Raw genomic sequence first — 69,152 nt, forward strand, 5'->3', positions numbered from 1 at the left:
GGGCAGTTGCTGAATCAGCCTTGCCCAAAGCATGGCACGAAGGAAAGGCAGTCCAGTCACCTTTGGAAAGATTGTCAAATTATGAGGGAGTTCAAAAACTCTGATTTTTTCCAGAACAATCATGGGCCGGGCAGCGGCTTAGGTTCTGGTGGCGGCGGTTCTCATGGCCCGGGTTATGGTGGTGGCGATTCTAGTTCCGGCTTCCAGGGTCACCAAAACCATCAAGGTAATCAGGGTGGTTACAATCAACAATCCGGTCAAGGGGGTCAGCAGCAGCAGTCTGGATATCAAAGCCATCCGAAGCAGTTGAATAGCGGGAAGTACCACATCTTCACCACAAGTCTATGAAAGCGGGACCTGAAGCTCCACAAGAGGGTTGTGAACGCCGTTGAGCCGGCAGTTCCCCATTACTTGCGATGGTCTGAGCAACACATTATGTGGAGTAGCGAGGATCACGTGCCCCGGGTTGATAATCCGGGTCACTTGTCCTTGGGGGTGGTGCCTCAAGTTGGTGGATACAAATTCACTAAGGTACTCATGGATGGGGGTAGCAGCATTAATATCCTATAGTATGATACTTCCCATCGCATGGGGTTGACTGAAAAAATCTTAAGCCGTCCAATACTATTTTCCATGGAGTGGTGCCTGGTAAGTCGGCGTACCCTGTAGGCAAGATTGAGCTGGAAGTAGCCTTTGGGGATGAACATGATTCCAGAGCCGAGAGACTAACCTTTGAAGTGGTCAAGATTAGAAGCCTGTATCACGCTCTATTCGGACAGTCGGCTTATGCCAAGTTCATGGCACGACCTTGTTATGTTTATGTGCAGCTCAAAATGCCGGGTTATAAGGGGACCATCACAGTGCATGGAAGCAGGAAAATAGTTTTGGAGTGTGAAGAAGGTGATGTTGCTTATGCTGAGTCTATCTGTGCAACAGAGGAGTTGAAGTTTTACAAAGACAATGTTGATCCAGCGGATATGACATCTTTGAAAAAGCCAACTATAGAGCATGAACTAGTATTGAAGTTTAAGTCGGCTGATGACACTAAGCTAGTTGACTTTGTTCCTGGCGACTCATCCAAGTAGTTCAATATCAGTGCTAACCTAGATCCTAAATAAGAAAGCGCGCTCATCAAGTTCATCCATGAGAACCGGGACATCTTTGCATGGAAACCTTATGATATGCCAGGTGTACCAAGGGAACTCGCTGAGCACACTCTTAATATTGATCCAAAGTTTAAGCCAGTCAAGCAATTCCTTCGTTGCTTCAATGAAAGGCGTAGGGCCATTGGTGAAGAGGTGGCCTGTCTCTTGGCAGCTGGGTTCATTGTCTCAGTCTTTCATCCTGAGTGGTTGGCTAATCCAGTGCTGGTGCTTAAAAATAATGGCACTTGGCGTATGTGTGTGGACTACACAGACTTAAACAAGGCTTGTCCGGCTAATCCTTTTGCTCTCCCTCGTATTGATCAAATCATTGATGCTACAGCGGGTTGTGAGCGTTTGAGTTTTTTGGATGCTTATTCTGGCTATCATCAGATCAAGATGGCAGTTAAAGACCAGGAGAAGACAACTTTTATCACTCCCATTGGAGCCTTCTGCTATGTGTCTATACCTTTTGGGCTCAAGAGTGGCCAGGCAACTTACCAGCGATGCGTAGCAGAATTGTCTTCACAGTCAGATTGGGCGCAATGTTCATGCTTATGTGAATGATATTGTGGTGAAATCCAGAGAGAAAGAAACTTTGATAGATGATTTGAAGGAGACCTTCAACAATCTCCGGGTCTACAAGATGATGCTTAACCCAGCCAGGTGCATTTTTGGTGTGCCAGCGGGCAAGCTTTTGGGTTTTCTGGTTTCTAACAGAGGCATTGAAGCTAACCCAGAGAAGATCGAGGCCATAACCTCCTTGGCAAAGCCGGCGTGTATCAATGATGTTCAACGTCTAGCGGGTCGGATTGCTGCCTTAAGCCGGTTCATAAGCCGGTTGGGTGAGAAGGCCATACCACTGTACCAGATGATGAACAAAACAAATCACTTTGTTTGGAGTGATGCTGCTAATGATGTGTTTGAAGCTTTGAAGAAACAGCTGGCTGAGCCACCAGCCCTTGCTACTCCTATTGATAAGGAGCCATTGTTATTATATGTGGCTGCTAACGCCCGGGCTGTCAGTGTAGCTGTTGTGGTGGAACGGAAGGAAGCAGGCAAGGAATATCCGGTTCAACGGCCGGTTTACTATATCAGTGAAGTACTCATTGAGTCCAAGCAGAGGTATCCACACTGGCAGAAGCTTGTATATGGGTTGTTCATCGCCAGTCGGAAGCTTAAACAATATTTTCTGGGTCATCCCATCATTGTGGTTAGTTCTTCCCCCTTAGGGGATATTATTCAAAACAGAGAAGCCACATGTCAGGTAGCCAAGTGGGCCATTGAGCTTGGACCTCATGGTTTGAAGTATATGCCTCGCACGACCATCAAGTCTCAAGCACTTGTGGATTTCATCAATGACTGGACATAGCTGCAGATGCCTGAAGAAAAGCCGGATAACACATATTGGACTATTCACTTTGATGGGTCCAGACAATTGGAAGGCTCGGGGCTGGAGTGGTCTTAGCTTCCCCTTGAGGTGACAAGTTTTGTTATGTTTTAAGGTTGATGTTTCCCTGTACTAACAATGCAGCTAAGTATGAAGCCTTACTCCACGGTGTTCGGATGGCTAAGGAGATGAATTTAAGCTGGGTGAGATGTTTCAGCGACTCAGACTTGGTAGCTCAGCAAGTTTCAGGCAAATGGGATTCTAAGGATCCACAAATGGCGGCTTACCGCCATGAGGTTGACGCTATTGCTGGGCACTTCAAGGGTTATCAAGTGGAACACATTGATCAGAGGAAAAATGACGCGGCTGATGCCTTAAGCCAGTTAGGGTCCCAGCATAAGCCGGTGCCACCTAACACTTTCTTGGATATTCTGAATAACCCTTCTGTCCAATTGCCTACAGAGGAAGATCTGACTATTCCTGACCCGGAAGCACAATTGGTGGCGGCTCTTCACGCTATTCCTGATTGGACAGTTCCATATTTGGCTTATATGACCCGGGGCGAGTTACCTAAGGATGAAACTTTGACCAGATAGATAATCCGGCGGTCTAAGTCAATGACAGTTTTTAATGGAGGGCTGCACCGTTGCAGTGTTACTGGAGCATTTCAACGTTGCGTTTCTCCTGAAGAGGGTCGTGAACTTCTTCGCGGGATTCATGAAGGAGATTGTGGTCATCATGCCGGCTCTAAATCTATCATGGCTAAAGCTTTTCGTCATGGATTTTATTGGCTGACGGCTCATGCTGATGCAGAGGATTTGGTTAGTAAATGTGATGGTTGTCAGAAATTTTCACGGCGAGCTCATGTGTCGGCTCAAGAATTGAGGATGATTCCAATTACTTGTCCATTTGCAGTTTGGGGGCTTGATATGGTTGGGCCTTTTAAAAGGTCCAAGGATAAAAAGACCGACCTTTTGGTGGCGGTTGAAAAATTCACAAAGGGGGTCGAAGCAGAGCTGGTCAGTAAGTGTGACGTGGCAATGGCGGTTCAATTCATCAAAAAGGTGATTTTTCGCTTTGGTTTTCCCCCACAACATTATAACTGATAATGGCACTAATCTGTCCAAGGGTGCTATGAAAGAGTTTTGTCAACGTGAGCATATTCGACTTGATGTGTCGTCGATAGCTCACCCCCTATCCAATGGTCAAGCTGAAAGAGCCAATCAAGAAATATTGAGAGGCATTAAGCCCCAGCTTATGGTTACCTTGCAGAGGACGCCGGGTTGTCGGGTGGAGGAGTTGCCTTAAGTGCTATGGAGTATCAATACTACCCCCAACAGATCTACAGGTTACATGCCTTTCTTCATGGTTTATGGAGTAGAGGCGGTTCTTCCTAGTGACATCATGGCTTTATTCATGGCTTATGTTGAAGCTGATAATGAAAAAGCACGTGAGGATGCACTTGACCTATTAGATGAGGAGCGTGACCTTGCGGCGGCTCATTCGGTGATTTACCAACAAGATTTGCACTGTTATCACAGCCGCCGGGTTAAGACCAGAACCTTTCAAGAAGGTGACTTGGTGCTCCGGCTCATCCAGGATCAAACTGATATGCACAAGCTATCCTCACCTTGGGAAGGACCTTTTGTGGTCAGCAAGAATCTGAACAATGGGTCATACTACCTTATTGATATTCAAGAACACAAGGACTCACGTAAGTCGGAGGAGGAGACCCGCCGGCCGTGGAATATTGCTCATCTTCGGCCTTAATACACTTGAGCATCGGCTCTTATGATGTACGTATTTGACAATGTATATATTATGATGTTTATAATAAAGCCGGCATCCCTGATAAATAGGGCCTCTGTCGTTTCATTTCCATGAATAATGAGTCTTTTTCATCATAATTTCAATGGTCATTTGGGGGCTTCCTGCTCGTATTCAAACCATAGCTGTGAATATCCCTCTTGATCGTGCAATGCCAAAACTTATGGTCACTTGGGGGCTTCCTGCTCGTATTCGAAGCATAGCTATGAATATCCCTCTTGATCGGCGCAATGCCAAAACTTATGGTCACTTGGGGGCTTCCTGCTCATATTTGAAGCATAGCTGTGAGTATCCCTCTTGATCGACGCAATGCCAAAAATTTATGGTCACTTGGGGGCTTCCTGCCGTATTCGAAGCATAGCTGTGAATATCCCTCTTGATCTGCTCAATGCCACAAACCACTTGGGGGCTTCCTGCTTGTATTCGAAGCACAGCTACGAAATAACCCTTTTGGTCCGGCTCATACGCCATGATTACAAACCACTTCGGAGCTTCCTACTCGTATTTGAAGCATAGCTATGAAATAACCCCTTTGGTCCGGCTCATACGCCATGATTACAAAGCACGTGGGGGCTTCCTGTTCAAACATAGGTGTATTCACCAAAGAGAACATAGTGTTACTACCCACGTGAGCTGGTTTTAGTCGTTAAGTTGCCAGTGTATAATGATTTCATGTGTTTAGAGCATTGTGCTCTAAGCTTTGGGACATTACCCCTTGCTGCATATGGCGTGATAAGCCGGTGGTATAAATCAATTGAACAGGCCATTCTGCTCTCACTCTTTGGGTTGTAACCCTTACTGCATGGGTATCATAAGCGGGCAGTACGATTCAGTATCACAGGTATGATATTTTTTGTTATGATTATATCTAATCATGATTAAACCGGCCCCGACTGTAAACTGTTTTAATCATCAGTGGTTTCATATGGGGTATTATGACCCGCCCTGTGGTAAACCGCCAGGGCATTTGTGATCTCCTTGTGTGCAGGACAAGATAAAATCTCATCTGCATAAATCAACGTCGTCATAAGGGTATAATGATAGATTCCAAGTGGCAGATCAAACAGTGTTGGGCAAAACACAAACGTGCATGATGGCATGACAGAGCAAAGTTTTTGCTAGCCTATTACATGACTCAGTGAGCCAAAATGATTAAGTGTTTTTAGGAGATCAAATATATGAACTGCCCATCGGATCAATCTTCTTGGCCCTGACAGCTTGAAGCTTCTGGATCATCCTTCTCCGCTTCTTTTCGTCCTCCTCTGCTGCCTGGAAGTTTGGTGATGACCAATCAATGCCACACAAGGCTTGTAATTTAGCTTCATCATCTATAAGCTCAGACGGGTCAACTTCAGGAGCAAAAGTGTGCTTACGGATTGGGGAAATTAGATCCATCACTTTGTAAGCCGGCGTAGGCAGCTTCTGATTTTCCATGTCATAAGTTGGTTGATATTTTGAAAGATCTATTTCATTGGCAATCAGGCTGGCCAAGGGACGTATCTCCTTCACGCAGGCGGCAAAGTCTTTCTTCTCAAAGGGAGTGCCATCCTCTTTTAAGCTTGGATACCCGGTAGCTATATCGGCCAGGTCTAGCTTTGGTAGCCATGCTTTGGCCTGGCTTAGAGCTGTCACAGCACCGGCTCTTGCAGATGATCGCTTCATCTCATTGATCCTCTCAGGCAGAACAGAAAGCTTCTTCAAGACATCGCTCAAGAGAGTAGGTGCTTGATTAGCCGAAGAAATCGTGGCTAGTGCATGCTGAGTTCCAATATATAGCTGTTCAACAAGTGTATAAACAACTTTCAACTTCACCAGCATCTCTTGACTAAGATTGGTGCTCCTGGGACTTGAATAATAATTATGGATGGGTTAGAGGCGGTTTATACCATCAAGGAAGATATTCACATATGATACTAGTAAGGCGACTCACCAAAGATAGTAGAAACCATCTGGGATACACGATGTTTTAAACCAGTAAGCTCAGTGGTCACCACTTGAAGAGCTGCCTCAGCCTTTTCAGCCCGCTGTATCAAGGCAGTTTTTTCTTCAGCCTAGGCATTTCTTTCAACCTGAAAACTGGTCTTCAACTTTTCAGTTTCAGCTACTCTAAACTGGAATTTTGAGTCCGCCTTCCGGGTCTCAGCTTGGTGCTCCAGCCAGGTTTTCATGTTAGTCAGTTGCGATTGAAGCTGAGAAGTGGTGTCCTGTACATACATCGGTTCAAAATCATGTTTGTATTTGGGTTACAGAAAAGAAGTCCCAACCATTTTGGAAGCAACAACACTTGGCACTTGGGAGCTAATGCCTACTAAGAAATTATTCATACAACGGCTCATGTGACTAAGCGCCAAGCACTTTGCAAGAAAGAGTACTTGGCACTTGGGGGCTAATGCATATTGCTCGCATCTTATGATGACCCGATTGTGCTACGAACAAACACAGCCGGCTCATGGGGGCTACACAAGTAAGCTTTGATTCATAAACAACAATGAACAGGACCGGTTCATTTATGCTGATTAAACCGGCCCTTGGGGGCTACGGATGCAGTGTTAATTAATCATTAAAGATCTGCTTTAACTAAGATGGTGTAAGCCGGATTTTGAAGGATTCTATCAAGTCTACAACATATTCAATTCTATCACATACAATAGACTTGGGGGCTGACAGGATATGCATAACTCATTAACGAATGACTACATACCTCAAAAAAATTATGCATCTACTTCACCATGTCAACTTCAAGATCGCGGCTGGTGTGCACTTGATTGAGATAACCAGAGTATACTCAACCAATACTCAGTTGAGAGTAGTTGGCAGCGTCAAATCTCACTTTTCGCCTCTCAATATGTTCTTCTTTGGCGGAGTGCTTGGCCAGGACAGTAGGTCTTCCCGACTCTCTAAAGCCGGCGCCAGTAATCATCACGTCATCGGGCATTTGTTTCAGCCAGCTTAATTGGGCTTGATGATTCAGTGTTCAAGGGATCGTTGTTTGTCTGATCAATAGAAGGGTCAGGAATCACTGGTGGAACATCAAGAACTGGTTCTTCTGGTTGAGGGACGGAGGTTTCATGCGCTGGAATTTGTTGCTTCAGTTCATTGACTTTGGGGTCTTCAGCCGGCTTGGTGACCCTTGCCTTCTTGCTAGGCTTGGCCTTTCCACTACATGGGTCATGAGAGGTCAGCATAAATATAAAGGAGCATGAGGAGCAAATAATAAGTATTTGCTATTACGCAGGAGCAGTTTTCAAAGCTGGCGACTGTGATGAGTCGCCGAAAGAGGAGCAAGATGTCCCCTGATAATTTGAATCGAAAGAATTAAGTGGTCGGCGGATGAGACCCACCAGAGGATAAAAAGAATTTAAATCGGGGATGACCTTGTTTCCACGTTTCCTTGAAGTGTTCTGTAAGCCGGAAGATAATTCTTCACCTCCGCTGGTCCGAGTCTGTCACCGGCTCTCGTGTTGTTGTTGCTTCAAAAGAAAGTGAGGATCCAAATGAGCTAAGGGGTGTGAAAAGCTTACTTTCCGGATTACTCTTCGATTTTTCTGTCTTAGTAAAGGCTCAGAGTCAGAGGAAATGATAGTTACCTCTTCATCGCCAGCTTGACTGGCCCCCGTGTCATCCTGATGATAATCAATGTCAATAAGATAGTTGAAAAAAGAGCCAAGAGAATCAAGAGCTACCTCCAACTCAGAGTTGTCGTTCAGCTCAAACAGCTTGGAAGTACTGGATTTCTTCTTATTCTTCTTGGCGGTTTTCTTGGCAGCCCTGGCCTTTTTGGCAGCCTCATGGTCATATTTCTTTTTCCAAAAATCAGTATCAGCCTGTGAAAATCATCAAAGTTGAGTTAGTAGAACATTGGAGTGATGAAGATAAAGTAAGTAATTTAAAGACTCACCTCTGGTGGCAGGTTAAGTGTGCAGAAAGGGTTCAGACCCACTTTGTTGCAGTCTTCCGGATCTTCATTCAGAAGGGACTCTGTCATTTCTTTGATGGCGTCATCAGTTAAACACATGGAGCTGTGGCACAGTGGATCCTTCTTACCACTCGTGTAAGTACACATTAAGCCGGATCGGCGACTCAAGGGTATGATCTGCCAAGCAACCCAACATCGAACCCAAGTCAATACCAATTAAACTGTTTCCCAGCAGAGCCTTGACCTTTGCAATAGTGGGGGGAGCTTTTTACGTTCAGCAGTGGTAAGCTTCTCAGGAAGATGATGTTTTGAGTCAAGACACTGGGCACGATAGCCTGGCAGTGGGTTCTCGTCAGCCGGAGAGGTATCTTTGCAATAAAACCATGTCTGGTTGCAATCTTTGGGGTGACTCGGCAAGTGAGCATAGCGGAAAATAGCATCTCTTCTTTGTTGAATTGAGATTCCGCCAAGTTCCAAGTTGGGTCCGTTTGTAAACTCGTTTTGGTGGTTTAGATAAAAATATTCCTTAAACAGTTCAACATCGGGCTCCTCTTGAAGGTATACTTCATAGAAAACTTGGAAGTTGCAGATGTTTGATACGGAATTGGGTCTGATGTCTTGAGGATGAAGCTCAGAGAAGTGCAAAACATCTCGGAAAAATTTAGAACCGGGCGGTGAGAAGCCCCGATTCATGTGATCAGTAAAAGCAATGACTTCACCATCCTTTGGCTGAGGTCTTTCTTCTTCTGGATTGGGGGCGCGATAATGCATGATAGTTTTTTCTGGTAAATAACCGGTTTCGACAAAGTCTTTGAGCGTGTCCTTAGTGATAATGGAGGGAACCCAGTTACATGAAATGGCTGTCTTCGGCGGCATTGTGAAGAAAAAAGCCTAAAAGAAAAACACAATTTTGCCGGTTTAAGTTGATTCATTAAGCCGGAGGAAAAGCACTACAGTACATATTCAGAATGGCGGCTTAAAAGGGGCCTAATGATATATGACTAGCTACAACTGGTGATGTAAGCCACCATGACCAGATTGATATCTATCTAGAGTGAAATCTGCTAAGTGTTGAATCTAGCTACAACTAGTGATGTAAGCCGCCATGACCAGATTGATATCTATTAAGAGTGAAATCTGCTAAGTGTTGAAAAAATAGGTTTTTACATATTGGAGCAGGTGATTTGGATCGAGCGCTGTGTGGAAAAAGAAAATAAATTCTAAACCAAAAGCGGCAGCAGAGGAGTTCGTGTGCTCTGTTGAGATCTTCTATGAAGGAAAAAGTGTGCTGATATTAAAAGCAAAGGCTAAACTGCTACCGCACGAGTTTTATACTATTTTCATATCAGAAGCTACTGGGGTTGAAGAAGAAAATGAAGAAAAACAAAGAACACCCTAGTACAGATCTGAAGCGGAGGGAGATGGATATTTACAGAGGTAGATGGACTACGGTGGAGCGCCGGCGTTTTCTGGACCAGTCAGGTTGATGCAGCGGCCTGAGTTGGTGCAGCAGTCGGAGGACGGCGGCGGCGAAGCTCGAGGCGAAAAAGGAGTCATGAGAGGATGAGGAAGACGACAAGGAAAGAGGGGAAATGAAAAGAGGGCTGTCTGACCCTATTTATAAAGAGAAGGGAAGGGGTGGGCGCGAAAAACGAGGAGGCCAAAGAATGATTATCCAGCGGTACGGATGCCTCGGTTTTCGGAATGGTCATTATGTTGGGGAACGTAGTAATTTAAAAAAAATTCCTACACACACGCAAGATCATGGTGATGCATAACAATGAGAGGGGAGAGTGTTGTCCACGTACCCTCGTAGACCGAAAGCGGAAGCGTTAGCACAACATGTTTGATGTAGTCGTATGTCTTCACGATCTGACCGATCAAGTACCGAACGTACGACACCTCCGAGTTCAGCACACGTTCAGCTTGATGACATCCCATGAACTCCGATCCAGCAGAGCTTTGCGGGAGAGTTCCGTCAGCACGACAGCGTGATGACGGTGTTGATGATGCTACCGGCGCAGGGCTTCGCCTAAGCATCGCTACGATATTACCGAGGTGGAATATGGTGGAGGGGGCACCACACACGGCTAAGAGATCAAGAGATCAATTGTTGTGTCTAGAGATGCCCCTGCCCCCGTATATAAAGGAGCAAGGGGGGAGGCCGGCCGGCCCCTGTAGGGCGCGCCAGGAGGAGTCCTCCTTTTAGTAGGAGTAGGACTCCCCTTTCCTACTCCTACTAGGAGGAGGAAAGGATGGAGGAGAGGGAGAAGGAAGGAGAGGGAGAAAGGATGAAAGATGGGCCGGCCCCCTAGTCCAATTCCGTTTGGGCTAGGGCGGCTGCGCGCCCTGCCTCCTCTCTTCCACCACTTGGCCCATGAGGCCCATTACTTCTTCCCCGTATTCCCGTAACTCCCCGGTACCCCGAAAAATACCCGAATCACTCGGAACCTTTCTGATAGCCGAATATAGTCGTCCAATATATCGATCTTTATGTCTCAACCATTTCGAGACTCCTCATCATGTCCCCGATCTCATCCGGGACTCCAAACTACCTTCAGTACATCAAATCACGTAAACTCATAATACCGATCGTCACCGAACTTTAAGCGTGCGGACCCAACGGGTTCGAGAACTATGTAAACATGACCGAGACACGTCTCCGGTCAATAACCAATAGCGGAACCTGGATGCTCATATTGGCTCCTACATATTCTATGAAGATCTTTATCGGTCAAAGCGCATAACAACATACGTTGTTCCCTTTGTCATCGGTGTGTTACTTGCCCGAGATTCGATCATCGGTATCTCAATACCTAGCTCAATCTCGTTACCGGAAAGTCTCTTTTATCTCGTTCCGTAATACATCATCCCGCAACTAACTCATTAGTCACATTGCTTGCAAGGCTTATAGTGATGTGCATTACCGAGAGGGCCCAGAGATACCTCTCCGAGAATCGGAGTGACAAATCCTAATCTCGAAATACGCCAACTCAACAAGTACCTTTGGAGACACCTGTAGAGCACCTTTATAATCACCCAGTTACATTGTGACATTTGGTAGCACAGAAAGTGTTCCTCCGGTAAACGGGAGTTGCATAATCTCATAGTAATAGGAACATGTATAAGTCATGAAGAAAGCAATAGCAACATACTAAACGATCAAGTGTTAAGTTAACGGAATGGGTCAAGTCAATCACATAATTCTCCTAATGATGTGATCCCGTTAATCAAATGACAACTCATGTCTATGGCTAGGAAACGTAACCATCATTGATTCAACGAGCTAGTCAAGTAGAGGCATACTAGTGACACTTTGTTTGTCTATGTATTCACACATGTATCAAGTTTCCGGTTAATACAATTCTAGCATGAATAATAAACATTTATCATGAAATAAGGAAATAAATGATGACTTTATTATTGCCTCTAGGGCATATTTCCTTCAGTCTCCCACTTGCACTAGAGTCAATAATCTAGTTCACATCATCATGTGATTTAACACCAATATTCACATCTGTATGTGATTAACATCCATAGTTCACATCGTCATGTGACCAACACCAAAAGGGTTTACTAGAGTCAATAATCTAGTTCACATTGCTATGTGATTAACACCCAAAGAGTACTAAGGTATGATCATGTTTTGCTCATGAGAGAAGTTTAGTCAAAGGGTCTGTCACATTCAGAGTCGTGTGTATTTTGCAAATATTCTATGTCTACAATGCTCTGCACGGAGCTACTCTAGCTGATTGCTCCCACTTTCAATATGTATCCAGATTGAGACTTAGAGTCATCTGGATTAGTGTAAAAGCTTGCATCGATGTAACTCTTTACGACGAACTTTTTTATCACCTCCATGATCGAGAAACATCTCCTTAGTCCTCACTAAGGATATTCTTGACTGCTGTCCAGTGATCTACTCCTGGATCAAAATTGTACTCCCTTGCCAAACTCAGAGCAAGGTATACAATAGGTCTGGTACACAGCATAGCATACTTTATAGAACCTATGACTGAGGCATAGGGAATGACTTTCATTCTCTTTCTATTTTCTGCCGTGGTCAGGATTTGAGTCTTACTCAATTTCACACCTTTGCAACACAGGCAAGAACTCCTTTGACTGTTCCATTTTGAACTACTTCAAAAACTTATCAAGGTATGTTCTCATTAAAAAATCTTATCAAGCGTCTTGATCTATCTCTATAGATCTTGATGCTCAATGTGTAAGCAGCTTCACCGAGGTCTTTCTTTGAAAAATCTCTTATTCAAGTATCCTTTTATGCTATCCAGAATTTCTATATCATTTCCAATCAACAATATGTCATCTACATATAGTTTTAGAAATGCTACAGAGCTCCCACTCACTTTCTTGTAAATAAAGGTCTTCTCCAAAAGTCTGTATAAAACCATATGCTTTGATCAACTCATCAAAGCGTATATTCCAACTCCGAGATGCTTGCACCAGTCCATAGATGGATCACTGGAGCTTGCACATTTTGTTAGCACCTTTAGGATTGACAAAACCTTCTGGTTGCATCATATACAACTCTTCTTTAATAAATCCATTAAGGAATGCAGTTTTGACATCCATTTGCCAGATTTCATAAATGTGGCAATTGCTAACATGATTCGGGCAGACTTGAGCATCGATACGAGTGAGAAAATCTCATCATATTCAACATCTTGAACTTGTCGACAAACTTTTTGCGACAATTCGAGCTTTGTAGATAGTAATATTACTATCAGTGTCCGTCTTCCTCTTGAAGATACATTTATACAATATGGCTTGCCGATCATCGGGCAACTCCACCAAAGTACACACTTTGTTCTCATACATGGATCCCATCTCAGATTTCATGGCCTCAAGCCATTTCGTGGAATCTCGCTTCCTCATAGTTCGTAGGTTTATCATGGTCTAGTAACATGACTTCCAGAATAGGATTACCGTACCACACTGATGCGGACCGTACTCTGGAAGATCTACGAGGTTCTGTAGTAACTTAATCTGAAGTTTCATCATCATCATCATCATTAGCTTCCTCACTAATTGGTGTAGGAATCACTGGAACTGATTTTTGTGATTAACTACTTTCCAATTCGGGAGAAGGTACAATTACCTTATCAAGCTCTACTTTCCTCCCACTCACTTCTTTCGAGAGAAACTCCTTCTCTAGAAAGGATCCATCTTAGCAACGAATATTTTACCTTCGGATCTGTGATAGAAGGTGTACCCAACAGTTTCATTTGGGTATTCTATGAAGACGCACTTCTCCGATTTGGGTTCGAGCTTCTCAGGTTGAAGTTTTTTCACATAAGCATCGCAGCCCCAAACTTTAAGAAACGACAACTTTGGTTTCTTGTCAAACCACAGTTCATAAGGCGTCGTCTCAACGGATTTTGATGGTGCCCTATTTAACGTGAATGCAACTGTCTCTAATGCATAACCCCAAAACGATAGTGATAAATCGGTAAGATACATCATAGATCGCAACATATTCAATAAAGTGCGGTTACGACATTTGGACACACCATTACGCTGTGGTGTTCCATGTGGCGTGAGTTGTGAAACTATTCCACATTGTTTTTAAATGAAGGTCAAACTCATAACTCAAATATTCTCCTCTACTATCAGATTGTAGAAACTTTATTTTCTTGTTACGATGATTCTCCACTTCACTCTAAAATTCTTTGAACTTTTCAAATGTTTCAGACATGTGCTTAATTAAGTAGATATACTCATATCTGCTCAAATCATCTATGAAGGTCAGAAAATAACGATACCCGCCATGAGCATCAACACTCATTGGACCGCATACAGCAGTATGTATTATTTCCAACAAGTCAGTAACTCGTTCCATTGTTCCGGAGAATGGAGTTTTAGTCATCTTGCCCAAAAGGCACGGTTCGCAAGCATCAAATGATTCATAACCAAGTGATTCCAAAAATCCATCTTTATGGAGTTTCTTCATGCGCTTTACACCGATATGACCCAAACGGCAGTGCCACAAATAAGTTGCACTATCATTACCAATGTTGCATCTTTTGGCATCAATATTATGAATATGTGTATCACTACGATCGAGATCCAACAAACTATTTTCATTGGGCGTATGACCATCGAAGGTTTTATTCATGTAAACAGAACAACAATTATTCTCTGACTTTAAATGAATAACCGTATTGCAATAAACATGATCAAATCATATTCATGCTCAACGCAAACACCAAATAACATTTATTTAGGTTCAACACTAATCTCGAAAGTGTAGGGAGAGTGTGATGATGATCATATCAATCTTGGAACTACCTCCAACACACATCGTCACTTCACCCTCAACTAGTCTCTGTTTATTCTGTAATTCCTGTTTCGAGTTACTAATTTTTAGCAACCGAACAAGTATCAAATACTCAGGGGCTACTATAAACACTAGTAAAGTACACATCAATAACCTGTATATAAAATATACCCTTGTTCACTTTGCGATCCTACTTATCCACCAAATATTCAGGGTATTTCCGCTTCCAGTGACCATTTCCTTTGCAGTAGAAGCACTCAGTTTCAGGCTTTGGTCCAGCTTTGGGCTTCTTCGCGGGAGTGAAAACTTGCTTGCCATTTGACATGAAGTTCCCTTTCTTTCCCTTTGCCATTTTCTTGAAACTAGTGGTCTTGTTAATCATCGACACTTGATGCTCTTTCTTGATTTCTACCTTCATCGATTTCATCATCATGAAAAGCTCGGGAATCATTTTCGTCATCCCTTGCATACTATAGTTCATCACGAAGTTCTTCTAACTTGGTGATGGTGACTAGAGAACTCTGTCAATCACTATTTTATCTAGAAGATTAACTCCCACTTGATTCAAGCGATTGTAGTACCCAGACAATCTGAGCACATGCTCACTAGTTGAGCAATTCTCCTCCATATTTTAGCTATAGAACTTGTTGGAGACTTCATATCTCTCAACTCGGGTATTTGATTGAAATATTAACTTAAACTCTTGGAACATCTCATATGGTCCATGAAGTTCAAAATGTCTTTGAAGTCCCGATTCTAAGCCGTTAAGCATGGTGCACTAAACTATCAAGTAGTCATCATATTGAGCTAGCCAAACGTTCATAACGTCTGCATCTGCTCCTGCAATAGGTCTGTCACCTAGCGGTGCATCAATGACATAATTCTTCTGAGCAGCAATGAGGATAAACCTCATATTACGGACCTAGTCCGCATCATTGCTACTATCATCTTTCAACATAGTTTTTCTCTAGGAACACATATAAAACATAGGGAAGCAACAACGCTAGCTATTAATCTACAACATTATTTACAACATACTATTAGGACTAAGTTCATGATAAATTAAAGTTCAATTAATCATATTACTTAAGAACTGCCACTTAGATAGACATCCCTCTAATTATCTAAGTGATCACGTGATCCAAATCAACTAAACCATGTCCGATCATCACATGAGGTGGAGTAGTTTTCAATGGTGAACATCACTATGTTGATCATATCTACTATATGATTCACACTTGACCTTTCGGTCTCAGTGTTTCGAGGCCATATCTGTATATACTAGGCTCGTCAAGTTTAACCTGAGTATTCCACGTGTGCAACTATTTTGCACCCGTTGTATTTGAACGTAGAGCCTATCACACCCGATCATCATGTGCTGTCTCAGCACAAAGAACTTTTGCAACAGTGCATACACAGGGAGAACACTTATACCTTGAAATTTAGTGAGAGATCATCTTATAATGCTATCGTCAATTAAAGCAAAATAATATGCACAAAGGATAAACATCATGCAATCAATATAAGTGCTATGATATGGCCATCATCATCTTGTGCTTGTGATCTCTATCTCTGAAGCACCGTTATGATCACCATCGTCACTGGTGCGACACCTTGATCTCCATCATAGCATCGTTGTCGTCTCACCAACTATTGCTTCTATGACTATCGCTACCGCTTAGTGATAAAGTAAAGCAATTACAGGGCGATTGCATTGCATACAATAAAGCGACAACCATATGGCTCCTGCCAGTTGCCGATAACTTTGTTACAAAACATGATCATCTCATACAATAAAATTTAGCATCATGTCTTGACCATATCACATCACAACATGCCCTGCAAAAACAAGTTAGACGTCCTCTACTTTGTTGTTGCAAGTTTTACATGGCTGCTACGGGCTGAGCAACAACCGTTCTTACCTACGCATCAAAACCACAACGATAGTTCATCAAGTTAGTGTTGTTTTAACCTTCTCAAGGACCGGGCTTAGCCACACTCGGTTCAACTAAAGTTGGAGAAACTAACACCCGCCAGCCACCTATGTGCAAACCACGTCGGTAGAACCAGTCTCACGTAAGCGTACGCGTAATGTCGGTCCGGGCCGTTTCATCCAACAATACCACCGAACCAAAGTATGACATGCTAGTAAGCAGTATGACTTGTATCGCCCACAACTCACTTGTGTTCTACTCGTGCATATAACATCTACGCATAAACCTGGCTCGGATGCCACTGTTGGGGAACGTAGTAATTTCAAAAACATTCCTACGCACACGCAAGATCATGGTGATGCATAGCAACAAGAGGGGAGAGTGTTGTCCATGTACCCTCGTAGACCGAAAGTGGAAGCGTTAGCACAACGCGGTTGATGTAGTCGTACATCTTCATGATCCGACCGATCAAGTACCGAACGTACGGCACCTTCAAGTTCAACACACGTTCAGCTCGATGACGTCCCACGAACTCCGATCCAGCAGAGCTTTGCGGGAGAGTTTCTTCAGCACAACGGCGTGATGACGGAGTTGATGATGCTACTGACGCAAGGCTTCGCCTAAGCACCGCTACGATATTACCGAGGTGGAATATGGTGGAGGGGGGCACCGCACACGGCTAAGAGATCAAGAGATCAATTGTTGTGTCTAGAGATGCCCCCCTGCCCCCGTATATAAAGGAGCAAGGGGGAAGGCCGGCCGGCCCCTATAGGGCGCGCCAGGAGGAGTCCTCCTCCTAGTAGGAGTAGGACTCCCCTTTCCTACTCCTACCAGGAGTAGGAAAGGAAGGAGGAGAGGGAGAGGGAAGGAAAGGGAGGAAAAGGAGGAAAGAGGGGTCGGCCCCCTAGTCCAATTCGGTTTGGGCTAGGGGGGCCGCGCGCCCTGCCTCCTCTCTTCCACCACTTGGCCCATGAGGCCCATTACTTCTTCCTCGTATTCCCGTAACTCCCCGGTACCCCAAAAATACCCGAATCACTCGGAATCTTTCCGATGTCCGAATATAGTCGTCAAATATATCGATCTTTATGTCTCGACCATTTCGAGACTCCTCATAATGTCCCTGATCTCATCTGGGACTCCGAACTACCTTCGGTACATCAAATCACATAAACTCATAAAACTGATCGTCACTGAACTTTAAGCGTGCGGACCCTACGGGTTCGAGAACTATGTAGACATGACCGAGACACGTCTCCGGTCAATAACCAATAGCGGAACCTGGATGCTCATATTGGCTCCTACATATTCTACGAAGATCTTTATCGGTCAAACCGCACAACAGCATACGTTGTTCCCTTTGTCATCGGTATGTTACTTGCCCGAGATTCGATCGTTGGTATCTCAATACCTAGCTCAATCTCGTTACTGGAAAGTCTCTTTACTCGTTCCGTAATACATCATCCCGCAACTAACTCATTAGTCACATTGCTTGCACGGCTTATAATGATGTGCATTACTGAGAGGGCCCAGAGATACCTCTGTGACAATCGGAGTGACAAATCCTAATCTTGAAATACGCCAACTCAACAAGTACCTTCGGAGACACCTGTAGAGCACCTTTATAATCACCCAGTTACGTTGTGATATTTGGTAGCACACAAAGTGTTCATCCAGTAAATGGGAGTTGCATAATCTCATAGTCATAGGAACATGTATAAGTCATGCAGAAAGCAATAACAACATACTAAACGATCAAGTGCTAAGCTAACGGAATGGGTCAAGTCAATCACATCATTCTCCTAATGATGTGATCCCGTTAATCAAATGACAACTCATGTCTATGGCTAGGAAACTTAACCATCTTTGATTCAACGAGCTAGTCAAGTAGAGGCATACTAGTGACACTCTGTTTGTCTATGTATTCACACATGTATCAAGTTTCCGGTTAATACAATTCTATCATGAATAATAAACATTTATCATGAAATAAGGAAATAAATAATAATTTTATTATTGTCTCTAGGGCATATTTCCTTCACATTAAAGATAAGGATCTGTTAACATATATTGGATATTGTGTAAAATTAATGGCAGATGATGTCTCGGCGGGTTACTCCAATCGCAGGAGATGACTTCATGGCGGGTTATGAGATCTTGCACAAATGAAGAAGGAAGGATTTTTTCTAAAGTGTTGAAGATTGACATGAACAAGTTCAAATAAATCTAGGGCCTAATGTTGGAGATATAACTATTAAGTATGACCCGCCCAGGAGGGGCCGGGTTATACATATGGTGTTTCATCAATATGAAGCCCGTGAGGGTATTGAAGATGGTGGTCCATGGAGCAAGGGCCCAAGGCCCAAGGGCGACTTAAGGCCCATAGGGGCAAACCGCCATATGTGTATGACTTATATTGTAAGGCAAGTATATTTAGTCACTAAGCCGAACACGTTATCTATGAGTCGGCCGGGACTCCATGAGCCGTTGGGTGTCAACCTGTGTATATAAAGGGACGACCCAGCGGCGGTTCAGGGCAAGAAACAAGAGATCGAAAGCTTGGTCAAGCGTATTCGCTCCCTGGTAATCGAGACATAAGCAATACCACCTCAAACTGGATTAGGCCTTTACCTTCACCGCAAGGGGCGAACCAGTATAAATTCTTGTGTCCTTTGTCCGTTTAACCCCTTTAACTTAACCTAGTTGTGATGGTTCCACTACTAAGTCCTCACACTAGGACATCTGTCGTGACTATTCCCCAACATAAACATTTGAAAAGTTCAAAGAATTTCAGAGTGAAGTGGAGAACCATTGTAATAAGAAAATAAAGTTTCTATGATCTGATCGTGGAGGAGAATATTTGAGTTATGAGTTTGACCTTCATTTAAAACAATGTGGAATAGTTTCACAGATCACGCCACCTGGAACACCACAGCGTAATGGTGTGTCCGAACATCGTAACCGCACTTTATTAGGTATGGTGCGATCTATGATGTCTCTTACCGATTTACCTCTATCGTTTTGGGGTCATGCATTAGAGACAGCTACATTCATGTTAAAAAGGGCACAGCAAAGTCCGTTGAGATGACACCGTATGAACTGTGGTTTGGCAACAAACCTAAGCTGTCATTTCTTAAAGTTTGGGGATGCGATGCTTATGTCAAAAGGCTTCAGCCTGATAAGCTTGAATCCAAATCGGAGAAGTGCGCCTTCATAGGATACCCTAAGGAAACAATTGGGTACACCTTCTACCACAAGTCTGAAGGCAAGATTTTTGTTGCGAAGAATGGAACATTTCTAGAGAAGGAGTTTCTCACGAAACAAGTGAGTGGGAGGAAAGTAGAACTTGATGAGGTAATTGTACCTACTCTCAATTTAGAAAGTAGCTCATCTGAGAAATCTGTTCCCGTGATGCCTACACCAACTGGAAAGGAAGCTAATGATAAAGATCATGAAACTTCAGATCAAGTTGCTACAGAACCTCATAGGTCAAACAGAGCATGAACCGCACCAGAGTGGTATGGTAATCCTGTTCAAGAGGTCATGTTACTTGACCATGACGAACCAATGAACTACGAAGAAGCTATGATGAGCCCAGATTGCGATAAATGGCTTGAAGCCATGAAATCTGAGATAGGATCCATGTATGAGAACAAAGTGTGGACTTTGGTGGATCTGCCTGATGATCGGCAACCCATAGAGAATAAATGGATCCTCAAGAAGAAGACTGACGATGATGGTAATGTTACTATCTATAAAGCTTGACTGTTGCAAAAGGTTTTCAACAAGTTCAAGGAGTTCACTACGATGAGACTTTCTCATCCATAGCGATGCTTAAGTCTCTCTGAATCATGTTAGCAATTGCCGCATTTTATGATTATGAAATCTGGCAAATGGATGTCAAAACTGCATTCCTTACTGGATTTCTTAAAGAAGAGTTGTATATGATGCAACTAGAAGATTTTTTTGATCCTAAAGGTGCTAACAAAGTGTGCAAGCTCCAGCGATCCATTTATGGACTGGTGCAAGCATTTTGGAGTTGGAATATACGCTTTGATGAGGTGATCAAAGCATATGGTTTTATATAGACTTTTGGAGAAGCCTGTATTTACAAGAAAGTGAGTGGGAGCTCTATAGCATTTCTAATATTATATGTGGATGACATATTGTTGATTGGAAATGATGTAGAATTTCTGGATAGAATAAAAGGATACTTGAATAAGAGTTTTTCAATAAAAGACCTTGGTGAAGCTGCTTATATATTGGGCATCAAGATCTATAGAGATAGATCAAGACACTTGATAGGACTTTCACAAAGCACATACCTTGATAAAGTTTTGAAGAAGTTCAAAATGGATCAGTCTAAGAAAGGGTTCTTGCATGTATTATAAGGTGTGAAGTTGAGTCAGACTCAATGCCCGACCACTTCAGAAGATAGAGAGAAAATGAAAGTCCTTCCGTATGCCTCAGCCATAGGTTCTATCATGTATGCTATGCTATGTACCAGACCTGATGTGTGCCTTGCTATAAGTTTAGCAGGGAGGTACCAAAGTAATCCAGGAGTGGATCACTGGACAACGGTCAAGAATATCCTGAAGTACCTGAAAAGTACTAGGGATATGTTTCTCGTTTATGAAGGTGACAAAGAGCTTGTCGTAAGTGGTTACGTGGACGCTAGCTTTGACACTGATCCGGATGATTCTAAGTCACAATCCGGATACGTGTTTCTATTAAATGGTGGAGCTATCAGTTGGTGCAGTTCCAAGCAGAGCGTTGTGGCGGGATCTACGTGTGAAGCGGAGTACATAGCTACTTCGGAAGCAACAAATAAAGGAGTCTGGATGAACGAGTTCATATCCGATCTAGGTGTAATACCTAGTGCATCAGGTCCAATGAAAATATTTTGTGACAATACTAGAGCAATTGCCTTGGTGAAGGAATCTAGATTTCACAAAAAGACCAAACAAATCAAGAGACGCTTCAACTCCATCCAAGATTTGGTCAAGGAGGGAGACATAGAGATTTGCAAAATACATATGGATTTGAATGTGGTAGATCCGTTGACTAAGCCATTTCCACGAGCAAAACATGATCAGCACCAAGACTCCACGGGTGTTAGATTCATTACAATGTAATCTAGATTATTGACTCTAGTGCAAGTGGGAGGCTGAAGGAAATATGCCCTAGAGGCAATAATAAAGTTGTTATTTTATATTTCCTTATATATCATGATAAATGTTTATTATTCATGCTAGAATTGTATTAACCGGAAACTTGATACATGTGTGAATACATAGACAAAAACACCGTGTCCCTAGTATGCCTCTACTAGACTAGCTCGTTGATCAAAGATGGTTATGTTTCCTAGCCATGGACATGAGTTGTCATTTGATGAACGGGATCACATCATTAGTGGAATGATGTGATGGACAAGACCCATCTGTTAGCTTAGCATAATGATCGTTTAGTTTTATTGCTACTGCTTTCTTCGTGTCAAATATATATTCCTCTGACTATGAGATTATGCAACTCCCAGACACCAGAGGAATGCCCTGTGTTCTATCAAACGTCACAACGTAACTAGGTGATTATAAAGATGCTCTACAGGTATCTCCGAAGGTGTCTGTTGGGTTGGCATAGATCGAGATTAGGATTTGTTACTTTGAGTATCGGAGAGGTATCTCTGGGCCCTCTCGGTAATGCACATCATATGAGCCTTGCAAGTAATGTGACTAATGAGTTAGTTGCGGGATGATGCACTACGAAACGAAGTAAAGAGACTTGTCGGTAACGAGATTGAACTAGGTATGAAGATACTGACGATCGAATCTCGGGCAAGTAACATACCAATGACAAAGGGAATAACATATGTTGACATTGCGGTTCAACCTATAAAGATCTTCGTAGAATATGTGGGAACCAATATGAGCATCCAGTTTCCGCTATTGGTGGTTGACCGGAGAGGTGTCTCGGTCATGTCTACATAGTTCTCGAACCCGTAGGGTCCGCACGCTTAACGTTTGATGACAATATGTATTATATGAGTTATGTGTTTTGGTGACCGAAGGTTGTTCAGAGTCCCGGATGAGATCACGGACATGACGAGGAGTCTCGAAATGGTCGAGAGGTAAAGATTGATATATTGGAAGGTTATATTCGGACACTAGAATGGTTCCAGAGTAGTTCGGGTATTTTTCGGAGTACAAAGGGGTTACCAGAACCCCCCCTAGGAAGTATTGGGCCTTAATGGGCCATATGGAGAGGAGAGGCAGTCCACGAGGAGGTGCCCCCCATGGGGAGTACAAATTGGACTAGGGGAGGGGGCGCGGCCCCCCTTTCCCTCTCCCTCTCCTTCTCTTTCCCTTTTCCCCCTCCGTTGGAAAGAAGGGGGGAGCCGACTAGGACTGGGAGTCCTAGTAGGACTCCCCTCAGTTGGCACACGCCCTAGGGCTGGCCTCTTCCCCTCTCCTCCTTTATATACAGGGGCAGGGCAGCACCCCAAAGAACAACAGTTGTTTCTTAGCCGTGTGTGATGCCTCTACTAGATCAAGAGTTCGAGGGACGTCATCGCGCTGAACGTGTGTAGAACTCGGAGGTGCCGTACGTTCGGTACTTGATAGGTCGGAATGAGAAGAAGTTCGACTACATCAACCACGTTAAGTTACTGCTTCCGCTTTTGCTCTACGAGGGTAAGTGGACACACTCTCCCCCTCTCATTGATATGCATATCCTAGATAGATCTTGCGTGAGCGTAGGAAATTTTTGAAATTGCATGCTACGTTTCCCAACACAACATACTTGTGGCACTACCGTTTAGGTCATATTGGTGTAAAGTGCATGAAGAAACTCCATGTAGATGGGCTTTTGGAATAACTTGATTATGAATCATTTGATACTTGCGAACCATGCCTCATGGGCAAGATGACTAAAACTCCGTTCTCCGGAACAATGCAGTGAGTTGATGACTTATTGGAAATAATACATACCGATGTATGCGGTCCGATGAGTATTGAAGCGCATGGCGGGTATCATTATTTTCTGACCTTCACAGATGATTTGAGTAGGTATGGGTATATCTACATGATGAAACACAAGTCTGAAGCATTTTAAAAGTTCAAAGAATTAGAGTGAAGTGGAGAATCATCGTAACAAGAAAATATTTTTTTATGATCTGATCGCGGAGGCGAATATTTGAGTTAGTAGTTTGGCCTTCATTTAAAACAATGTGGAATTGTTTCACAACTCACGCCACCTGGAACACCATAGTGTAATGGTGTGTCCGAACATCGTAATAATACTTTATTATATATGGTGCGATCTATGATGTCTCTTATCGATTTACCACTATCATTTCGGGGTTATGCATTAGAGACAGCCGCATTCATCTTAAATAGGGCACCGTCTAAATCTGTTGAGACGACACTGTATGAACTGTGGTTTGGCAAGAAACATAAGTTGTCATTTCTTAAAGTTTGGGGTTGCGACACTTATGTCAAAAGCCTTCAGTCTGATAAGCTCGAACCCAAATCAGAGAAGTGCATCTTCATAGGATACCTAAGGAAACAATTGGGTACACCTTCTACCACAGATCCGAAGGAAAGATCTTTGTTGCTAAACAATGGGTCCTTTCAAGAGAAGGAGTTTCTCTCAAAAGAAGTGAGTGGGAGGAAAGTAGAACTTGATGATGTAATTGTACCTTCTCTCAAATTGGAAAGTAGAACATCATAGAAAACCATTCTCGTGATGCCTACACACAATAGAGAGGAAGCAAATGATAATTGATGTTGGCTTGAACAACATCGGTATTTCCCCAAAGAGGAAGAGATGATGCAACACAACAACGGTAGGTATTTCCCTCAGTGATGAGACCAAGGTTATCAAACCACCAGGAGAACCACGCAACACTACGTAAACAGTACCTGCACACAAAGAACAAATACTTGCAGCCCACATGTTAAAGGGGTTGTCAATCCCTTTCGGGTAACGATGCCAGAAATTGTCAAGTTGACGGGATAAAATTGTAGTAGATTGATAGATGCAAATAAAAGAAAATAAAATTCAGCGATGTATTTTTGGGTTTTTGGATTAATAGATCTAAAAATAAAAGCGAATAAAAATAGATCTCGAAGGCAAATATGAAGAGACTCAGGGGCCGTAGATTTCACTAGTGGCTTCTCTCAAGAAAAATAGCATACGGTGGGTAAACAAATTACTGTTGGGCAATTGATAGAACTTCAAATAATTATGATGATATCAGGCAATGATCATTATATAGGCATCACATCCAATATTAGTAGACCGACTCCTGCCTGCATCTACTACTATTACTCCACACATCGACTGCTATCCAGCATGCATCTAGTGTATTAAGTTCATGGAAAAATGTAGTAATGCAATAAGAACGATGACATGATGTAGACAAGATCTATTCATGTAGGAATTATACCCCATATTGTTATCCTTATGGCAATGATACATACGTGTTGGTTCCCCTTCTGTCACTGGGATCAAGCACCGTAAGATCGAACCCATCACAAAGTACCTCTTCCCATGGCAAGAAAAATCGATCTAGTCGGCCTAACTAAACAAAAGATTCAAAGAAGAAATACGAGGCTATAAGTAATCAAGCATATAAGAGATCAAAAGACTCAAATAACTTTCATGGATAAAAACATAGATCTGATCATAAAATCAAACTTCATCATATCCCAACAAACACACCGCAAAAAAGAGTTACATCAAATAGATCTTCAAGAGACCATTGTATTGAGAATCAAAAGAGGGAGGAAGCTATCTAGCTACTAACTACGGACCCGTAGGTCTACAATGAACTACTCACGCATCATCAGAGAGGCACCAATGAGGATGATGAACCCCTCTGTGATGGTGTCTAGATTGGATCTGTGGTTTTTGGAACTTGCGATGACTGGAATTGATTTTTGTCGACTTCCCTAGGGTTTCTATAATATTGGGGGTATTTATAGAGAAAATAGGCGGTGCGGGAGGCGGCCGAGGTGGGCACAACCCACCTGGGTGCGCCTGGGCCCCCAGGCGCGCCTTGGTGGGTTATCCTCCCCTCAGAGCCCCCCTCAGGTGCTTTCTTGGCCCATCGTGTGTCTTCTGGTCCAGAATAAATCACCAAAAAGTTTCACTGCATATGGACTCTGTTTGGTATTGATTTCCCGTGAAGTAAAAAACAAGAAAAAAAACAGCAGCTGGCACTGGGCATATGTCAATAGGTTAGTCCCAAAAAATGATATAAAGTTGCTATAAAATGATTGTAAAACATCCAAGAATGATAATATAACAGCATGGAACAATCAAAAATTATAGATACATTGGAGACGTATCAACATCCCCAAGCTTAATTCCTGCTCGTCCGCGAGTAGGTAAATGATAAAAACAGAATTTTTGATGTGGAATGCTGCCTAACATGTTCATCACATGTTCTTTTCTTTGTAGCATGGACATTTGGACTTTTATATGATTCAAAGCAATAGTCTAGTTTTGGCATGAAGATTTCAATACTCAAGCATATCAACAAGCAACCATGTCTTTCAAAATATCAACACTAAAGCAAGTTATCCCTAGCCCATTATGCTCAATCATTGATCCATTCATGAAACACACTCGTATATTAGCTACACCCAATGCTCAAGTGCGATCATAGTGCCCCTTAGTTGGTGCTTTATAAGAGAAGGTGGAGACTCAAATAAAAATAAAAATTGCGTTAAGTAAAGGAAAGGCCCTTCGCAGAGGGAAGTAGGGATTTGTAGAGGTGCCAGAGCTCAAAGCGAAAAAGATAGAGGTAAAACATTTTGGGTGGCATGCTGTTCCTGTCAACGAAAATGATCGAGTAGTTCCCAATACTTACCATGCTAGATATATCATAGGCGGTTCCCAAACAGAAAATAAAGTTTATTCCTTTTTCCACCATACTTTCACATTCCATGGCTAACTGAATCCACGGGTGCCGTCCATCCCAACACTTTCCAAGGAATTTATTGTTTGACAACATAAAGTAAATTCATTTTTAATTTCGGGACTGGGCATCCCTAATACCTTTGTCGTACTCTCGTTCAATGACAAGTGAATAAACACTCATCATGAGAATAACACATCTAGCATGGAAAATATTAGCCACCCCTACCGTCTCATGAGCGGTACGAGCACACAAAAGAGAAATTTATTTTGAAAATTAGAGATGGCACATACAAATTTGCTTCGAACGGCACGAAAATGCTGCAAATAGGTAGGTATAGTGGACTCATGTGGGAAAACTGGTTTAAGGATTTTGGATGCACAAGTAGTGATCATACTTAGTGCAAATGAAGGCTAGCAAAAGATTGAGAAGCATCCAACCAAGAAACAAAAAATCTCATAAGCGAGCATTAAGAATAATTAACACCGAATAATGCACTACAAGTAGGATGTAATTTCATTGCATAACTATTGACTACCGTGCTTGCATAGGGAATCACAAACCTTAACACCAATATTCTTACTAAAGCATAATTACTCATCAACATGACTCACATAATATATCAACATATCGCAAAACTATTACAAGGAATCAAGTTTATTTTGTCCAATGATCTTCATGAAAGTTTTAATTATATCCCTCTTGAATATCTATCACTTTGGGACTAATTTCATATGATGCTTTCGATAGCTCAAACAAATCTAAGTGAAGAACATGAGCATAAAAAATTTCTTCTCTCAAAATAATTTAAGTGAAGCAAGAGAGAAGTTCTTAAATTTTTTACTAACTCTCAAATAAATCTAAGTGAAGCATGAGAGCATTTCTTTAAAAATACTAAAGCACACCGGGCTCAAAGAGATATGAGTGAAGCACTAGAGCAATTCCATAGCTCATAAAGATTTAAGTGAAGCCTAGAGAGCAATTCTAACAAGTCATAGCATATTTTTGGCTCACTCAAATATGTGTGTCCATCAAGGATAGATGACTTAAAACAAAAAGCAAAACAAACAAAGAATCATATCATACAAGACGCTCCAAGCAAAACTCATGATATGTGACGAATAAAAATATAGCTCCAAGTAAATTACCGATGGTCGTTAGAAGAAAGAGGGGATGTCACTCGGGGCATCCCCAAGCTTAGTTGCTTGCTTCTCTTTTAGATAATAGCTTGGGATGCCATGGGGCATCCCCAAGCTTAGGCTCTTCTTACTCCTTGTTCCTTCATCCATCGTGATCTCACCCAAAACTTGAAAACTTCAATCACACAAAACTCAACGAAGCCTTCGTGAGATTCATTAGTATAACAAAGTAAATCACTACTCTAAGAAATGTTGAAAACCCATTCATATTTTATTTTTTCATTATATCTAATTTATTCCAACTTACTATAGCATATACCCTTCAATACAAACCATAGATTCATCGAAATAAGCACACAACACAAAGATAACAGAATCTGTCAAAAACAGAACAGTCTGTAGTTATCAGAGAACTTCATATACTTCTGTAACTGAAAAATTCTGAAAAATTAGGACAACGTGGGAAATTTGCATATCAATCTTGTGTAAAAAAATCAGAGCAAAATCACATTTTTGTGATTTATGAAAATTATGTTTCTGAGCGCAAAAGTTTCTGCTTTCCAACAAGATCAAATCAACTATCACCCAACATAATCCCAAAGGCTTTGCTTGGCACAAACACTAATTAAAACATAAAAGACACGATCATAATAGAGGCATAATTTTTCCAACACTCAAGAATAGAAAGAAAAAGGCAAAAATAAATTTTATTCATTGGGTTGCCTCCCAACAAGCGCTATCGTTTTATGCCCCTAGCTAGGCATTGATAATTTTAATGATGCTCACATGAAAGACAAGAATTGAAGCACAAAGAGAGCATCACATAGCATGTGAAAATCACATTTAAGTCTAACATACTTCCTATGCATAGGCACTTTATAAGCAAACAAATTATCAAGGCAAGCAAAAACTAGCATATGCAAGGAAGAAGAATAAAACTTTGAAAATTTAAGCATCAAGAGAGGTAATTTAGTAACATGAAAATTTCTACAACCATATTCTCGTCTCTCATAATAATTGCATATAGGATCATAATCAAATTCAACAATATAGCTATCACATAACTTATTCTCGATATGATCCATATGCATGCAAAGTTGACACTCTTCCAAAATAGTGGGATTATCATCAAATAAAGTCATGGCCTCCCCAAGCCCACTTTTACCAAAAAAAAATAAGATTGATCATTCTCCAAAGTAGTGGGATCATTATTACCTAAAGTTGGACCTCTTCCAAGCCCACTTTAAATATTATCGCGAATATATTCATCATGGGGCTTAAATAAATTTTCAAGATCATACGAAACATTATCACCCCAATCATGATCATTGCAATAAGTAGTGGACATAGAAAAATTAGCATCCCCAAGCTTGGGGTTTTGCATATTATTAGCACAATTGACATTGATAGAAATTATAGTAAAATCGTTGCAATCATGCTTTTCATTCAAGGGGCTATCATGAATCACTTCATAAATTTCTTCATCACAATTTTCAGATTCACGAATCCCAAGCAAAACTTCATAGAGATAATCAAGTGTACTCAAATCACTAGCAACTGGTTCAGCATAATTAGATCTCTTGAAAAGATTAGCTAGTGGATGAGGATCCATATCAATAAATTTTTAGCAAGCAAAGATGAAGCATATAGAAGGCACATGGCAACGCAAGCAAACAAAAGATCGAATTGAGAGGAAGGCAAACAGAAAGAAGGCAAAATAAAAAGGCGAATTTTGTGAAGTGGGGAAGATGAAAACGAGAGGCAAATGGCAAATAATGTGAATTGCAAGGAGATGAGGTTTGTGATTAGGAACCTGGTATATGTTGATGATGTCTCCCCGATAACGACGCCATAAATTCCTTTTGATGTTGGCTTGAACTACGTCGGTATTTCCCCAAAGAGGAAGGGATGATGCAGCACAGCAACAGTAGGTATTTCCCTCAGTGATGATACCAAGGTTATCGAACCAGTAAGAGAACCACGCAACACTACATAAATGGTACCTGCACACAAAGAACAAATACTTGCAACCCGACGTGTTAAAGGGGTTGTCAATCCCTTTCGGGTAACGGTGCCAAAAATTGTCAAGTTGACGGGATAAAATTGTAGTAGATTGATAGATGCAAATAAAAGCAAATAAAATTCAACGAGGTATTTTTGGGTTTTTGGATTAATATATCTGAAAATAAAAGCGAATTAAGATAAAATCTCGAAGGCAAATATGATAAAGAAGAGACCCGGGGCCGTATATTTCGCTAGTGGTTTCTCTTAAGAAAAATAACATACGGTGAGTAAACAAATTACTGTTGGGCAATCGATAGAACTTCAAATAATTATGATGATATCCAGGCAATGATCATTACATAGGCATCACATCCAAGATTAGTAGACCGACTCCTGCCTGCATCTACTACTATTACTCCACACATCGACCGCTATCCAGCATGCATCTAGTGTATTAAGTTCATGGAAAAACGAAGTAATGCAACAAGAACAATGACATGATGTAGACAAGATCTATTCATGTAGGAATTAGACCCCATCTTGTTATCCTTAATGGCAATGATACATACGTGTCGGTTCCCCTTCTGTCACTGGGATCAAGCACCATAAGATTGAACCCATCACAAAGCACCTCTTCCCATGGCAAGAAAAATTGATCTAGTCGGCTAACTAAACCAAAGATTCAAAGAAGAAATACAAGGCTATAAGTAATCATGCATATAAGAGATCAAAAGACCCAAATAACTTTCATGTATAAAAACATAGATCTGATCATAAACACAAAGTTCATCGGATCCCAACAAACACATCGCAAAAAAGAGTTACATCAAATAGATCTCCAAGAGACCATTGTATTGAGAATCAAAAGAGAGAGAGGAAGCCATCTAGATACTAACTACGGACCCATAGGTCTACAATGAACTACTCACGCATCATCAGAGAGGCACCAATGAGGATGATGAACCCCTCTGTGATGGTGCCTAGATTGGATCTATGGTTTCTGGAACTTGCGGCAGCTGGAATTTATTTTCGTCGACTCCCTTAGGGTTTCTAGAATATTGGGGTATATATAGAGCAAATAGGTGGTGTGGGAGGCGGTCGAGGTGGGCACAACCCACCTGGGGTGCGCATAGGCCCCCAGGCGTGCCCTGGTGCGTTGTGCTCCCCTCGGATCCCCCCTCAGGTGCTTTCTTGGCCCATCGTGTGTCTTCTGGTCCAGAAAAAATCACCAAAAAGTTTTGTTGTGTTTTCCTGCAAAGTAAAAAACAAGCAAAAAACAAGAACTAGCACTCGGCACTATGTCAATAGGTTAGTCCCAAAAAATGATATAAAGTTGCTATAAAATGATTGTAAAACATCCAAGAATGATAATATAACAGCATGGAACAATCTAAAATTATAGATATGTTGGAGACGTATCAATAATGATCATGAAACTTCAGATCAAGTTACTACTGAACCTCGTAGGTCAACCAGAGAACGAACCGAACTAGAGTGGTACGGCAATCCTGTCCTGGAAGTCATGTTATTAGATCAAGGTGAACCTATGAACTATGAAGAAGATATGATGAGCCTAGATTCTGACAGATGGCTTGAGGCCATGAAATCTGAGATAGGATCCATGTATGAGAACAAAGTATGGACTTTGGTGGACTTGTCCGATGATCGGCAAGCCATAGAGAATAAATGGATCTTCAAGAAGAAGATTGATGCTGATGGTAATATTACTGTCTATAAAGCTCAACTTTTTGCGAAAGGTTTTTGACAAGTTCAAGGAGTTGACTATGTTGAGACTTTTTCACCCGTAGCGATGCTTAAGTCAGTCCGAGTCATGTTAGCAATTTCCGCATTTTATGATTATGAAATCTGGCAAATGGATGTCAAAACTGCATTCCTTAATGGATATCTAAAGAAGAGTTGTATATGATGCAACCAGAAGTTTTTGTCGATCCTAAAGGTGCTAACAAAGTGTGCAAGCTCCAGCGATCCATCTATGGACTGGTGCAAGCATCTCAGAGTTGGAATATACGCTTTGATGAGGTGATCAAAGCATATGGTTTTTACAGACTTAGGGTGAAGCTTGTATTTACAAGAATGTGAGTGGGAGCTCTTTAGCATTTCTGATATCATATGTGGATGACATATTGTTGATTGGAAATGATGTAGAATTTCTGGATAGCATAAAAGGATACTTGAATAAGAATTTTTCAATGAAAGACCACAGTGAAGCTACTTACATATTGGGCATCAAGATCTATAGGGATAGATCGAGACGCTTAATAGGACTTTCACAAAGCACATATCTTGGCAAAGTTGTGAAGAAGTTCAAAATGGATCAGTCTAAGAAAGGGTTCTTGCCTATGTTGCAAGGTGTGAAGTTGAGTAAGACTCAAAGCCCGACCACGGCAGAAGATAGAGAGAGAATGAAAGGCATTCCCTATGCCTCAGCCATAGGTTCTATAAAGTATGACATGCTGTGTACTGGACCTATTGTGTACCTTGCCATGAGTGATCCAAGAGTAGATGGTTGGACATCGGTCAAAATTATCCTTAGTTACCTAAGAGGACTAACGAAATATTTCTTGGTTATGGAGGTGATAAAGACTTCTTCGTAAAGGGTTATGTCGATGCAAGCTTTAACACCGATTAAAATGACTCCGAGTCTCTATCTAGATACATATTGAAAGTGGGAGCAATTAGCTAGAGTAGCACCATGCACATCATTGTAGACATAGAAATTTGCAAAATACATACGTATCTGAATGTGGCAGACCCGTTGATTAAACTTCTCTCACAAGCAAAACATGATCACACCTTAGTACTCTTTGGGTATTAATCACATGGCGATGTGAACTAGATTACTGACTCTAGTAAACTCTTTGGGTGTTAGTCACATGGCGATGTGAACTATGGGTGTTAATCACATGGCGACGTGAACTAGATTATTGACTCTAGTGCAAGTGGGAGACTGAAGGAAATATGCCCTAGAGGCAATAATAAAGTTGTTATTTTATATTTCCTTATTCATGATAAAGGTTTATTATTCATACTAGAATTGTATTAATCGGAAACTTAAATACATGTGTGAATACATAAACAAATACCTTGTCCCTAGTAAGCCTATACTGGACTAGCTCGTTGATCAAAGATGGTTAAGGTTTCCTAACCATGGACATGTGTTGTCATTTGATAACGGGATCACATCATTAGGGTAATGATGTGATGGCAAGACCCATTTGTTAGCTTAGCATATTGATCGTTCAGTTTATTGTTATTGCTTTCTTCATGTCAAATACATATTCCTTCAACTATGAGATTATGCAACTCCCGAATACCGGAGGAATACCTTGTGTGATATCAAACATCACAACATAACTAGGTGATCATAAAGATGTTCTACAGGTATCTCCGAAGGTGTTTGTTGAGTTGGCATAGATCGAGATTAGGATTTGTCACTCCGAGTATCAGAGAGGTATCTATGGGCCCTCTCGGTAATACACATCATAAGCTTGCATGCAAATGAATAAGGAGTTAGTCACGAGGTGATGTATTATAGAATGAGTAAAGAGACTTGCCGGTGATGAGATTGAACTAGGTATGAAGATACCGACGATCGAATCTCGGGCAAGTACCATACCGATAGACAAAGGGAATTGCGTATGTTGTCATAATGGTTCGACCGATAAAGATCTTCATAGAATATGTAGGAGCTAGTATGGGCATCCAGATTATGCTATTGGTTATTGACCGGAGAGGTGTCTCGGTCATGTCTACATAGTTCTCGAACCACCCGTAGGGTCCGCACGCTTAACGTTCGTTGATGATATAGTGTTATATGAGTTATATTATTTGGTGACCAAATGTTGTTTGTAGTCCCGGATGAGATCACGGACACGACGAGATATCTCGAAATGGTCGAGAGGTAAATATTGATATATAGGACGATGGTATTTGGACACTGGAAGGGTTTCGGGATGCATCGGGTAGCCATCGGGTCACCGGAAGGGGTTCCGGACAACCCCGGTTAGGTATATGGGCTTAATGGGCCAAGGGAGGTATAGACCAGCGCACAGGGGGCTGGTGCGCCCCTTTCCCTGGCTCTCCATCCCTAGGGAAGGAAAGGGGGACGGCTAGCCCCTCCTGCCTTTCCCTCTCATGGAAGAAAGGAAAAGGGGGGCGCCTCCTTCCCCTGCCTTCCCCCCGCACCTATATAAGGAAAAGGGGGCCGCCACTTGGGGGGGGGGATCCCAAGTAGGATTCGGCCTACTTGGGGCGCCCTCCTGGCTGCTCCCTCCACCCCTCCACCTATATATATGTGGGAAGGGGCCGCCTAGTAGGGACACAACATTGTCTTAGTCGTGTGCGACGCCCCCTCCACGGTTTACACCCCCGGTCATATTTTCATAGTGCTTAGGCGAAGCCCTGCGGAGATCACTTCACCATCACCATGTCGTCGTGCTGTCCAAAATCATCCACTACCTCACCATCTTGCTGGATCAAGAAGGCGCGGACGTCACCAAGCTGAACATGTGCTGAATGCAGAGGTGTCGTATGTTCGGTACTTGATCGATTGGATCGCGAAGAAAGTTCAACTACGTCAACCGTGTTGTGAAACGCTTCCGCTTATGGTCTACAAGGGTACATAGACACACTCTTCCCCCTCGTTGATATGCATCTCCATGGATAGATCATTGCGTGTGCATAGATTTTTTTTGTTTTCCATGCAAGGCTCCCCAACACCTCTCCAAGTGAAAGAAGGGGCAGTGAGGCACGCATGTATCGTTGCTATTAAGGATAACAAGATGGGGGTATTCCTACATCAATAGATCTTGTCCACATCATGTCACCATTCTTATTGCATTACTCTGTTTCTCCATGAACTTAATACATTAGATGCATGCTGGATAGCGGTCGATGTGTGGAGTAATAGTAGTAGATGCAGAATTGTTTCGGTCTACTAATCTTGGACGTGATGCCTAGATAATGATCATTTCCTGGATATCGTCATAATTATTTGATCTTCTATCAATTGCCCAACAGTAAAAATTTTTACCCACCATATGTTATTTTCTCGAGAGAAGCCACTAATGAAATCTACGGCCCCCAGGTCTATCTTTTATCATATTCTGATCTATTTTTATTCGCTTTTGTTTTCAAATCTATTATTCCAAAAACCCAAAAATACCTTGCTGCACTTTTTCTTTATTTATTTTATTTCGTGTTTTACTCAGATCTATTTATCCAAAATCATACAAACCAATCTACTTTTTCTCGAGGAGGGATTGACAACCCCTCTTACGCGTAGGGTTGCAAGTTTTTGTTCTTTGTGTGCAGGTACCATTTACATAGCTTGCCCTGGCCTCCTACTGGATTGATACCTTGATTTCATAACTGAGGGAAATACTTACTGTAGCTGTGTCGCATCATCCCTTCCTCTTTGGGGAAATACCGACGCAGTCTCAAGCCACGTCAAAGGAATTTCTGGTGCCGTTGTCGGGGAGGATCAAGTCAAGATCTATCAGGTTCCTAATCAAAAATCTCATCTCCTTGAATTTACATTATTTTCCATTTGCCTCTCGTTTTCATCTCCCCCACTTCACAAAAAATTGCCTTTTATTCGCCTTCTTTTTTTCGTTCGCCTTTTTCTCGTCAGATCTCTTCTTGTTTGCGTAGTCACGATGTCTCAAGAAAATCCCAAATTGTGTGACTTTTCCAATATCAATAATAATGATTTTATTAGCACTCCGATTGCTCCTCCCGCCACTAGTGCAAAGTCTTGTGATATTGATGCCGCTTTGTTGAATCTTGTTATAAAAGAACAATTTGCCGGTACTCCTAATGAGGATGTCGCGTCCCATCTAAACACATTCGTAGAATCGTGTGATATGCAAAATAAAACAGACGCGGACAATGATATTGTGAAGTTGAAATTATTTCATTTCTCCTTGCGGGATCGTGCAAAAAATTGGTTTTCTTCTTTGCATCGCAATAGTATCGATTCTCGCGATAAGTGCAAAGGTGTGTTTATTAATAAGTATTTTTTGCGCACGAAAATTATTTCCTTTAGGACTCAAATCATGAATTTTAAGCAACTTGAGCATCAACATGTTGCACAATCTTGGGAAAGAATGAAATTGATGCTAAGAAGTCGTCCTATTCATGGTCTAAATCTTTGGATGATTATACAAAAAAATTATGCTGGATTGAATTTTGTTTCTATAAAAAAATTAGATTCCACCGCGCGTGCTACTTTTATGGAAATTACTTTGGGTGAAGCTACTAAATTGCTAGATAATATCATGGCAAATTATTCACAATGGCATACTGCAAGAGCACCTACTAGTAAAAAAGTTAATTCGCTTGAAGAAATTGGTACTTTGAGTGAAAAAGTTGATGCTCTTATGAAATTTGTTGGTAGTAAAAATGCTCATATTGATCTTGATGATGTGCCTTTGTCTACTTTGATTGAGCAAAATAGTGATCCCGTAGATGTGAATTTTATCTCATGAAATAATTTCAATAACAATGCTTATAGAGGTAATTTTAAACCTAGGCCTTTTCCTGGAAATTCCTCTGATAACTATGGTAATTCTTCTTATAATAATAACAGGAACCCCTCTGATCTTGAGAATGATATTAAAGAATTTATCAATGCTCAAAAAGTTTTCAACACTACGATAGAAGAAAAGCTGAATAAGATTGAAGATATGTCTAGAAATATTGATAGAATTTCTCATGATGTAGAAAATCTCAAGTTGAAAACTTTTTCACCCAAGGTTGATGAATCATTTAAAGCTTTATATGTTTTTATGGATGAAAGTAAGAAAAGAACAACTATGCTTAGAGCTAAAAGAGAATTTTTAGAAAGAGCGTTTTCTAGTGATTGCTTTCATAAAGATGATGAAGATCTTAAAGTAATTGGTGTTTCTTATATTGATTCCTTGTTTAATAAGATTAAAATTGATGATAAATGGACTGGAGAAGAGTCAACTTTAGCTAAAAGGCATCCCAATGATTTGGAGTGTGAAAATCTTGATGAAAAGTTGATAAAAGTGTGTTTGGAGAGGTAAAAACTTTAACTAGCGATGTGCCCACTATTTTGGATTGCAAAGACTTTAATTATGATAGTTGCTCCTTGATTGAGTGTATTTGTTTGTTGCAATCCATGACAAATTCACCCCATGCTTATGAACAAAATAAAACTTTTACTAAACATATTGTTGATGCCATGATGAAAGCTTTTGAGGAAAAGCTGGAATTAGAGATTTCAATTCCTAGGAAATTACATTATGAACGGGAACCTACCATTAAAGTCAATATAAAAAATTATGAGTGCTTTGTTTTATGTGATTTGGGTGCTAGTGTTTCCACAATTCCAAAATCTTTATGTGATGTGCTTGGTCTTACCAATATTGAAGAGTGTTCTTTAAATTTACACTTGGTGGATTCTACTACTAAATAGCCTTTTGGAAAAATTAATGATGTTCTTATTCTTGCAAATAGGAATTATGTGCCCACAGATTTTATTGTTCTTGATATTGATTGCAATCCGTCTTGTCCAATTATACTTGGTAGGCCGTTTTTACGCATTATAGGTGCCGTGATTGATACGAAAGAAGGAAATATTAAATTTCAATTTCCACTAAGAAAGGGTAAGGAACACTTCCGTAGAACAAGAATTATGCCACCATATGAATCAATCATGAGGGCAACCTATGGATCTAAAACTAAAATTGACAATACTTGAATCTTTGCATTATGCCTACCTAGGGGTATAAAACAATAACGCTTGTTGGGAGGCAACCCAATGAATAAAATTTATTTTTGCCTTTTTCTTTCTGTTCTTGAGTATTTGCACAATTATGCTACTGTTAGGATTGTGTTATATTTTTTTAATTAGTGTTTGTGCCAAGTAAAGCCTTTGGGATCATGCTGGGTGATAGTTGATTTGATCTTGTTGAAAAATAGAAACCTTTGCGTCCAGTAGAAGAATTTTAGAAAATCACAGAAGTGACGAACAATTCTGAAAATTTTATACAAGATTGATATACAAATTTCCTATGTTGTCCTATTTTTCAAAAAAAATTGGAGTTACAGAAGTATGGACAAAGTCCAGATTATTATAGACTGTTCTGTTTTTGACAGATTCTATTTTCGTTGCATTGTGTGCTTATTTTGATGAATCTATGGATTGTATCGGGGAGTATAAGCCACGATAAAGTTGGAATACAGTAGGTATAATGCAATAATAATATATGAATGGGTTTGCAACAGCACTTAGAGTGGTGATTTGCTTTCTTATACTAACGAATCTCACGAAGGTTTTGTTAAGTTTTGTGTGATTGAAGTTTTTAAGTTTTGGGTGAGATCATGATGGATGAAGGAATAAGGACTAGAAAGAGCCTAAGCTTGGGGATTCCCCATGGCACCCCAAGTTAATATTCAAGGAGAACCAAGCAACTAAGCTTGGGGATGCCCTAGAAGGCATCCCCTCTTTCTTCTAACGACCATCGACAATTTTACTTGGAGCTATATTTTTGTTCGTCGCATATCATGAGTTTTGCTTGGAGCGTCTTGTATTATATGAGTCTTTTCTCATTTTTATTTTTAGTTTGTCACAAATATCCTTGCTGGACATACCTATTTGAGAGAGCCAACATTATGCTATGCTTTGTTAGAATTGCTCTTTATGCTTCACTTAAATTTTTTGAGCTATGGAATTGCTCTAGTGCTTCACTTATATCTTTTTTAGCACGGTGTGCCTTAATATTTTTGAAGAAATACTCTCGTGATTCACTTAGATTCATTTGAGAGTTAGTAATTTTGAAGAAGTTCTCTCATACTTCACTTATATTATTTTGATCTCTATGCTCATGTTCTTCACTTAAATTTATTTGAGCTTGTCAAAAGCAACGACAATATATGAAACTAGTCCCAAAGTGATAGATATTCAAGAGGGATATAAGAAAAACTTTCATGAAGATCATTGGACAAAATAAACTTGATTCCTTGTAATAGTTTTGAGGTATGATGGTAGCAATATGTGAGTCATGTTGGTGAGCAATTATACTTTAGTAAGAATGTTGGTGTTAAGGTTTCTGATTCCCTATGCAAGCACGAAAGTCAATAGTTATCCAATGGAATTACATCCTACTTGTGGTGCATTATTCGGTGTTAGTTATGTTTAATGCTTGTTTATGAGATTTTTCGTTTCTTGGTTGGTTGCTTCTCAATCTTTTTGCTAGCCTCTACTTGTCCTAAGTAGAAATACTACTTGTGCATCCAAAATCCTTAAACCTAGTTTTGCCATATGAGTCTACCATACCTACCTATATACGGTAATTCCGTGCCGTTCTAAGCAAATTTGTATGTGTGCCAACCCTAATTTTCAATATAAATTCATTTTTGTATGCCCGTACCGCTCATGAAGCGGCAGGGGGTGGCCAATATTGTTGGAATCCAATAACTCCCGAACGTTCGGGATTTGAGCAGTTCATCCCGAACGTTTTGACATGGCAACTTTAGTTCGTAGGGGATGGCAACTTTAATTGATAAGGGATGGCAACTTTGTCCTTTTTCATTTTTTCATCAGAAAATTGCCATGTTTCCCTAATCTCACGCAAACTAAAGTTACCATCTAAAAGCGTTCGGGTTGCCATGCTTAACTCCCGAACGTTCGGGAGTTATCATTACTGATTTTTTTCCATGCTAGATGTGTTATTCTCAAGATGAGTGTTTATTCACTTGTCATTGCATGAGAGTACGGCAGTAATAGGGATGCCCAGTCCCAAGATGAAAAAGAAATTTACTTTATGTTGTCAAATAATAAATTCCTTGGAAAGTGTTGGTATGGATGGTACTCATGGATACGACTAGTTGTGGAGTGTGAAAGAATGGTGGGAAAAGGAATAAACTTTATTTTCTGTTTGGGAACCGCCTATGATATATCTAGCATGGAAAGTATTGGGAATTCTCAGTCATTTTCGTTGACAGGAAAATCATGCCTCTCAAAATGTTTTTATCTCTCAATTTTTTGCTTTGAGATCTGGCACCTTTACAAATCCCTACTTCCCTCTACGAAGGACCTATCTATTTAATTTATGGAAATTTATTTTTATTTGAGTCTCCATCTTCTCTTATAATGCACCAACTAAGGGGCACTGTGATCGTACTTGATCATTGAATGTAGCTAATATTTGAGTGTGCTTCGTGAATGGATCAATAATTGAGCATGATGGACTAGGGATAACTTTCTTTAGTGTTGATATTTTGAAAGACATGGTTGCTTGTTGATATGCTTGAGTATTGAAGTCTTCATGTCAGATGTAGACTATTGCTTTGAACCATCTAAAAGTCCAAATATCCATGCTACAAAAGAAAAAGAATATGTGATGAACATGTTAGGCATCATTTCACATCAAAAATTATCTTTTTATCAGGGGAAAGGCTTGAACACAAGGTGACCCTCATTCAACTTGTTGTTTAATCTTGTTGCGGATGTTTTCTCTAAAATGCTATCTAAATCTGTCAATCATGGTTTGATTTGTGGGCCCCTTCCTCATGCCATTTCTGGGGGGGGGGGTTGTGAGCTTGCAACATGCGGACGATACCATCCTGGTCATTAAACACTACCTGAAATATACTAGGAATCTGAAATGGATCCTGACTTGTTTTGAAAAACTTTTTGGTTTAAAAATTAACTTCCATAAAGGTGATCTCCATACTATCCATGTTCAGATGATATGTCCAAAGAATTTGCATAGGTTTTCTGTTGCCAATTTGGAGAATTCCCTTTTAAATATCTAGGGGTTCCCCTTCATTTTAAAAAGCTTAGAAGGGAAGATCTCCAACCAATAATTGTTAGGATTATTAAGAACATTGTTGGTTGGTTGGTTGGGTAAAGTTCTCTCTTATAGAGGCAAACTGATCCTTCTGACTACCTGTATTGCCAACATCCCTACTTATCTTATATGTCCAGTATGAAATTTCCTAAATGGGCTATTGATATGATCTCTTCTCAAATGTCCCACTTCTTCTGGGGCAATGTGGGAGAGGTCCATAAACACCACTTGGCTGATTGGGGCCTTGTGTCTAGGAAAAACGGAATTGGTGGTTTGGGGATTCCCAATCTTAGGGATTTAACATGGCTCTACTTGCTTCTTGGGATAAAAGATTTTATGATGGTAGAGATAATGATTGGAAAAAAAATCTTCTTCGAGTATGCCATCAACAAACCTAATATTTTTTATGCCAAACCTGCCTTGGGCTCTCCTTTTCTGAAGAGTATCTCTTGGGCTTTTCCTGCTGCAAAAACTTTTTATAGATGGACACCTAGAAATGGAGAAAAGTTGCCTTTTGGCATGATAATTGGGTTGGAGATTGCTCCCTGAAGACCTCATTCTGGGACTTGTTTGACATCTTTCAGCAGCAAGAGGCTAATCTTGCTCAAGTTTGGAATGGGGAGACCTTGCATCTTACTTTCAGGAGATGTGTTGATGAGACTACTTTGTCTAGATGGTTTATCCTGTTAAACTTGGTGAAACAAACTACTCTTTCTACTAATGTTGATTGTCCTGTTTGGACCCTTGAAACTTCTGGCCAATACTCCGTTAAATCTTTTTATAAAATGGTCGATTTTGGTGGGGTTTCTTCTGAGATCCAAGATTCAATTTGGAAAATTAAGGTTCCCCCAAATATCCATGTGTTCCTATGGCTGATGTTTAATAACCAAAGTTTAACTAGAGATAACCTAGCCAAAAAGACATGTAGAGGATATGTCTTGTGTCTTTGTAGTGAACTTGAAACTATACAACACCTTTTCTTTGATTGCATTGTTGCTAAAGAGATCCGGTCCATTATTGCTTAATCTTTTGCCATTCCTATTCCTGTTTCCTTCACTTCCTTGTCTTCCTTCTAGAAGAAAAAGAAACATTATGAAGCACTCAACACTGCTACATCTGCTACCTTGTGGAGCTTATGGCTTTTGCGCAGTGACTTTGTCTTTCAGGGAAGAAGATGATGAAGTATACGCTGTGTCTTGGATCTGGTTGGGGCTATGATCAGGCAATGGAAAATCCTAAGTACCAAGGCCCGGGGTGCTCTTCTTCTCCGGTGCTTAAAATTTTTGGATCATCAAAGAGGGAAGTTGCTTAGGATCGCCTGGAGTGGCTAAAAAATGGGGATGGGAAGGGTGCTATTTTGTGTGCCAAATTGAGTCTATCTTTTGTGCACTTTCTCTGGTCCCCCTGTCAAACTCTTCTAAAATGTAATGAGGTAGTTTATGTGAACCCTGTATAATCGATTTATGGCAGCTATTTTGGTTGTCGCCGAGCGTTGCTTAACAGTCTGGTTGATTGTGGTTTGCCGAGCGCTGCTTAACAGTCTGCTTAAAAGTAACAGCGCTGCTTTAATAAAAGTTGAGGCGGGGGGAAACACCTTTCATTTAAAAAAATGTAAAAAGGTTCATCGAATTCAAAAAAGTCCGTTGAATTTGAAAAAAGTTCATTGAATTTAAAAACAAAGTTCATCGAATTACATGATCGCGTGGTTAATCGTAGCGAAGGTTGAACGAGGAAGTTCGCAGGCTTGGTGGAGCAGAACCACCCGTTCGATCACACGCGATTACTCCTCTAGCAAAAAGCAACGGGCAAAATTCGCTGAAACCGAAAACGCTCCACCGTAGCCCATAGGCCACAGCTATGCCAGCCCAACGCGAGTCGCCTTCACACCGCGAGAGACGTGAAGGAGATGCACCCTGGCCACCCGCGCCGCTCCCAACGGTCGGACGAATCCGGCCGTCCACCCGCGCCCTGCGCCCGGGCATACCCGTCGAAATCTGAACCCCTTTCCCAGCCCTGGCCGCACCGTAGACCTAGGAGGGCAGAACCGTCCGGCGCAAAAGTCTCTCTCACCTTATATCTCGGCCGAATCCCCAACGCCGCATTCGAAAACCTTCCTCGCGAAACCCCAACCCCGCTCCTCTGCTCTCCTCCTCCTGGTCCCTCGCGAGAACAGGTCTGGGTTGCGTCTCCGGCGGCGGAGAAGCAAGGGAGGCGGAGATGTCGGTCAGCAACATAGGCATGATGGACGGCGCCTACTTCGTGGGGCGGAACGAGATCCTCGCCTGGATCAACACCACGCTGCAGCTCAGCCTCGCCAAGGTCGAGGAGGTACGCACGGATCTCCCCCTCCCCCCTCCACCTCGTGTTTCAATCGGCTGTTCGTCCCCCGATCCGCGCGGTTTGCCTCCAGGCGCTGGGGTTCTGCTGGATCTGCGGGTTCGATTCGTTGTGTTTCGGGATGCTGACATGGCGCGCGGCCGGAATTCTCGTGTGCAGGCGGCGTCGGGCGCGGTGGCGTGCCAGCTCATGGACGCGGCGCACCCCGGGGCGGTGCCCATGCACAAGGTCAACTTCGACGCCAAGAACGAGTACGACATGATCCAGAACTACAAGGTCCTGCAGGATGTGTTCAACAAGTTGAAGATCACTAAGGTGCGCTTCCCCCCCCCCCCCCCCCCCCTCTTGAGCGAATTTATGTGGCGTTAGTTGTATTGCTCATGCCGCCAGATTACTCCGCACACGAGGCTGATTTAGATTTTGGCCGTGCTGTGTGGGCGCGTGTTTGTTCGGTAGCCTGTAGTTTCTGTAAGAAACGATTGATTGCCCCGAATTCTGATTCTAGATCCAGTGGTATGTACTACTGCATGGACTTGGAGAGGACCCAAGGTTGCAACTACGCTTGGTTACCAGAAATTGCAGTGGATTTCTAGAGTTTTGTGTTTTATTTCAGTGGTGCCAGAGTTGTATGCAGTTCTAAGGTTGAGACAACCGAACAATACCAAGGCATAGAACACTTAGATGCACTAAGAATTTGTAGGTTTATCAGTTCATTGTGGAGTTGCGGTCACCAGAATTCAATATACAGACACTGAGCCATGAATTAGGCAATTGGCTAGTAATTTGATGGGTATATGTAGTTTTGTGGATTGTGGAAGTGAAGGGTCAAGTCATCAATTTTTTAGGCTGCTAAAAATACGGATCTGAATTAGTTCAAGTTCATAAGCCCAATGAAAAGAAGGTTACCCTATTAGCTATATAGTATTTTTAAACTGTGTACAACCTAAATAATGGTGTTTTTTGCTGTGTGGAGAATTGCCGTTTGTCATCAGAACTGTGAAAACTGAAATTCGATCCTTATGAGCAATCTGGATTATTATTGCTTATATCCTTACTTCTTTTTATTCCATAGAGACTATTAATGTAACTGAACATTATGATCTTTTCTCACTGTTGCAGCATATTGAAGTGAATAAGCTCATCAAAGGAAGACCTCTTGACAACTTAGAGTTCATGCAGTGGATGAAAAGATATTGTGATTCTGTCAATGGCGGATTCATGACCAGGTACTCAACCCCCTTCTTTCTGTAGCATAGATGACCAATTTAATTGTTGCTATCTCTCAAATGCTCTCAGCCTGTTTAGTGTTACCAATTGTGCTAATCATATCTGTTTAAAATCCTCTTAACACTTGTCTCTTGTTGTGTTATGAACACACAGCTACAATGCTTCTGAGAGAAGAGAAAGTAGCAAGGGTGGGAAAGACACCAACAGAAGGACATCAGGGACTTCCCAGGCACCTGCCAAGTCTGCATCCGCCACCCACAAAGCTCAGCCTCCACCGCACGCTGCTAAACGGGCCAATGGGCATGCTTCAAATGCTCCACAGCGGTGCGCAAAGCCACCTCCAGCTGCAGCGCCAGCTTACGATGCACAGGTGAGAGTGACTTGGCATGAGCGCTGAGCATAACGTTCTTGCTGTCTCTCGGCATTGCACAAGTCCTGTATTCTGACAATGATACTTTGCAGATGACCGAGCTGAAACTCCTTGTTGATAGCGCCGAGAAAGAGAGGGATTTCTATTTCTCCAAGCTGCGGGACGTCGAGATCTTGTGCCAGAGCCCAGAGGTTGAGCATTTACCGGTAAGTAGCAGAAATGCTTGACCATTCTCCTAGTTTGTGTCAGTTGCTGAGTTTTAAGCTTGTCAATGATGCAACAGTAGGTCATCATACCCAACTTATTACTGTGTTCAGCACTGTTGACGAGTCTTAAAAAAAACCTTCTGAACAAGTGTAAACACCATGCTTGTAGAGTACAACAGCAGGGCAATGTTGATGATGACATCTTTATCCTGTGTGCAGATTGTTAAGGCCATCCAGAAGATACTCTACGCTTCGGAGGATGACCCCTCGACGGTGGCAGAAGCCCAGGCGGAGATGGTGGCGCAGCAGAACCAGATGCAGCAGCAGCCAATGCTGAGCCCGATCCTGGAGGCGTCTGAGGCCCCAAGCATCACCCCCAAGGATTCTTCCGAGGAGAGCTTGAGGCAGGAAGCAGCGGCAGCACACAAGAGGAAGAGCATCTCGGACCTGGAGGAGTTCGAGATGGGGTCGAGCTCCAGGATGAGGCTCTCAGACGTCTCGGATGTGCAGCTGTGCGGCTCACCGTTGATGAGCTTCACCTGAAAGAAAGGAGGGACCGAATTGCAGGGGCTAAGTTGTTGTCATTGCCGGTTGTTTCGTTTGTTGTTTGGTGTTATAATGTGTGTGCCTTTGACTGTGATCGATCTGCCACAGCATTTGTGGCCTTCTGCAACATGTTATTATTGAATAGCCTCTTTTATGTAGTCACTGGTGCTCCTTGCTCTGCCTCTTTTATTGCAAGACGGTCTGTTTTCGATTCCCAAAAGGTTGCTGCGCTCTGATTTTGTTAGCGGGTATCCCTATTCTGTGCTGGCGCCTGAATCCTATACGTGAAGCAGTTCAAAATGGGAACAAGAAATGGCAACGTGCATCGGAATTTCTACAAATGCAACCATAAGGTAAGTTTTCTTTGAATTTAGTGCTCGGTGGCCCTGTGATTTTTTTTGAGGTGGGTCGATGCTAATGAAGAAGAAGCTCAATGCGGATGCAAAGGCAAGAAGTCGTTGAAGTATCTGGGAAGATTTACCTGAGGATTCAGGTTGCATTTTGGTTCTCTTCTGCACTGACGTCTCTTAGTTATCTGTTTATATTACTATGTAAAGGAGAAGACACCGAGCCTGCAAATACAGACATAGAATACTCCACATCTAGGGATTCAGGTTACACTTTGATTCTCTTCTGCATTAACATTACTTTTGAATTATGTGTTCACAATACATTATTAGATTTTATTAATGATGTTTCCACTGTTGACATGTACTACAGGAGAAGACACCGAGGACATTCCTTATGAAAATGAATCTTCTTGTACGTTGTAGCATGTAGCCGGGGAACTTTGTGCATTTTAAAGTTAATTATACACGAAATGCAGTGGTCTAAGTTCTACAAGATAGCAGTTTAAGTTGTCATGTACAAGTAAACAATGTGCTTGGATTATATCTTGTAATGTTGGCACTTTGTTAGAACTAGCATCACATTTCCCTGATAGCATATATTGTCTTCTGCTCTGATTTACAACCAAAACATTCACAAATAAGCTTGAATCCTTATCAGAAACATCACTGCAGAAATATTTTTATCTTCAGATTAGCTCCTGGTCCTTGAATCTGGCTACCTTGGCATTGTCTCTGTCGTGCTTGAACACAAGGTACAAAGGGCTGTAGAACAGGACACAGATACCAAAAGGAAGGATCATCATGGTTAGTAGCCCTCTCGACAGTGCATACGCCCCTTGTGCTGATCCGTTGGCGATGTTTACAGTCTTGGCGTCATAGCCATATATCTTCTCAGTGACCAAGCCAACAGCAGGAGCGGCCAGTGAGGCGAACGAGCCCTCAAAAGCCCGGTCGAAGGCGTAGATCATGGTGCGGTACTTGGGAGGGACTACCTCCGCGAACATGGGATTGTTTGCCGAAGTAGCACACCAGCTGATGGTGATACCCATAAAGAAGAGTGTGACGGCGTAGGCAAACCAGTAGTCAGTTGACTGAGGAATGACCGTAAGGAGGATCCATGAGAAAGGAATGCCCATGAAGGCGCTAAACTGAGCGCACATGATGCGTGCAGAATCAGGATAGTGCCGTGACAGGCGATCTGCTAGTACACCACCAAGGAGAGCTCCACTGGCACACCCAATGGCGAATAGGCTGTTCAATGCTGCAGAACTCCTATTGTCAAAACCTAAGAGGAGTTCAAACATGGAGCGTCAATATTCAACTTTCTTTTAGAGAATTTAATGTAGGAGCTTATCAGCTTGTTTGCCTTACCAATGAGTTCAAACCACATGGTGAAGAAAACTATTGCGGTCCAGGGCAATGAGCCAATTATCCCCTGCAACACAATGATCTGAAATGTCTTCACTTTCATGACACTCTTCATTGCTACCCAAGAATCCATCCAGATAGAGGTCGGAGGAAGAACATCTTTGCTGGACAAATGTAACTTGGGAAAAGAGGAGGATATCAATGTTTATGTTCATTCATCTCTTTGCTAGCTTTGGCTCAATTGCTACACACTTCAGTTAGAGCAAGAAGAAATCTATCCTGTAAACCAAAGCACCCCTAATGCAGTCACATTTCAAGTTAACAAGCTTCACTGACCAAGGAAATCTTTTGGTTTTTTATCAGCAGTTACAAACTGAAAGGGACAAAGTAATGAAACAAGAGATATGCATCTTTAGAATCAGCCCCATCACATATTAATCACCGCAGAACAAATCTTACAACTCAAATTTATGTTCCTGCAAGTAAATAGAAAATCATGATAGCATCTTATCTGGCAGAATCATAGCATCTATATGATCACCAAATTACTGTACACAACACACAAAGGTCTCTCTCTGTAAGGGTGTTCTTTAGACTCGTTTTAGCAGGACTCGGATACTAGTTCTGATTAATGAAGCCTCGCAGCATGACAAGATAAAATAAATTAAGCAAACACACAATTTAAAAATTAATAAGGGGAATACCTCTCGTAGTCGTCATCATCTAGAAGATGATTCCCAGGGATTCTTCTTGGATCAGTAGAATACAAGTACACAAGAATTCCAATTATGAAGCTGACAAGCGCAACCATAATAAAAGCAAGACGCCACCCGGGCAATCCCCAGTAGTCCTTCCCAGCCATGAGTGTTGCCACAATACTACCACCTATACCTCCTACTGCACCGATGAGGCTTAACAAACCAAACCCAGCTCCGCGTGTACCATCTTTGTAGCTATCCGCTATGAACGACTGAAGTGCTGGTATTACAATGGCAAGTCCAAGGCCGTTTATAGCTCTCCAGAATGCAACTTGCTGAAAATGCTGGCTAACACCAACAGCCCCAGAAGACAGTTCCTATTGCAAGCACTGCTGGGCGATCATAGTGAAGAGCAAGGATGCCGGCCAAGGGCGATGCTATCGACTTAAGAAAGTTCATTACAAAATTAAGGTATCCCAGGTCAGTGGGACCAGCATTGAAGGCTGCACCGACTTCCTTGTAAACTGCTGGAAGAAGATTCTCATCAGCACGCTCCATAATAGAAGCCAGATTGATGAGGATGAGAGATACGGAGAAACCAAATATCTTCTTCGCTCTGCCAAATAAGGAAAGTGTGTAAATTGTTTATGCTGTAGAATGCAACTATGCAAGGAGAGTTCCCCCACCACGGTCCAGTAAATTACGCGAAATATTCTGTTACACTCATGCCGGTATGTGATGAAAGTATACACTATTACACCTCAGTTGTTGAACACGATTGTAACTAAAAAATCCACTTTTGGTAATCTTCCTTTCATTTCAACTAATATACTACTATTATACTTTCCTATTGTGTAGTGCCTGGTTACAGCTCCAAATTTTGGGATCATGGAATGTGAGGAATAAAAGAAGTCTTCTGAGATAACTGCGCAACTCAAATTTCCTTCAGTGTTTAATATTTGTGTGCCTCAAATTTCTCACAGACTTCATTTAGATCAACTGTACTGCATACTAAACCTCACGCTGTTTCACATTTGAACTGAAGATAGAGGAGGAGTCAACGACAAGCTTCTACTCCTTCACAGAAAGGCAAAACATAGGCACAGCATGACAGTTTGAGATCTCCAACACATATGGACCAGTTTGTCATGAAAACTGGTGGTTTGATCTGGCTCCAGATGAGTTTGAAAATAAATTGGTAGAGAAAACTAGTCCAAATCATTAGTATGTTGCTCAATGTTCATTGTTCAATTCATTTTACATGATATAACTCAAAAATATCTAACAAATGATCATGCAATCTGTTCTAACTCTTTCACCAAAATAGGCAATAGCTGAAGTAGTTGTAACTAATGATGATTAACTGGATCATGCTAGGTGGGTCTTCAGTCCGTTAATTGGCTAATATTAGCGGTGAGTTGACTAATTAGCACAGTAATAATTTAGAACCGATTATAAGTTTTTGTGGCATTTATTATCACTCTTGTGAAAAATGAAGAAGAAGCCTCTAGTCGGCGCCTTGCCAAATCAAATCGTGATTTTCTAGCAAATGACGGATGTGCTGGCTAATCAACATGTTTGCTCAGCAGTTTAATTTCTCATTCAATGATAATGGGGCTAATGGGAAAGAATCTCCCATGTGAGCTAAAATGATAATCCCTTGACACTAACCAATTATGCAACCTGAAATGAACATGATGGTTACAGACCTACATACAAGCAAAGATCGAACTAAGATCACAACTTTCTTGAGGAATGCAACACCTTCGTATGGATAGAGCCATGAGATTCTTGCAATTGACAAATCCTGGACAGGCGGGAAATGGAGCAATGGAAATCAGAAGACTACTGTTCGCATCTTCCGGTATCCACGCAATGAGGGTATCCACGCAACACCCATTATAAGCCAAGGTGACGACGTCTTCCCTTCCGGTGACTTCTCCTTTGGCCTGCTAGTTCTGTGTGAGCAAGCCGGTAGTGTGGTGGACGACGAGTATGGCGGCAGGCATTGCGGATGCATTCTCTCCAAGTGGAAACCCATGATCTTGCCTTTGGGGCTTGATCATGCAGCGCCGACGTACGTACACGGTACATTGTTACCTTGTTGAAGGTGTTTGTTCAAAGATCTGCTTCGGAGCGATAGCCCTTGGTCTCACATCTGGTTGGATGAGCCAACATCAGCGTGCGAGCGGCGGTTCCTTCTTGGAACGTTGCGCTCTTTGCCTGCTAATATATCACTTTAGCTTTGGTCTCGAGTTCTTTCTTTTTACTCCCTCCGTCCGGAAATACTTGTCATCAAAATGAATATAAGGGGATGTATCTAGATGTATTTTAGTTCTAGATACATCTCTTTTTGTCCATTTTGATGACAATTATTTCTGGACGGAGGGTGTACTATTTTATTATGTTGATTTGTTCGGTATTATCATTAATTAATAATATACAGTTGTGTGAATCAATCGATGCAGAGGCCGATGGTTTATCCTACTTTTCAGAGAAAAAACATGATGGCCTGCTGATGCTCTGGGCATATCATTAACTCAAGGTCAAGCTAAAGTGCGGAGCACATCATTAACACATTGTTTCTATCCAAACCCGCGCTAGTGGTTGAAGCGGAAAGATAGCGTGCTGCAATGTCAACGCCAAGTGCATTACTGCTCCATGTTGATACCGCCAGGTTCCACGACGCTGAGGGTGAGGACCCGACCTCGGAGATCCCCTTGTGCTGTCCTTAAGAAAAAAAGGTGAAGGGGAACGGAGGCTGACTTGTGCACTGTTTTTGCCCGATTGTCTCGAAATTACAGTGATGATTGTGCAGCTACTTTTTGGCCCAAGATCGACATTGCAGTACCCACATTACCAATCCATGAATCTGAAATCGAAGCAACACGCCCACCTTTCGGCGGACCTGGCATTCTTATTCTTATTCTTTATTTATTCATTATTTCCTAGTAGATTGTTGTCTTACTGAATAAATAAAGTGCCAAAAAGGACTCCAAGATTCCTCGTTCTAAGTACTAGCTCGTATATTCAAGGTGGCAAATAAAAAAAAAAGGGCTTTCTAAGCCTGGTCCAGCCATCACCATGGCCGCGGCTCTAGTGCGAACTTCCGGCGATTTCACATATAAATTTGCTTGCAGCGATTTCGTCACAAGAACCGGCGAAGAAAAGCCCGGAGGAAGAAGAAGAACTGAGGAAATGGATAGGTCACCTCGTGCTGGAGGATGGGGTGAGCGGGGAGCTGGGGGAAGAGCGAGCTCTGTGCCTCATCATGGCCGTCGATTCGGCCGCCGCAGCCGGATCTCTGCCGCGGCGAGCAGCGCGGTCCCAGCGCCCTTCTCTTGCGGCGTTCCTTCTTTCCCACTGCGCTGCCCGCTGCTTCCTGGTGGCCGGTGCTGGTCACTTGCACTGAATCGAGTGAGGCAGAAGCAGGATGGGTAAACGGGGGTGAGGATGGATGAGTGACGCAACGCCGCACGCACACGGGAGGGAGAGACCACAAGCGGCAAGGTGGTGAACAGATTTTGTCGTCCTTTCTGGCACTACTTTGTTTTTACTGTTATTACTACTTGAATGCCCTACTTAATACTCCCACCCATTCCAAAATAAATGTCACTGATTTATTATAAATATAATACAAATTGTACTAAATCAACGATATTTGTTTTGAACGAAGGGAGTACTATGGATCAACAAACTTATATAAAGACATTGATAAAAGGATATCGCTGAAATTCGCGACCATGTGCTTACGAATATATCGGAATAAATATCACATAAACTTACAACCATGGGCAATTATCTCATGTCAGTCAGTTTCTTTTCTTGCCGCACATATAAGCATAATCCACACATAAATTCATGTAAAAATTGCACATGTGTGAAAAAAAAAAATCATCATATAGTATTCTATAAATTATGGTTCCTCTTCAACTTGAAATATGCTTTAACATCATACGAAAGCAGTGATCGTTTTCTTTCTTCCCGTCGAAGAAAGAGGACCCTTTGGCTAGGGTTTCTCGTGTCGCCGCCGGTCTACCTCGTCTCCTGTGGCCTTAGGGCAATTGAGGCGTGGTGGATCCCGACCCTTGCCGGCGGGAGGGCTCCATTTTTTCATGCTATTTTTAGTTTTGTTAGGGTTTCTGTTCTACTTAGAGAGGCGAGGCGGCGGCGGCTCTCTGGAGATGGAGTAAGGTTCTGCCCTCCTAGTCCTCGTCTCGACGGTGTTTCTAGTATCGTTGGAGGGCGTGTGGAGGTTTGTCTCCGACGGATCTCGCGGGATTCGGTCGGCGTTTGTCTTCGGTGGATCCATGTGGATTATGTCTTCGTTCGTCTGTGTTCGTGTGTCTACAGGTTGGATCCTTCCGACCTACGCTTCTCTTCATCAGTGGCACATTGTTGTTCTGGTGTGTTGGTCCTTATGGGGCCTTTGCACGATGACTTCCCGACTGTCTACTACAACAAGGTTTGCCTGGCTCCGATGAGGGATGGGAGAAAATGGCGGTGCGCCTTCGGCTTGCTCCAGTGCTAGTAGTCGTTGGTATGTGGTCTACGTACTATCTTTTACTTCTAGTATTCTTTATACTACCTTGACAGTTGATGAATAAATTGATAGTTATCTCCGCAAAAAAACAGCATATGAAAGCAAAAAAAAGAGCAAAGCTAATTATCACTTATTAAGCTATACATTGCTTCGCGACCTGCTTGACTATTACACAATTAATTCCACTAAACCAATAGCAAATATAAGCATACTATAAAACAATGATAACAATGTAGTTATCTTTCCGGAGCACACTCAGACACTTCTTTCCCTTTTCTACAACTTGGAGGATGTGATGACACCATTGTCACGTCCATATTCTGGCCAGGAACCGCTATCTCCCACTGTCGCCCCCTTGCCTCCTCTCACTGCCTCCCTTTTTGTCCTCATGTTGACCCTGCTATCGCCCTTCTTACCTCATGTCACCACCTCCTGATAACCCACAAGTATAGGGGATCAATAGTAGCCTCTTTCAATAAGTAAGAGTGTCGAACCCAACGAGGAGCTAAAGGTAGAATTAATATTCCCTTCAAGTTCTATCGACCACCAATATAACTCTACTCACACTTAACGTTCGCTTTACCTAGAACAAGAATAGAACTACTTTGTAGGTGTAAGGATAAGTTTGCAAGAATAAAACTAGGAGTAATTTGCAAGAAAATAAAAGTTAATTGTTTAGTAGAAAGCTTTTTGTCACACAAGAGAAGGATTTTTCCCTAGGCAATGATAACTAGATCGATAATCATTATTGCAATTTTATGAGGGAGAGGCATGAGCTACCACACTTTCCGTACTTGGATCATATGCACTTATGATTGGAACTCTAGCAAGCATCCGCAATAACTAAAGATCATTAAGGCAAAACCCAACTGAAAAGGACATGCGGTGCCCCCATGTTTGGTTTTGGTAATTGATGACAATCTCTATGGACTAATGGTTGCCTTGAGTTGTATTCGTAGGATTTGTCCATATGCTTTTCTTGAAGTCCATTTATTGGTTTCAAGGAGTTTATGAGATGACCAAGGTGCTATCCAAGGAATTATCCAAAGATGGTCTTGTACAGGACATGATACAAGTTCGATCAAGACTAAGTTAAAATGTGAATCAAGTTTATCAACGCGCAAAGCGTACAATATGTACCAAGAGGTATCAAGTGATCCCATGGTATGGTAAGCATTGTCCATTACGCTTTGTGTACTAACCCATGGTCTATGTGAGAGTTCTATGTGGGGTTAGGCATGTTTCCATGGGCTTGCGTCAAGAGGAAGATCTCATACAACCCATGGAGGATGACATCAAGTGGTGTTCGTCATCAAGATTGCAGTGTGCAAGTTCAAGTGATGCATCACGAAGAGATCATGCTTTAAGCTTGTCGTCCATTGTGGTGACAATGGACTTGTGAAGATGTTCTGAAGAGTGGCTCACCCATAGTGGAGTATGGGGGAGCAATCTACTAGTCTTCATCGAGCCAACGCAATCAAGAAAGATGGTCCAACTTGAAAGAGTCAAGATCGTCATCATCTAGCTCAAGTGGACTATGTGCAAGGGAAAGGTTTTCCCTTGATAGGTTTTCTATTTTACCAGTCTCATGTGGTAGTTAGGAGACTGGGTTATAGGATTGATTGTCGTACTATCAAGGGGGCTCTCCAGTAAGTAGCTTGATCGTATCGTTCGTAGAGAGCTCAAATCATCGCATCCTTGCATCATCTTTCTTGGTTCTTGTTTGGTGTTTCTCTTTGTGAGTTTTAGAGCTTATGGTCATATTCATGACAAGCTCGAGTTCATCGAAAACGGAGTTCATATGCTTCTTCTATGATGTTTTCGATGTTGGGGTTTTTGCTGGTACTTCATTCATAGAGGTTTCACATCTTTATATCATTGGTTGTTTGGATAGTATGTGTCGTCATCTATCCAATAAGCTTGAGTTTGCTCATTTTGGAGCTCATTTGCAGAAGTTATGGTAGTTCAGGTTTTATTGTATCCATCTGTTTGCTTGGGCTATTTTGAAGCTCACTAGCAATAGTACCGCCCTGGGTAGTGGTAGTACCGCTTGCATGATACTTTTGTGGTTCCAGTGTCGCGAGCACTACTGCTTGTTTTTGAGCTTCTGGACTCGTTTTCGCTTCGGCGGCAATGGGGAGGAAGTTGGGCACGGTAGTACTGTTCCGGACGGTAGTACCACACTTGCCCAGCGGCAATACTTCTTCGCGGTACTTTCGATGACCAACTACCGTCACACTACCGCTTATCTTCTTGCTTATGTAGTCCCTGGCAGCCTCCAGGGTAGTAGAGCTGTAGTAGAGGCGCAATAGTATCGTTGTATGCAGTACTATCATCCTACCCTCCCTCTACTGTCGCTAGTTCTCTGTTGTTAGGGCATATTCATCCCTAAGGCCTTGTTCGGTTAGGCAGGGAACGGAGAGGTTTGAAAGGGATTTAATCCCTTGCAAGTCAAAACTCCCCTAAAACCTCCCCGATCCCCTTCAATCCCTGTGGTGAGGGGATTAACCGAACATGGCCTAAGTGGTTTTGGTGAGCGATGATAATGTGTTTGTAGACTAATCGTGTGCATTGAGCTTTTTCAGTTGTTCAAGCATTTGGCACAAGACGATTCGTGCCCCTTGAAGTTTCGAGTGAAGACGGTTTTCTTTCCTACGGTTCTTTTCTGGTGGTCTTGAGTCGTAGGGATAACCGTACTATCAAGAGGGGGTCCTCTTCAGAAAGGTCCGGGTGGAATCAACAAGTACACACTCATATTGCACCCTTTGTCCCTATCTTCCTCTATGGAGTTGTCTACTGTTTGTACCGAAGCAGTGGTGAACGGCTGCAAGCGGTAGTGCCGCGGACTGGGGCGGTAGTACCGCTATATGTACCGCTCATACTACCGCTCGTGGTTGGGACCTTGACTTTTTGTGTCGGGTTCTACGGTGGTGCCTCTGAGTTACTACCGTGTTACCCGTTTGTCCCCGGAAAATGGGTGGTTGTAGCAGCGGTAGTACCGCCCCTATACCGCGGCTACCACCGCACGTCCCTCTGTTTTCCCCTGTTTTCTCATTTTCTCCTGTGCATCCTTCAGGGAGCGGTAGTACCGCTCCTGGAATGGTAGTACCACTTGTCTGCAAGCTGAGAGGTGCATAATGGTTGGATTTGTCCCCCAATATAGAAGGGGTCTTCTTCCCCAAGAAGACTCACATCTTCCTCCCCCAAACTCAATTGTTGCTCCAAAGCTCATTTTCACCTGATCTCTCTCTCTAGCCAATCAAACTTGTTGATTTTCTAAGGATTGGTTGAGAAGGCCCGGATCTACACTTCCACCAAGAGAAATTTGATTCCCCCCACTAATCCTTTCCGGATCTTGTTCCTCTTGGGTGTTTGAGCACCCTAGATGGTTGAAGTCACCCCGAAGCCACATTCCATTGTGGTGAAGCTCCGTGGTGGTGTTGGGAGCCTCCAATAAAGTTGTGGAGTTGGCCCCAACCTTGTTTGTAAAGGTTCGGTCGCCGCCTTCAAGGGCACCACTAGAGGAATCACGACATCTCGCATTGTGTGAGGGCGTGAGGAGAATACGGTGGCCCTGGTGGCTTCTTGGGGAGCATTGTGCCTCCACACCACTCCAACTGAGACGTACTTCCCCTCAAAAGGAAGGAACTTCGGTAACACATCCTCGTCTCCATCGGCTCCACTTGTGGTTATCTCTTTTATTTACTTTGTGCAAGCTATTGTTGTGTTGTATCCCTTGCTTGTGCTTGTTTTTGTTGTTAGCATCATATATGTTGCTCATCTAGTTGCACATCTAGACAAACTATTTGTTGCTAAACCTAATTTGTTAAGAGAAGCTAAAAATTGTTAGTTGCCTATTCACCCCCTCCCCCTCTAGTCAACCATATCAATCCTTTCAATTGGTATTAGAGCCTCGTCTCTTTATTAAGGGTTCACCACCCGAACAGTATGGTTGACACCGGGGAGGAAGTGCCCGAGGCCATGGAGTTGACTTTAATCACACGAGACGACTTAAATGAAGCTATGGCTTCACTTAGGACGTCTATGAAGACCGAAGTCAAGTCCATGCTTAAAGAATTGCTTCAGGGGATGAAAGCTTCTCCCGATCCTTGTGGTTAATCCCACCGCATCGGAGTCGGAGGCCAATTCCGCTAAGGAAGGGGCTAAAGGTACTCATGTTTCTTCCCCTCACGACAAGAATGAGACGGAATCTTTGCCTTGGTTCCCCCTTCCCCGTCTATGGAGGACCGGTCCCTACACCTCGCATGAATAATCATGGTCCTCCTCCCAAGCTTGTTAAAGGTGATTTTGCTAATTGGGTCTTTCACATCAAGTCTCATTTGAATCACAGCTCAACGAACCTTTGGAGAATCATTGAGCAAGTCTTTTACCTGCATGATCCAAACAACTTCACCCCAAGAGAAGAAGCAGACAATCAATACAATCACTCCGCTTTGTTCATCCTTCAAGATGTGGTCCCACCCGAAGATCTATCCTGCTTACATCCCTTCACTCATGCAAAGGATTGTTGGGAACACATTGTATCTATGTACAAGGGGAGCTCAAGCATCCAGCGGTCCAACTTTGAAGTGGTCCTTGATGAGGCCGATGAATTCATGATGCTAGAAGATGAGGATCCGCATGATCTCTACCGGAGGGTGACAACTCTTGTGGTTGCTCTCCAAGACCATTGGAGCAAGGATACGGATGACACTTGCATCAAGCGCAAGTTTCTCAAGGCCATCATGCCATTCAACAAGGCCATGGCTTCCGTGATTCGTCAAAGGTCGGACTTTCACACCTTAACCTCAAGTGAAGTGTCGGATGAGTTTATTGCCATGAACATCATGAACAAGACTGCCAACAATGCTTTTGCACGTGTCCTATCAAAGAAAAGCTCAACCACCCTTGCTTTGAAGGCCAAGCCATTCCAGAAGAAGAAGAGGAAGAAGAATAGGAGTGTTGCCCCAAGGACACCAAATATGCTTACCATGAGAACATGGCTCTTGCGTCAAGGCAATTTTGGAGCAACAAGAGGAGCTGAAGGCCCAACTTAACCAAGAACAACTCAAGTGGGTCGAAGAACAAGCAACGAGTAAGGACTTTCTACAATTGCGGCAATGTTAGTCACTTTGTGGCAGAGTGCCCTTACGAGAAGAGGGAAGACAATGGTGGCAAACTCATTCGCAAAGCCAAAGCCAAGTCTTTCCCTAGCAAGAACAACTTCACCAAGAAGAATCCTCCAAAGGGCTTGGTGGCACATGAAGAGTACCCCTCCGATGATGATGAGGAAGATACAAGTGGAGAAGGAATGGCAACGGCAACCATTGCCATTGCTACATCTTCCCCCTCCAAGGTGTATCTCTTTGGCGCCCCCAACGAAAACACCATTGCCAAGTGTCTCATGGCCAAAGGTATCAACAAGGTAACTCCTAACATCTAAACCACCATCATTACTACTCCTTCATTGTTAGATTGTGTTGATGATAGTGAGGTGGAGAAAGTTGATGAGAATGAGTTCACTAAGTTCATGAGCAAGCTCAAGGGTGAATCAAGAAGCACTTTGTTGCTATCTTAGAACAACTTGATGAGGGCAATGATATCATTGAGTCACATGAGGATACTATCTCCAAGTTGGAGGGGCATAATCGTGACTATGTCGATGATATTGCGGATTTTTCCATTGCTCTTGAGGAGTCACACAGTGTTGATCATGCTAAATTACAAAAAGATCTTGATCATGCTATTGTTCTTACTCGTGTGCGTAAATCCGAGAAAGTCGCACTTGGGGTTGGCCATGATAGACTCAAGGAAGAATTTGATACACTTGACAAGGCTCACGAGGTCTTGAAGGGTGTTCATGCTTCTCTCAAAGAGTCTCATGATCAACTCCAACTGAAGCTAACCAAGGAGATTTCCACTTTCCCTCCTTCTGTTCTAATTGATAATGCCCATGCTGCTAACCCTTGTTGTGAGCATGTGCATCTTGTGGAGGAAAATGCCAAGTGGAAAGAGCAACGTGAGAAGGGCCTTGTGACATGCATACTAGGTGAAAAGAACCTCAATGACCTTTTGACGAACCAAAAGGAAGTTGTAGGAAAGGAGGGACTTGGGTTTGCACCTGAGTCAAAGAAGAAGAACAAGACCAAGACCAAGAAAGCTCTTCCACTCAAGGAAACTTTTGTTAAGGTGGGTGAGGGTACTCATGAGAAGAAGAAGAACAAGGAAGTGGGTGGTAATGCCAAGAAGGGCAAAACTGCCCCTAACAACAAAGCCGACGACTTTAACCCTTCTTATGGTCTATGTCATGCTAGTGATGAGCATGTTTATGCTAAATTTGTTGGTTCTTACTATGAGTACATTGAATGGTCTATTTGGGTTCCAAAGACCCTTGTTACTAACCTCAAAGGACCCATTCAAGAATGGGCACCTAAATCCAAGCATTGATCTCTTGTAGGAGTTTGCCTCATGTGGAGTGTCATGGTTGCTTGATAGTGGAGCAACAAATCATATGACTGGGAGCAAGGACTTGGTGGTGGATGTGCATCCAGTTCCATCTATGCCCACCCATGTCCAATTCGGTGATCCGTCAACTTCTAAGGTATTGAGACTTGGCAAGGTGGTCATCTCTCAAGATTTATGTATTGAGAAGGTCATGCTTGTTGAGTCCCTTGCATACAACTTACTTTCCGTTCATCAACTTGCACACATGGGCTTTGCAACATTCTTTGATCTTGATATTGTGGCCCTTCTGTGGAGCAAGACTCTTAAAGTAGCCTTTGTTGGGCATGTCGAGAACGGTCTTTATGTGGTGAACTTTTCGGAGCGACCCACTAAGACCGCGACTTGCCTAATGGCTAAAGTTGATGTGGGTTGGCTTTGGCATCATCAACTTTCCCATGTCAATATGAGATATTTGCAAAGTCTCCTCAAAGGGGACCACGTCCTTGGACTAACAAATGTGAGTTTTGCCAAAGACCGTGCTTGCAGTGCTTGTATTGAAGGAAAGCTTCATGAAATGGCTCACCGACCCTTGACTATTATCTACTCGAGGAGGCCCTTGGAGCTCCTTCACATGGATCCCTTTGGTCCTCCTTCTTTTGATAGTATTGGTGGAAGAAAGTATTGCTTGGTAATTTTGGATGACTACTCAAGATATACACAGGTATACTTCTTCAAGAGGAAGAGTGAGACTCAACAAACTGTCATCAACTTTGCAAATGAAGCTCAATGTCAACATGAAGCAAAGATTTTGATGATTAGAAGTGACAACGGCACCGAGTTCAAGAACTAAACCTTGGATGAGTTTCTTAGTGACGAGGGGATCAAGCACCAATATGCCGCACCCTATACCCCTCAAAAGATGGTGTGGCGGAAAGAAAGAACCGGGCGTTGATGGACACGGCAAGGACCATGACGGCGGAGTTCAAATCTCCGTACAACCTTTGGGCCGAAGCCATCAACACCGCATGTCATGCATACAATAGGCTCTACCTCCGCAAAGGCTTTAACAAGACTCCATATGAGATCCTTACCGGCAACAAGCCCAACCTTAAGTATTTCTGGGTGTTCGGTTGTAAGTGTTTCATTCTCAAGAAAGGTGTTCATTTATCTGAATTCAAACCTAGAGCTCAAGAGGGCATATTTGTTGGTTATGCTACAAACTCTCATGCTTACCATGTCCTCAACAAGTCCACCGAACTCATTGAGGAGACGTGTAACGTGGAGTTTGATGAAAATAACGGCTCCCAAGTGGAGCAAAGTGGTCTTTGTGATGTAGGTGATGAAATTACTCCCTGAGCCATAAGAAGAATGGGGATTGGTCAAATACTCCCCATTGAGGAATCCCTTGTGGCTTAAGGAGAAGGACAATGCTCCACTCAAGTGGAGCCATCACCTACCTAGACCCACACGCTTCTGAACAATAAAGTGAAGGTCCTCGACCCTATGAGCAAGATCAAGGGCAAGATCAACCCCGTGGAGATGGTGATGCACCAAATGGTTCCCAAGATCAAGTTCATGCCTCCGAGCTTGCTCAAGATCAAGACCAAGCTCAAGAAGGTGCTCAAGATCAAGAGCAAGCTCAAGATCAAGAGCAAACTCAAGACGGTGCTCAAGATGAGTAAGATGATCCTTAAAAGCCCATCGAGGAACTTTTGGAGCATCGTGCTGCCAAGGTGGATTCCAAGCTCATGCATTAACAACATGTCATGGAGATTGTGCTTGGAAGCTTGAGAAAAGGGGTAACTGCTCGTAGACAATTGTCAAACTTTTGTGAGCATCGCGCGTTTGTTTCGTGTGTTGAACCCCAAAAGGTACATGAGGTGCTCGATGATGAGGATTGGCTTGAAGCCATGCTGATGAACTCAACAACTTCAAGCGCAATCAAGTTTGGGAATTAGTGCCAAGGCCAACGGAGGAACACAATGTCATCGGGACCAAATGGATCTTCAAGAACAAGCAAGATGTGAACGGTGTGGTTGTTCGAAACAAGGCAAGATTGGTGGCACAAGGCTACTCCCAAGTTGAGGGTATCGACTACAGTGAAACCTTTGCCCCCGTTGCTTGTCTTGAATCTATTCGCATGTTGCTTGCATATGCTTCTCATCATGATTTTAAGTTGCAACAAATGGATGTGAAAAGTGCATTTCTAAATGATCCTTTGAATGAGTTGGTGTATGTCAAAAAACCTCCGGCATTCGAGGATCCCAATCTCCCCAATCATGTATACAAACTCAAGAAGGAGCTTTATGGCCTTAAACAAGCCCCACGCGTGTGGTGTGAGCACCTTATCAAGTTGTTACAAGATCGTGGGTTTGAAATTGGGAAAATCGATCCTACTCTTTTTACTAAGAGGGTCAAAGGGGATTTGTTCATATGCCAACTATATGTTGATGATATTTTTTTAGTTCTCCTAACAAATCTTTCAATGATGAGTTTGCGGCACTAATGACCGAGAAGTTTGAGATGTCTATGATGGGAGAGTTGAAGTTCTTTCTTGGGTTCAAAGTCAAGCAAAGAAGAGAAGGAACTTTCATCAACCAAGCCAAGTATACCCAAGACATGCTCAAGAGAATCAATCTAGATGATGTCAAGCCGGGCAAGTTTCCCATGCCCACTAAATGCAAGCTTGACAGTGATCCCGATGGTAAAGCGGTGGATCAAAGGTATATTGCTCCATGATTGGATCATTGATTTACCTTTGTGCATCTAGACTGGATATCATGTCGAGTGTGGGAATTTGTGCACGGTTTCAAGCCGCACCAAAGGAAAGACACTACGTGGCGGTCAAGCGAATCTTTCGATATTTGGCTCATACCACAAACTTTGGCTTTTGGTACCCCAAAGGAGCAAGCTTCGATCTCATGGGTTACTCGGACTCGGATTGGGCGGGAGATTGTGTGTGGAGGAAGCCAACTTCCGGAGGATGCCAATTCCTTGGTCATTCTTTGGTGAGTTGGTCTTCAAAGAAGCAAAATTGTGAGTCTCTCTCTTCCACCGAGGCCGAGTATGTTGCTGCCGCAAGTTGTTGTGCACAATTGCTATGGATGAGGCAAACTTTAAAGGACTATAGTGTCACTTGTGACAAAGTGCCTCTTCTATGTGACAATGAAAGTGCTATCAAGATTTCTCACTATCCGATGCAACATAGCAAGATGAAGCATATTGAGACCTGTCATCATTTCATTTGGGATCACATCAAGCGTGGAGATATTGAGATCATCTACATCAACACTTAAGAGCAACTAGCGAACATTTTCACCAAGCCTCTGGATGAAGCAAGATTTTGCGAGTTAAGGCATGAGCTAAATATCATTGATTTCAGCAATGTGGCTTGAATCTAGGCACACCCCACCACACTCATCATCATATCTTGTTCTAGATGTAGGCATGGACATAGGGGGAGTGTTGTTCTCTCAATGAACTCTCCCTCCCCCATTATGCATAAATTGATCAAGTCTTTCACATTAGCCATTTTTGATTGTTAAAACCTTAATGGTGCTTCAAAGATGAGTTTTGGTCATGGGACCAAGGTTAAAACCTTCGCGGTGCCATACCTATTAACTCAAACATAGGTGGCTTCGGCCTCCGCCCTCCCCTCGTGATCTATGGTTGTTGTTGGTCTTGAGGTCTTTCTGTGTGTCTGAGACACTTCTTGCGTGGTTCTTTTTCCTTGCTTTTGTGCTTGAGGTGTCTCTTCTCATTGTTGTGGTTCCTCGTCTTGTCCCTCTCTTGGTTTTCCTTGGTCTTCCCATTTGCATAAGCCCCTTTGTTTTTCTGCTCCTGCATGTTTTCGACTGAGCGATACTACCGCTTATCAGCGGTAATACCGCCCGGGCCCATGGTACTACCGCACGTGGAGTTGGAGCGGGGGTTATGGATCGGGGCAGGGGGAGGTTTCTCTCCCCATACCCATTCACTCGCCCCTCTCTCCTCTCTCTCTCTAAGGTGACGAACAAGCAGCGAAGGGCTGCCGCCGGGCCGCCGTGTCGGGGACGTTGATACGTCTCCAACATATCTATAATTTATGAAGTATTCATGCTATTATTTTATCCATCTATGATGTTTTATATGCATTTATATGTCATTTTATATGATTTTTGGGACTAACCTATTAACCTAGAGCCCAGTGCCAGTTTCTGTTTTCTCCTTGTTTTAGTGTTTTACAGAAAAGGGATACCAAACGGAGTCCAATTGACATACCAATTTTTGAGGATTTTTTCTGGACCAAAAGAAGACCACGAAGCATCGGAGTTGGGCCAGGGGAGTCCCGGGCTGCCCACGAGAGTGGGCCCCCCCCCTAGGGCGCGGCCCCCTATCTTGTGGACAGCCTGGAGGCCCCTTTGACGTGAAACCAACGCCAAAAATTCCTATAAATACTGAAACTTTCAGGAATTAACCTAGATCGGAAATTCCGCACACCGATCCACCATTATTCCACACTCGCTATTTATATTATTTAGTAATATATTCTAACTTTATGATAACAGCACCTACTTTTATATTCGCTCTCCGATATCATACAAAATTATCCTCTTTATACCCACAACACAGTTTTATTTCTTGTTTCTAGTTAGAAGCAAACGTTCGGTGCATGTAGAGTCGTATCAGTGGCAGATAGGGCTTGAGAGAATATTGATCTTACCTTTAGCTCCTTGTGGGTTCGACACTCCATACTTATCACTTCCACCTTTGGGAATTGCTACGATGATTCCCTGCACTTGGGGATTATCAAGCTCTTTTTATGTGTGGGGTTGATATTTTCATGTGTGCTTGTTTGCTTTCTTCACTAAGTAGATTTTGTTTTTTTCCTTTTTGTTTCTGTTTAGTTGTGGGTGAAACATACAAATTTTTATTAAAAAAATGAAAATACCAAAAAAATATTTACTTGCCTCTCATGCCTAAAAGCGTTTTTCAAAAAGAGAAGTGATTGGAAGGTTATGCATTGAAGAAGTGAGGGTCGACCTTGAGCACTCGTGTTCATGCTCACGGAAACAATGTAGAATTTTTCATGGAAGTTTCTCTGTAAATCATTATCCCCATGTATATATCCTTTGTATTATAAAAATATTGTGCCTAGCTTTGGTTTTAGTTTGATAAGATTGCTTGCTTACTATGTGCAGAACAAAAACAGAAACTTTGGCTGTAGTGCATGAATTTACATTGTTTACTGGAAAGTCAAATGGGTCTGAAACTTTCTGCACATTACTTCTGTAAAAATTGTTCAAATTGTAAAATTTATTTCATAATTTTTGGAGTTACAGAAGTTTACTAAACTTCCAGATTACTACAGACTGTCCTGTTCTTAACAGATTCTGTTTTTCGTGTGTTGTTTGCTTATTCATGGCTAGTATGCAGGGTATGAACCATAGAGAAGTTGGAATACAATAGGTTTAACACCAATATAAACAAAGAGTGAGTTAATTATATTACCTTAAAGTGGTAGTTTGCTTTATTACACTAACGGATCTCACAAGTTTTTGCTTAAGTTTTTGTGAATGAAGTGTTTGAAGAACGAGGAGTTTCCGATGTGAGAAGAATAAAGAGAGACAAGAGTTCAAGCTTGGGGATGCCCAAGGCACCCCAAGTAAATATTTCAAAGGATACTCAAGCATCTAAGCTTGGGGATGCCCCGGTTGGCATCCCATCTTTCTTCTTCAACAAATATCAGTATACCTCGGTTTTTGTTTTGTTCACATAATTTGTGTCCTTTGTGTTTTTGTTTTTCTTTAAGAATCATGCTAGTATGAGATAGCTCTTCATTGATTTATAGAATACTTCATGTGCTTCACTTATATCTTTTAAGTATGGTCTTATAGAATTGCTCTTTGTGCTTCACTTAAATCATTTGAGTATGGTTTTATAGAATGCTTCGTACACTTCACTTATATATTTTGAGCTTGGATATTGGTTGTAGAATGCTCCATGAAATTCACTTATATCTTTTGGAGTATGAATAATACTATAATTTAAAGTGGGTTTGGAAGAGTGTCAACTTTAGGAATTAGTGATCCCACTATCTTGGAGGGTGTTGAATCTTCGTACGCAATTTATGAAAGTGGATTTGGAAGAGTGTCAACTTTAGTTAGTATTCCACTATTTCGGAAGAGGTTCCAATTGAGTATGAGAACAAAGTAGCTATTCATGATGCTACTGAAAATTATTATGAGGAAGGAATATGTGCTTGTAGGAGTTGCAATAATGTCAAGTTTCCTCTATGTGCTTAAAGTTTTGAAGTTATACTTGTTTTGCCTTCCTATGCTAGTTGACTTTTGTCCCTATAAATTGTGTGTTCACAAAATCTCTAGGCATAGGAAGTGAGTTAGATTTAAATGTGCTAGTCATATTCTTCATGATGCTCTCTTTGTGTTTCAAATCTTTTCTTTTATGCAAGCATCATTGAAATCATCATGCCTAGCTAAAAGGCATTAAAGAAAAGCGCTTGTTGGGAGACGACCCAATATTTACCCTTACTGTTTTTGTGTGTCTACATGATTAATCTACTGTAGTAATCATGTTTTATATCTTTTGTTTCAATAAAGTGCCAAGTAAGACCTTTGGGAAGACTTGAGTGAGAGTTAATGTGATCTTGCTGTAAAAAACAGAAACTTTGCGCTCACGAGATTAGATGTCATTTTTTACATAAGAGTTATTTTGAGTTTATTCTTTTTGAAGTAGATTAATAGACAAATTCCTCACGTCCACCAATTTATTTCATAATTTTTGGAGTAGTAGAAGTATGGTTATTGTTCAGATCATTACAGACTGTTCTGTTTCTGACAGATTCTGTTTTCATTGCATAGTTTGCTTGTTTTCTAGTTTCTATGGCTTATATTTCTCAATATAAATTGTAGAAATGATATGGTACAGTAAGAATTATGTGAAAACAATCATGAACCTTGTCTTTTACAGTACCAAAGTGCATGTTTTACTCTTTATCATACTAACCTATCTCAGGAAGTTCCATTAAGTTTTGTGTGATTGAAATTTTCAAGTTTTGGGCGAGATATTGATATGAGGAGAATAAGGAGTGGAAAAACCCTAAGCTTGGGGATTCCCAAGGCACCCCAAGGTAATATTCAAGGAAGATTCAAGCGCCTAAGCTTGGGGATGCTCCGGGAGGCATCCCCTCTTTCGTCTTCAAAACTATCGGTACACCTTACTCGGAGCTATATTTTTGTTTGTCACATGATATGTGTTTTACTTGGAGCGTCATTTTCTTTTGTTAGTATTAGCTTGCTGTTATTTAGAATAGTGTTTTGCATCTTTATTTTCAATAAAAATGTCAAGGATAGCCTTTACCATGTTTAGTTTGCTAGTATACATGTTGCTGTTTGAAAACAGAAAGTTTACCGCTGTTGCAAAAATTCCCTAGACAAGTCAGAGCATGATATAATGTTGAAACTTTTTGCATAGTGATATCTGATAAATATACTACGGTGGGAATTTTCTCTCATAAATTTTGGAGTTAGGGAAGTATTGATACTCTTGCATTCTTTACAGGCTGTACTGTTTTGACAGATTGCTGTTATGTTTGCATTGTTTGCATATGTTTGCTTGTTTAATGATTCTATTTGAAGATATGAGTATTAAATATGCAGAGGCATTTAGTATGCAATGTTGAATAATAATTCTAGTGATTTGTTACAGTAGAAAATGATAAGGTTTTGCATTGGTTTATACTAACCTATCTCACGAGTTCATGTTGAGTTTGGTGTGGATGAAGCTTTTGATAAAAAGAGAAACCATGATATGAGAAGAATTAAGGAGACACAAAAGTACAAGCTTGGGGATGCCCAAGGCACCCCAAGATAATATTCCAAGAAGTCTCAAGCATCTAAGCTTGGGGATGCCCTGTTAGGCATCCCACTTTTTTTTCTTCAACAACTATCGGTTAGTATCGGTTGAACCTAAGTTTTTGCTTCTTCACATGAGTTGTGCTATACTTGCAATGTTATTTTATTTTGTTTTACATGCTGTTTTAATAAAACCTTTGGATCTGAAATTTTGAATAGAAAAGGAACCCTCCCATGGCTAGTTAATTATTTGCCTACTCAGTATCCTTCACTCATATCTTTTGGAGTAGTTTGTCCTTTACTCATGCGCTTCATGTATACCCTTTGAGTAAATGGGGGAATGAATTGAATGTCATAAATCTGAATTTTTATATGTTTCATATGCTTATAACATGGTTAGTGATGACTTCACACATAGAAAGTATGAGGCATAAAAGTTGTTGAGAGTTGGCAAACGTAGTTTTGTTCATCGTTGCAATTAATAGGAAGTAATAAGGAAAGAGAGGTTCACATACAAATATATTATCTTGGACATCTTTTATGATTGGGAGCACTCATTAAGTATGACATGCTCAAAGAGTTGACGTTGGACAAGGAAGACAACGTAATGGTTTATGTTTTCCGACATCTCAGTTAAAGTATATTGTCATTGACCTTCCAAACATGCTGAGCTTGCCTTTCCCCCTCATGCTAGCCAAAATTCCTTGCACTAAGTAGAGATACTACTTGTGCTTCCAAATACCCGTAAACCCAGTTTTGCCATGAGAGTCCACCATACCTACCTATGGATTGAGTAAGATCCTTCAAGTAAGTTGTCATCGGTGCAAGCAATAAAAATTGCTCTCTAAATATGTATGACTTATTAGTGCAGAGAAAATAAGCTTTGTACGATCTTGTTGTGGAAGTAATAAAAGCGACGGACTGCATAATAAAGGTCCACATACAAGGGGCAATATAAAGCGACGTTCTTTTGCATTAAGATTTTGTGCATCAACCCGAAACGCGCATGACAACCTCTGCTTCCCTCTGTGAAGGGCCTATCTTTTACTTTATGTTTTTACTTTATGTTTGAGTCAAGGTGATCCTCACCTTTCCCTTTTTCATTTTATCCTTTGGCAAGCTCCTCGTGTTTGAAAGATCATGATATATATATCCAATTGGATGTAAGTTAGCATGGGCTATTATTGTTGACATCACCTAAAGGTGAATACGTTGGGAGGCAACACAATAAGCCCCTATCTTTCTCGGTGTCCGGCTGAAACTCCATAACCACAAGTATTGCGTGAGTGTTAGCAATTGTAGAAGACTATATGATAGTTGAGTATGTGGACTTGCTGAAAAGCTCTATTCTTGACTCTTTCTGATGTTATGATAAATTGCATTTTCTTCAATGACTGAGATTATAGTTTGTTAGTTCTCAATGAAGTTCCTGAACCATACTTGACTTTGTGAATAGATTGTTACTTGATCATGAAAAGTTTTATGAGATAAGCTACTATTATGACACATATTGATGCTAGAAAAGGTGACTGAAATTATCATTGATCAAACTTGTGCACCTGCTAGCATTCACACTTCATAAATTATTTCTTTTTTCATTTACCTACTCGAGGACGAGCAGGAATTAAGCTTGGGGATGTTGATACGTCTCCAACGTATCTATAATTTATGAAGTATTCATGCTATTATTTTATCCATCTATGATGTTTTATATGCATTTATATGTCATTTTATATATTTTTGGGACTAACCTATTAACCTAGAGCCCAGTGCCAGTTTCTGTTTTCTCCTTGTTTTAGTGTTTTACAGAAAAGGGATACCAAACGGAGTCCAATTGACGTACCAATTTTTGAGGATTTTTTCTGGACCAAAAGAAGACCACGAAGCATCGGAGTTGGGCCAGGGGAGTCCCGGGCTGCCCACGAGAGTGGGGGCACCCCCCCCCCCCCCAGGGCGCGGCCTCCTATCTCATGGACAGCCCGGAGGCCCCCTTGATGTGAAACCAACGCCAAAAATTCCTATAAATACTGAAACTTTCGGGAATTAACCTAGATCAGAAATTCCGCACACCAATCCACCATTATTCCACACTCGCTATTTACATTATTTAGTAATATATTCTAACTTTATGATAACAACACCTACTTTTATATTTTCGCTCTCCGGTATCATACAAAGTTATCCTCTTTATACCCACAACACAATTTTATTTCTTGTTTCTAGTTGGAAGCAAATGTTCGGTGCACGTAGAGTCGTATTAGTGGCAGATAGGGCTTGAGAGAATATTGATCTTACCTTTAGCTCCTTGTGGGTTCGACACTCCATACTTATCACTTCCACCTTTGGGAATTGCTACGATGATTCCCTGCACTTGGGGATTATCAGTCGTCTTCCGCGTTTCTGTCTGGTGGGATCGATCCCCACCCCTTCCCCTTGCCATGGATGTTGGTATTGCCCCCGTTCTTCTCCTTGTTGGTTCTAGTTTTTGGATCTAGGCTTAGGGAAATATCGGTTGCATTCTTCGATTTTTGGCCAAATCAGGGCTTGAGTAGGACGTAGAAGACTGCTAGAGTAGGTAGGTTGAATATTTAACCGCGAATATTTGAATTTGGCATCTCCGGTACTACTGAATCTCCCCGCGGAAGTCGTTAGCCCCCTTGACATCAGCCTCGAGCGGTACTACCGCTCCTCCGGAGCGGTACTACCACTTGGGAGGTGTGGTACTACCACTCAAGGCTTCCAACTTCAGATGTTCTCCGTTCCATCTTTACTCTTGTGTTGTCTTTCTCTCTTGTCTTAT

The 69,152-nt window shown here is 42.0% G+C and overlaps 1 protein-coding gene and 1 pseudogene across 1 annotated transcript; one reads left to right on the forward strand and one right to left on the reverse strand.

The window, feature by feature from the left end:
• The first annotated feature begins 42,480 nt into the window (after positions 1–42,480).
• On the forward strand, positions 42,481–45,254 carry LOC123122834 (microtubule-associated protein RP/EB family member 1C). Its single transcript, XM_044543193.1, has 6 exons — positions 42,481–42,738; positions 42,907–43,062; positions 43,867–43,973; positions 44,128–44,344; positions 44,437–44,550; positions 44,770–45,254. The coding sequence occupies exons 1-6, from the start codon at positions 42,628–42,630 to the stop codon at positions 45,091–45,093; spliced, it is 1,029 nt and encodes a 342-aa protein (XP_044399128.1). The 5' UTR covers positions 42,481–42,627; the 3' UTR covers positions 45,094–45,254.
• Positions 45,255–45,987: 733 nt separating this feature from the next.
• Positions 45,988–51,043, reverse strand: LOC123122840 (uncharacterized; annotated as a pseudogene).
• Between the last annotated feature and the right edge of the window lie 18,109 nt (positions 51,044–69,152).

This window comes from Triticum aestivum, chromosome 1B (genome assembly GCF_018294505.1).
Source record: "Triticum aestivum cultivar Chinese Spring chromosome 1B, IWGSC CS RefSeq v2.1, whole genome shotgun sequence".
NCBI lineage: Eukaryota > Viridiplantae > Streptophyta > Magnoliopsida > Poales > Poaceae > Triticum > Triticum aestivum.

Excerpts from the sequence above, each read along its gene's own strand:
- LOC123122834 (XM_044543193.1), top strand. The coding sequence starts at position 42,628 with ATGTCGGTCAGCAACATAGGCATGATGGACGGCGCCTACTTCGTGGGG. Across the intron at positions 43,063-43,866 it reads ACAAGTTGAAGATCACTAAG|CATATTGAAGTGAATAAGCT; the intron begins GTGCGCTTCCCC and ends TCACTGTTGCAG. Across the intron at positions 44,345-44,436 it reads CGCCAGCTTACGATGCACAG|ATGACCGAGCTGAAACTCCT; the intron begins GTGAGAGTGACT and ends GATACTTTGCAG.